At 32.1% G+C, this 60,948-nt stretch overlaps 5 protein-coding genes across 5 annotated transcripts; 1 reads left to right on the forward strand and 4 right to left on the reverse strand.

Moving 5' to 3' along the window:
* Window positions 1–876: 876 nt before the first annotated feature.
* LOC114386738 lies at window positions 877–2,197 on the reverse strand. Its single transcript, XM_028346772.1, has one exon. It carries the CDS (start codon window positions 2,165–2,167, stop codon window positions 1,163–1,165), a length of 1,005 nt encoding a protein of 334 aa, XP_028202573.1. The 5' UTR covers window positions 2,168–2,197; the 3' UTR covers window positions 877–1,162.
* Window positions 2,198–22,596: 20,399 nt separating this feature from the next.
* LOC114385706 (pyrophosphate--fructose 6-phosphate 1-phosphotransferase subunit beta-like) lies at window positions 22,597–29,104 on the reverse strand. The gene is made up of 16 exons (XM_028345746.1): window positions 28,776–29,104; window positions 28,546–28,701; window positions 28,327–28,448; window positions 27,733–27,786; window positions 27,525–27,631; window positions 27,249–27,354; window positions 26,649–26,712; window positions 25,671–25,759; window positions 25,388–25,519; window positions 25,067–25,237; window positions 24,851–24,966; window positions 24,541–24,652; window positions 24,303–24,387; window positions 23,505–23,549; window positions 23,128–23,196; window positions 22,597–22,938 (listed from the first exon to the last, which is right to left on the reverse strand). Exons 1-16 carry the CDS (start codon window positions 28,957–28,959, stop codon window positions 22,862–22,864), a joined length of 1,689 nt encoding a protein of 562 aa, XP_028201547.1. The 5' UTR covers window positions 28,960–29,104; the 3' UTR covers window positions 22,597–22,861.
* A 1,677-nt stretch (window positions 29,105–30,781) lies between these two features.
* LOC114388144 lies at window positions 30,782–36,637 on the reverse strand. The gene is made up of 2 exons (XM_028348471.1): window positions 36,329–36,637; window positions 30,782–32,359 (listed from the first exon to the last, which is right to left on the reverse strand). Exons 1-2 carry the CDS (start codon window positions 36,635–36,637, stop codon window positions 30,782–30,784), a joined length of 1,887 nt encoding a protein of 628 aa, XP_028204272.1.
* An 8,454-nt stretch (window positions 36,638–45,091) lies between these two features.
* LOC114388308 (plastid-lipid-associated protein, chloroplastic-like) lies at window positions 45,092–47,547 on the reverse strand. Its single transcript, XM_028348724.1, has 3 exons — window positions 47,031–47,547; window positions 46,041–46,236; window positions 45,092–45,702 (listed from the first exon to the last, which is right to left on the reverse strand). The coding sequence occupies exons 1-3, from the start codon at window positions 47,438–47,440 to the stop codon at window positions 45,388–45,390; spliced, it is 921 nt and encodes a 306-aa protein (XP_028204525.1). The 5' UTR covers window positions 47,441–47,547; the 3' UTR covers window positions 45,092–45,387.
* Window positions 47,548–53,371: 5,824 nt separating this feature from the next.
* LOC114387092 lies at window positions 53,372–54,316 on the forward strand. Its single transcript, XM_028347217.1, has one exon. The coding sequence runs from the start codon at window positions 53,475–53,477 to the stop codon at window positions 54,102–54,104; it is 630 nt and encodes a 209-aa protein (XP_028203018.1). The 5' UTR covers window positions 53,372–53,474; the 3' UTR covers window positions 54,105–54,316.
* Window positions 54,317–60,948: the final 6,632 nt, after the last annotated feature.

Here is a 60,948-nt window from a genome sequence, read left to right on the forward strand (position 1 = left end):
CTTATTTACTCTGCCTGATTGGGTGATTTACTCGGCCGACTACCGAACATGAAGGCTCACCGAGTTTGAATAGTATAGATACTTAATTTAAAAACTTTTACTTTATTTTTTCTTTCACCGGAAGCCTTTTCAGAAAATTACCCTACTTGAATACCGGGTTCTATTTTAGCAGCAACAACTTTTTTCTTAATGAAAATAGTTTATAAGGGCTGGTGTCTCTTAATCTAGAACCAATGTTTAATTTTGCGTTTAAGAATGAAGTACTATTTTACTCCCATATGAGCCAATATGATGGAAGGAAGTTTGATTCGGTGTTAAATAAAAGTCCTAGATATCTTTTGGTTATATATAAAAAAAATCTTTTTTTCTTCTTCCTTTTTAGGTTAAGGTACTGTTCCAGGCTTCCAGCAACGACGTGAAAGGCACCCAAACGCCTAACTATCCCACTTATGCCATACCATGAATGACAGCAGAGAAGCAGAAGTGGTTGCTGTCAAAACTGTAAAGAGCATTCATTTCTTTCAACAATCAATAACTATGCCCTTTAGTAAAAGCTTTCTAATGTCTCAACAGAACTACATTAAAAAATCTTTCTCAACAAAACACCTCACTTTCCTTGCGATCCAATTAACCTATAAAATTCGAATTTAAAAAAATTTGAAATTACATTTTTCAAAATTAACTTTACTTTTTCTCCTAATCAAACAGAAAAACAAGTCATCATCGGCATTTGAACAAACACCACACACCTCGGTAGCAATTCGTCATAAATTTTTATTCTGTACTCCTGCGGTTCTTCCTTACGATCTTATAATATAAAACATTAACATAAAAAAACGCAAAGGAAAAATTAAGAGCAGCAAAAAGGTCCACATGGAAAGTCCGAACCGAACTTAAATAATAATAATATAATATTAAACAATAAATACATTCTGATAAAGCAGTTCAGATTACACGAGGAGGAGTACAAAGCAGTTCAGATGACATGAAGGAATCTAGTTTCAAGTCCTAATCTCTGTAAGTCAGAAAGAGATACCTTTTTGGTTACATACAAAGTCACAAATCAAAAGTGAAACTATAGCTTTCCGTATACGAAAATCAAAATTCTAAACCCCCAACAAAAAAAAAGTCAAAAATAATTATACAAGTTAAAAAAGTAACACTAGTGAGAAGTTACTGCGCATTTTTTGGTGAAGAGGTTGCGTAGGTTAAAAATGTTACCCCCACTTCCTCCATCATTGCCGCCACTGTTATTATTATTAGTAGTAGAATTATTATTACTGTTACCGTTGGTGACGGCGGCGGCGCTGTTCTCGTCGCTTCTGCAGCTTAGGTGGTGTCTGTAGCCAATGCACATGGGAACGTTCAGATTCAAAACCCTGGCGGTTCCTCCTCCGGCGGTGACTTTGCTCCGGCGAGCTTTGGGCTTCTGAGGAGGCTCGTTGGAGTTCTTCCGGCGAACCTGCCAAACCGGGCTGCTCCGGCCCACGTGGACTCCGGCCCGGCCCGGACTGCTGGGCCACTTTCTGGACTTCGACTCGCCGGCGGAGTTGCTCCGGGAGCACGGCGCGCTGTTAACCTTCCGGGTCGGCGGAGCTCCGGCGAACAGCTTGGGTCGGGTACCCGCGTTTCCCGCGGACCTGCTTCTCGAGAAGGGCCATATATTGATGTTCAATTCCGCAGAACTCGCTCCACTTGCACTTTTTCTCTCTTTCTTCTTTGCTTTCTCTTTCTCTTCGTTGTTGTTGGTCTCTGCGTTTTTCTTATCACTCTTTTTGAAAATGTCCTTCCACCGTTTCGACGAGGAGAACGTGGTGGTGGAGGTGGATTCGGTTATGCTTGGCGAAGGTTCGGGTTCGTGGATCGGAGTTATAAAGTTGGAGGCTTGGGGAGGGTGTGGTTTGTTAGGGAGGAGGTGAAGAGGGAGGAGGAAGCCGTCGACGAAGAGTTCGTCGGCGGAGAGAAGGTTGGGTTGAGGAAAAGAAGGGTTTTGGAGCATCCAGAACTCGAATTCGGGTGAATTGCAGCAACTGGTTCTATTTGGTGAAGAGTCCATCGTGGAAATGAAGTGGGAAGAAGGGTGCTGTGTGGTTTTATGGCGTTTTGTAGCGGTGGGTGGGTGGGAGAATGAGAGAGCGTGGAGAGAAAAGGACCCTACTAAAGGCATTAAAGAAGGGAAAGAGATAGCATAGATTTTAATTTTAAGGGAGGGGTCCATTGAGGTGGAAGGACCATGTGCCATACAATTTGTTGTTTGGCAAAAGATAATTTGTGGAGTTTGTTGGATAATTGGTGAGTGTGTGTATAGATAATCTCCTGCTTCTGCAGCTTTATTATCTGCCTTTCTTCACCAATCACCAAGGAAAACAAAAGATAATATGTGTGGGGTGCACATGCCATCGCCCCTAATGCGGTTTATCTCCTCCTTCTCAATTAATTACCCTTAATTACTGTGCTAGGAATGGAACAAACAGTTATATTAAACATATAAAAAATTGCTATAGTGAATCAGCAGTATCCAAAACATATTTATTGATAAAAAATTATAAGAAAAAAATATTTACTATATAAATCATATCAGAATGTAAAAAAATAATGAATACAATGATTTTTTATTATAAATATTTTTATTTTAAGTTTTTTAACTAATATTTTTAAGGCACTAGTTAGTATTTGTAAAAAAAAATAAAATAATTGATTAAGATGTTTGGCTGTCGAAATTTTTAGTTGAGGAAAATCAAATTAGGCTGAAGGAATATGAAATTGTTTTCAATTCTTTCCTTTTTTTTATAATAAATTTTAAACTTTTGATGATTATATGTATCCTCTTTCTCAGCACATACTTACCAAAATGATATATACTTAATTAGGAGATTATTTCGTCACTTACCAAGATGACATGCAAAATATACCACTTGACTTTTGACTATGGATAACACCCTAACAGTATAATAGTGTATGTGTTTGATTTCATGTTTTAAATATGATTTTTGGAAATTACTACTATCTCCTCAAAATAATTAACATCAAATATAATATTTATTTTTTAATATAACATTAATTGTTATTTTTTTATTAATATTTTTAATAAATGTTAATTTAATTTTAAAATCTAATATGAACATTATTCTATTACATCTATTTAATGATGTTAATTTTATAAAATTATCACTCTCTTTTATTTATATATTATTTTTTATTAATCTTTGTAAAACAAAGAAATCAATATTTATTTTAAGATGGAGAAAGTAATAATTATGACTAATACATTTAAAATGTGATTTCATAATTTTTTTCCGGACATGCTAAAAATCTTGTGTGTCTACTAAAGTATTTTAATATAAGTGGATCAACTCTAACCTTTAATATCACTTATGATAATAATTTACTACTCTATTCGTTCTAAAATAAATGTCACGTTTTGTAAAAAAAGATATTTTAATATAAGTGTTGTATTTATTTTATCAAATGTAATATTAATTATTTTTTTCATAAATATCTTTAATAAATATTACTTTAGTCTTGAAATATAATAATAATAATATTACTATTTTATTTATTGAATAAGATTATTTTATAAAATTAATATTCTCTTTTATCTTTATTAATTTTTCTTAGTCTTGCTGATTAAAACAACATACTTATTTTAATACATGGGAAGTAAAGCATATTGTGGATTTTGTGCATACAAAATAGTGAATGCAATTATGTTATTTCTCCCTCTCTGCTCCTCCTCCAGCTCCAGAGTATGTATATTTCTTGGTGGAATAATTTACGAAGATGTTAACGTTAATGGCTAGCTCTGTAACATTTACATCCGCTTCGGCCGCCACTTGAAAAACATTAATTTGGTGTGATCCACAAAGGTTGACGCATATCATTGCGAAGATACTAGTTTATTTTCAGCACCAATTCATTGATAACAACCAGTCAAGAATAAATAACAAATTATTAAATGTGATTGAATTATGACAAAATTATTGGTTAACTATTTCCTTTCATTACAATCTCTATCACACAAGAAAGCACTGTGATTTTATTGGTTGTTAACATGTATTGCTATAGTAGTAAAAACTTATTAAATCTCACTTTGATTGGATAGGAGGAAGTTAAAGAAATGGGTACAAAAAGGAAACTTGAAAAAAATATTAATAGATAATTGGTCTTTATTAAACATAATGAGAGCACAATATATTTGTTGCGTTACCGTTGTATCATGAAACATACAATAACAGGAATATGAATATTTTTTTTTCTTCGGTACAAGGAATATTGATAATTTTCTTCTAAAAAAAAAGGAATATTGATAATTTGTTGGTTGTATTTTTGCAATTTTAATGAATGGATTATTTTGGAAGAAAAATGGAGGACGGGGAGAGTCGAATCACACAATGAATTGCAAGCCTCGTGATATATATAAACATGTCAGATCATAATATCATGGTACAATGGAAAATTGGAAAGGAGACTCCCGAATTTGTGAGTGTTGACTTTACCTCTATTATTACACATGATGCTCGGCTAAAAGCTTTATTTCCATTTTCCATCTTAATCACATGCAATCAAGCCTTTTCAGCTTGATGGTCCGTTCAAGTCCCTCGTCATTACCTCTTTTTATAGATGTCTTTATCACATTTTAATCATTAACTACTTGCTAATTAAATTCCCCTTACCCTACCAGAAAAATTATGACACGTAATTCAAAAGCTCTACCTTGAAGAGCTATTATTCAAATATCATTAGATATTTTGGATTCAAGTATTTTTAATTTGGGTCTGGTTTCTCAACATCAAGTACTTTTCAATAATAATGAATTAATAATGCATTTCACTTATTTAAAATAAAAAAGTATTGTGAATGAAACTAACTCAATTAGTTGAATAAGATAAAAAAAATATTATAAATTCCTTAGAAATTTTCAATAAAAAAATAAAAATTTATTCACAGAGTAGAGATGTTCCAGAAGTACTGGTACCAGATAACTTGGATCTTCAAAGCTTTAGATTGTCTTGACACACTAAAGGGGTGGGGAGATCGATGGAGCCACCTATAGAGGGTTAAACAGAATTTTAAAGCAACAAGGAGCTCCTCAATATTTACGGGATATGGTATCGGTATTTCAGAGTAATATGGTTAACTACTAAAGTCAAGTCATTGCCTGTTAGTAAGCTAGAATCTAGTAAAAAATTAGAGGATCCTGGGATGGTCACGAAACACTTTGTGATGCATGATGAAGATGCGATCAAAGGTCTTTTTCTAATATAATCACCAAAAAGATGTGATAGGTTAAGGTGTCATTTTCAATTTTATATATTTATTCAATTTTCTTGTTTTCTTAAACAACAAGCATAAATTAAGACACTCATTAATTCTTTGGTTTATTAAGTGTTCAATTAAACCTTTTTGCTTTGATAACAAAACAAATTTACTTGATTTTGGACTGGATTAAATAAATAAAGTTTAAGATTTATAAACTTGACATTAAAGCACACAAGTAATTCGTTTTTGTGAATATATAGACTAATAATAATAAAATTTTAAGTTTATGTAAGAAAGGGAATATATTCATTAAATTATAAGCTTATGTTAAAAAATATCATCATATAAATGTTTATACTTAAACATTATTTATTCTTTCTTTTCTTAATTTATCTTATAGTCTATCATAAAAATTATATTAAATATTAACAAAACAAGCTCAAAATTTTCAAATTTAACTTATTTAAATAAATAAATAAAATTTAGTCGTGAGTCAAACTTAAATGATATATTTTTTCATAACTTAAACTTAAATTCGAAGTATTTTAACTTCTTTGGTCAAATATTCTACTTTTATTGTATTGTTAAAAGGATGTATTTGTTTGCGAGTACGAAAATAATTTTCCCTTGTAATGCCTTTAGTTCTATCCCTTCAAATCTTTTGTTTTTAACTATTATCCTACGTGTGCTAGTGGAGACGGTTACTTATAAAAACACTTAAACCCTCAAGTCAAATATAAATAAGTGTAATAATCTAGAATGAATAGTAAATTTATTTAAAAAATCTCACCCTGTATATAAAGATGGGCCTTGGAATCCATATGAGTTTTGTAGGGGTTCTAGACTCTGTGGGGTACAAAGGATGGTTTTTGAAAATGTCCGCAAGCACTGACTTTCAATTCTCAAAGTCAAAATGAATACATTAGAAATTGGAATTACCGTTCTGATGGTTAGAGGAGCCCAAGGATAAACAGGCTGAAGAAGAAGCCCGTTTTAACAGCAACCAAAAGGACTTCACCTACAGGTGGCTGCAGACTATTGTGGAATGTATGGGGTCCTAGATATGAGTTTCTGAAAAAGGATCATCTTGATGTGTATTAAGTTTCATACTTTCATGTTTATTTATTCGCCTATTAATTGTTTTACTAAAACTTTACTTATCTAGGGTAAAAAATAGTATCTCCATCTCTAATGATAAGATATAATTGATTAATTTATATTTATTTTGAACTTATATATAAATAAAAAATATTTTTATATGTTAGACTTAAATATAAGAAAATTTAATTAATTTTGTTATATTTAATTATATCATTCTTAAAATATTATTTATTTAATTCTATTTTTATTTTTTGGTGAATCTTTTATTTATTTATGATAGTAAGTTCCAATGAAATTTATTTTAGAAATAATTTTTTTTACTTGAGATTAGAAAAATTAAATTTTGTAAACTAATTTTCTTAATTAGTATATAATTAATTAGTTTTTTTTATATATGAGTCAAGAAGAAATACTTATTAATAAAATTAATTAATTTCATTATTATCATTAAATTTATAATATTTTTTAAAATTTATTGAGACCTATTCATCTTCTTCAATCTTCATATATAAGAGAAAGAGATAATTCATAATATTTTAATTAAAAAATAATTAATGTAAAAGAGATGAAATGAAATCTTATAACAAAAGAAAAAAGATTTATTATCTATATCTTATAAATAGAAAGGGAGACCGATAATATCATATCATGTAAAAAAAACTCTATTTTTATGAGAATCCCACGGGACACGAAAGCTTTGAAAATTGAACACCTCAAAATGAAAACAACGGAGTTGAGGTTGTTAATGGCGTTTGTTTGGAGGCAAAATGATAGAGGCATGTGGGGGCAAAAGCAAATATTATTTCATCAATGAATTTGGCCCCACTTCAAACCCAGCTTTTTAGTTTTTATTTTCTTTTTGGTGATCAGCATTTTAATGTCTCTGTAGCATGAGAAGTGAGAATTCAGATTACATAGTTAAATTTTAGCTGTTGCTAAAACTTAGCCACATGTCCATACTCCATACTCCACAGTTCTCTTCTCCAATCCTTCCATTTTATTTTCCACATCTTTTATTTCCAGAAAAAAAAATCATATGATTTTTGTCATTAATCAGCATGAAGGGTCTCATTCATTGCCATAGTTTTCTAGTAACTTTTAATGTTTGCAATTTTTTATTATAATTTTTAATAAAAAAGTTAATAAATAAGCATCATTTAATTTAAGTAAGTTACTTGTGTGGGCATACCTTGCTCACCTTAAGCTATTCAATAAAATTTTGCTTACCAAAAAAAATAAAATTAAAGTAAGGTAAAATTATAATTTAATTAAAAAACCTATTAAAATGTACTAGCATTTTAATTTTCACGAATATTTTATAAGTATAAGTATTTTGAAAAGTGTAATAAAACCGTAGATGATGATGATTCCTCTAAAAAAAACCCGTAGATGATTGTGGCATTCTTTGTCGATTAGATGTGATTTGTCAGTTTCTCCGCGGTTTATTTAATCTTGAGGAAATGCTCATTGTGATTTTCAAACCCTTGGCTGTTTGTTTCAATTTTGTGAGATATTCTTACTTATCTTAAAAATATTACGGCAATAGCTCGATAATGCTATAACATATATATGATTCATATCGCATCTTCATACATGTCATTATATTAAGAAAACATAATTGAATTAAATTTAAAGAATAAAATCAAGGCAAAGATGGTTTAAGTAAGATTAGGTTAAGTTTATAAAATTTTAAATTTTAGTTTTATAAATGAAAAAAATATAGTTAAATTATTTTTATTAAAAATAATTAATTAAATTCTTCCATAAAAATTAAATATGATAATAACATGTGATAAGATAAGTGTCCTATCATATTATAATTCTTGGTGCGTCAACTTATTAATTTTTAACACACACATATATATATATAGAATATAATTTTGCATCTTATTTTGAGAATTTTTTTATGCTTCTTATTTTCATTTTTATATAAAAATATTATCTTATTTTTATTTTCAAAGATTTATATAGGCAATAGTAAATAAAAATGATTAATTTTACTATTTTCTATACAAATATTTGAAAATAAAAAATAAAAATATATTTTGTATTTAAAAGTAAAGATGAAAATTAAAACTATTTTCTTAAATTAAACATGTATGAAATTTCCTTTTAAAAGAAAATTCAAGTTCTGTATTGAACAGACAACAAAAACTCATTAAAAGAATGAGACAATCAGACAGATTAAGAAGACTAAAATCAAAATTAAATCTCAAGTATAAGGGTAGATATGTGTGTTTAGCTTGTAGAGAATTTTGAAAATTAGCAGGTCTCTATTAAAAAAAAAAACTTTTGAAGAGAACCATCGGAGAAAGATAATGTAATTACGTTAAAACTTAGTGTTCCTTTTCCGTTTGGGTTGCAAACATTACATATAATCATCTAAGTCTTGATTACACCTACTCCAGACATGAGAAAAGACAAAGGGCATTGGAATTTAGCTCCTGATACAAAGTAAACAAATCTTTCAGATTTTCTTTTCATAAAATATTATAACTGAACAACATAAATAAGAAGAAAAATTAAATTGAATTGTCAATTCCAGGCAGCCTGTCAGTTTGTCACTAACACTTTAGATGATTATTGCTGGTCCTTGTTTGCCAAGAGGGTTCAGCACTTAAGTACCTCAATCTTAATTTAATTATTTTAGATAGATTTTATGTGCAATTGTGTAGAACTGAAGTTCTAATCTCTTTCTTTTGTCTCCCTCCCTCCACTCAATTAGGTACACATAGGGGAATTAGAGAACAGGAGAAAACTTTCAAAAATTGGTCGCTTATTAACACCATGGATCTTGCAAGTGATTAGGATAATCCTAAACTTTTTGAGTGAGTTGTAAAGGCATAATATATAATGACTTAATGAGTAAATTAGGTTAATCTAAATTTTCGGTTCTCTAGTTGTTGAACCAAAATAATCTCACGGTGTGTTTCCAAGAAGTTTCGGTAATGTAAACCCTTTTCGTTAGATCGTGCCCCTCGTGTAGTAGTTGCCTTGTGAACCTTTTGGGCTTTTCCTCTTTTATATACGCATAGTAATCTTCATAAATTCAGAGGTTTTAGGGTTCGAGTATTAATTATGCAGTTATATTAAATATTTTTTTAAAAAATTGTTCATAATAATTTTATTCAACTTAAAAAAAATTATTTTCTATGAAAGAGATTTAGATAAATTTTTTCCTTCATAATATCAGTCTAACCTACTGGGCTCTTCCTACAATTATTTGTTCAACATTTTTATAAGAAAAAAAAATCTATTTCAGTTTAAGCATAATTATTACTGCTGAGATTGTGAATCAACATGAGCTTAGTTATTGACATACTTGCAATTTAACATTTTTTTTAGTACTGTCGTATTTATTTAGCATCTAACTCCTTTATAGTTTTAACAAAAGCGAAAATGTTAAATATTTTGTCAAATATAACAATAGCCATGAACATCATTTATTTTATTCGCTCCATTTTGCACTTTGTGGGTGACAAAAGCTAAAGATATATGTTAGGGACCGGTTCATATATCCACCAAAATGATGTTAATAAAGCTTTTGATTTTTGAATAACAAATGGGAGATCCTTCCAAGTTATATCGAATCAAGAGTGAGAACTAATAGTGTGACTGTTGTGTGAGATTCAGTTCTAGACTTCTAGTGCATGTTCTACGTACTTTATCCTTTCTCCAAGTAGAATGCAACCTGTGAAGTTCTGGTCTTGCTGAGATTCATCAAAATGAAAATATTGATGTTGCTAAATTGAAGGAAAGTAAAAAGAACTTGAAGCTATCCTTAAGAGGAAGGATAAAGAGACAAAAATTAGTGGGAATCAATTTCTTGGGAAGGATTCATAGGAGGAATGATGACCATAAATTCAACAATCGTTGCTTGAAAACCAAAAAAGAAAAGGGTTGTATTTTTTCCCTCTATTGATGACAACATGGTTTGTAATTGGTTTGTTATTAATTTGTTGTTATTGCAATGAAAATGTAATTGAGTTTGCATATGTAAGAGACCTTGGATTTGATTTGAGACATGTAACACTAAGAAAATTCACCATTAGAAAAGACCAATTATTTTAGGAATGAACAAAAGCCAAATGTTATACTAATTATTATTATCATACTAACAAATGACTGATGATTATAACTTACAGTTTGTTTGATGTTGTATCAATTATCATGTGATGAATATGCTTGAAGCAAGAAAGAGTTATTTAGGCACATTTTAGCCCTCAGACGTGGAGAAAGCCTCTACTCCGTGTAAAATAATCGATTCCAAACATGTATTTATCGATAAATATCATCGATAATTACGAAAAAGTTATTGGTAATATAAAGGTTAAACTCTTGATTTTTTGTTGGATAATCCAAGGCTAAGCTCTTGATAATATGTAAGTATTGAATTTGAATTTTGTGTGCAATTTACCAAGGGTTAAATTACTGAGGGCTAAACCCTTAGAAATACGAGAGTAAAATGACGTCAATTTTTTTTATCTATTAATCTATTGGTTACTGAGGGCCGACGTACAGTTACTAAAGTTGTATTCCTCAACAATTCCAATTTTGCATAACCAAAGACTTTAACCCTCGCAAATCGCAATGGTCATATTTTTAATTTAATATTAACTAAATTAACAACATTTTCTTCATATATCATTGTTCCAACAATCAATATAAATAAATCTAAACCATTCTGTCAAAAAAAAAAAAATCTAAATCATCAATAATTAGTATAAATAAATAAATCTCAACACTCATTTATAAAAAAAAAACTATTTTGTATCTTGGATTTAAATATAAATAAATCTAACAAATTTTATCTTTATTTAATGAAATCATTCTGAAAATACCTTTCATTTAATTGCAAATCTATTTTAAGAACTTTATTTTATTCATGATATCAAGTTTTAGTGAACAATAATTTTGAAATAATCTTTTTTTTTAGATTAATAAACTTAAATGATTTCAACTATCCTTCTTAATCAATGTAAAAATAATTATTTTTACTTATATATGAGTTCAGAGGAAATACTAATTAAATAATAGATCAAAGTCACAATTAATATTTTCTCTAAATTCATGTATAAGTCAAAAAATTATCTAATATGTTAGACTTAAATATAAACAAATATAACTAATTTTATCCTATTTAATATTATCATTCCTAAAACATTCTTTATTTAATTCTAATTCTATTTTTAATGACCCTTTTATTTATAATACAAGTTTCATTGAAGAGTATTTTAGAAATATTTTTTTTTCTTGAGATTAATAAAATTAAATGATGTTAATTAATTTTTTTAATTAATGTAAAATTAGTTATTTTTACTTATATATGACTATAAAGGGAGTGTTAAACAACATTAACATTAATGAAATAAAAAGTATTTAGATTGCAAAAATTTAAAATAAAAACAAGGGCGGACTTTACTTCAAAAGGCAGGAGTAAAACTATAAAAGAAGCATCAAGACACTAATTATTCAAAAGCATGCAAAAAGAAAAGGAGAATTCACAAGTTATTTAATTAAAATTCCAAAATGAAATAATAGGTAAACCAACTAAATGAAATCAATCAAATATGGAAAGCAAAAGCCTGAAAAACCAAGGAATAGGATGCAAGAAAGTACTTCCAAAAATGTTTGGACAAAATGTTTTTAGAAACAAAACTCGTAATATTGTAAGGCAGTTCAACATAGTGGTGGGATTTGGGGGAGGGACAATGGGTAGCATGAAAAAGAGGGGACTGTGAACAAGAGTGAAGAAAAAGACGGAGAAGAATAAAGGAGGGAAGAGGAAGATGGTTTTTATTAGTTCAAAAAAGAAACTCTGAAAGATTAAACTGTAAAATCAGGATATATTTATTGAAGGCTAATTCCACTGAATTTTCTCACATTTTATTAGATGTGTCTAGAAGTTCAAAAAATAATTAACAACAATTTCACTGTTGGTAATCATCTAGTACTTAGCCCATTCTAAGTTATTGAAGATTTAACCGACCGTAATTTAAATTAGTTATTGAGGACTAAACGCATTGTAATTCCTACGTTCTGTTTGATGTGTTTAGATATCTATTGCATTCAAACAAATTATCAAGGGCTAATCACACCAAAGAAATTATCAAGGAATTGGTTCTCGATAATTTATAACAGACTTAGGTCACTGTAGATTACTGATGATAACGTAAGTCACTATAATTTAAATGAAGTATCCAAGTCTAAGTCCATTGTAATTTCCTCCTTCTGTTTGATGTTTTAGAAGTAAACTAAAGTAATTAGCAACCTTTCAAGAAAAAAACTAAAGGAATTAGCAAGAGTTTGACTCATTTTAAGTTACTGAGGACTTAACACCCTATAATTTTAACAAATTACCAAGGGCTAAGCCTAATGTAATTCCAACATTTTATTTGATTCGTTTAGAAGTCCACAAAATTAAAGGAATTGCAAGAAATTGGACCTGATCAATATAGAAAGCTTAGTCCATTGTAAGTTATCAAAGTCTAGTCCACTGTAATTTAAAAAATTACAGATGGCTAAGCCTGTTATAAATAACCAAGAGTATAACCAACTGTAATTCAATGAATTACCAAAGACTTGACTCACTGTAACTCTTCCCTCGTCCTTTCTATATTTTGCATTCATAAAAGAGCTTACTGAGGATTTGATCCTCGGCAATACTAAGGTCTTAATCCACTGTAAATTACCGAGAGCTTATTCTTTAATAACATATTTACCAAAAAAAAAAAATTTAAAATGCAAAAATAATATTTATTGTCAATTAAGTCTTCGATAACTTCGTTGAAGCCTAAGCCATATGAAATTTGACAACATTATTCCGAGGGTTAAGTTCTCAATAATTGAAGCAATTATTGAAGACATGGTGATCTTCGATAAAAAAAAAAGCCGTGTAATAGGATAAGTTTTGTAGTGTAAATACTAATTAGCTTTGTTTATATGATAGATTTTGGCCCCTTGTTAATGTAATTGGATTTGATTGAAGGTGTTTGGTTACCTCTGTTTTGGATTCTTAAAACCATCATCAAAACATCTATTATGGGAATAAAACTAGAAATTATAAACCAATTACTTAAAATGTCAAATGATTTGAGTCTGCCATAACACAAAGATACATAATCAGTCCACAACAAAAAACATCAACACATGTAAGTCAAGAACCACCAAACTTCAAAACAAAACCAGTAAAACTTGCATCGATCTATCCTTTCTCATTTACTTTGAAATTTGGTTTTTTATGTGCAATGATGCAAAACTTTTAGATGTGATAGGAACATCAAAAGTTCTCCCGAGGGGGGGAGAGGGATGAATTATCATTATATTATCACAGTTGTCAGACGAGGATGTTTCCATAACATGGTAAGTGGAACAGTCCAAAAAGCGCAAATAAATAAGCATGGCATGTGAAAGAACAAGTTTTGCATATAGAAGCACCCCTCAAGACCAAAAGATAAACCATGGCATGCTGTGTCTTCGAGAGAAAAAACCCGTCCTTTTCAGTTTCACACATTCAAAGCTAGAGTAACTCAGTCAATGCAACACATCACTCAAGATGCCAATTTGGTGCAAAGGGAAAAGAAAGATAACAATAATCGAAGCATAAAACATCAACAAGAATTGAATGCTTGTGCTCATTTTATTACCTTCCAAATCACCTCAATTAGTCATCATATAGTACAAGACATATAGTCATATACCATATGTCCATATTCCCACCACTAAACGTGTGAATCAACTGACATAATCAAAGGTTTTGAGTTCGAGTCTGACATACATGCAGCTGCATCAAATATTCGGAGGGAAAACTTTACCGCCCACAAAGGTCCTATCTGACTCAAACAAAATTTCCTAGACCAAAAAAAATACCATAACCCCCCAGAAGCTTATAGTGTTATGGACCCAACCCTACCCCATGTTGGTGAGACATAAAATAAGTCATGTGCACGGTTCAATAAAGTCCAATACACATTTATGAGTCACAATTCACAAAACCTTTCAATTTGTTTAAGTTAATTATACATGGTTACCAAGTCATGGTACTGAATCAGCATTCTCAGTGGCTGTATCTGCGTGGATGAATGTGTGTGAGGAAGAAAAGTGAGTGATGTTTTTTCATGTACATTTAAATATTTACTACGAACCAAAATCATAAAGCGTCAATTGATTTGTCACAGACACAGCCAGCAACAAAAAATCCTTCCCCTTAAGCCCACCACGTTTGATCGTCAACGTCTTACTAGCTGTACTGTGTAGTCACCCCAAAAAGTAGAAACCAATGTTTGATAATGCAATCATATAATTCGTTGAATCTTATGATTCCCACCACGTTCATATATATCTTTCACGTAACCTTCTATAGTATGCCACTTGGGCTTATCTCCGATTATCAAGATGGATGTTTTATGTAGATTTGAGTTGTGCATTTACGTTTAGAATTTATAGCAGACACAACTTCTGAAACTTTTCAACAACCGTGCAATATGAAAACCTGAAGAAAGGAGCACGATTTGTTCAAGATTTTTCTGTGATGAGTGTTGGTATGTAAGGATGCAAAATGATCAATTTCAGTCTAATCAGTCGAGTTTAGTTGTGTTAAATATGAAGACAGACAACTTTATGCCGTGTTATCCAATTAGTTCAAGCTTATAATTGTGTTAAAAAAATTCACGCAGTCTAAAAAAAAGGGTTAATTTTCAAATTGCGGTTATACTAGTTGACAAGTGAAGCTTGTGTCTGTTAAATCTTGGTCATAAATCATGTTAAAAAGAGAATACCAAATATTATGATAAAGAGTAATTTTTCAACTGTAAATGTTTCATAATTAATACCAATATCATGATAAAAATAAAAATCCTCTTCCTTGTCATTGCGAAGTGCAAGTCTGATTTTTAAGACCAAGAAATGGAAAGAATAACTATCTATGATTTTAATTCATTATTTAATTATTATTATTATTATTATTTAAATTATTTAATTATAATAAATATTTTTTTTTATTATCTTATGAAAATTGAGTGTATTATATACCAGTTAATCACATCTCAAAACCTGTCTCTTTCTACCATTGAGGGCGTACATAATTGACACATGTTATTTTTGTTTATATGAATTTGAATTTGAATTATATAATTACGCTAAACATTTAAAGAAAGGAGTTAGTGTATTGTTATCTTTTGAGCAAGATTACATATGCACTGGATTAGGAAAAAAAAACTGCCTCTTACAAATTTTGCCGTTAAAGTTGAGTCAAAATCATACAAATGTTCACATGATTAAATTTAACTATCATGCCTACAGACTATGGCAATGGTAGGCAATTATTAGACTATATTTTTTTTTTAATCAAACGTTAGACTAGGTTTGATTTTAACATTTTGCGTAAAGTACTTATTTTATTTACCGAGATTTTTTATGATTAATCATGAACCATGGAAAGAGTAAGCAAAGACCAATTAAGGAGACACATTCTTAGCACCCCCTAATAACCGGCTTCGAGACACCAAAACCTCTAGAAAAGAAGACACAGAGAAGAGAAGGAACATAGAAGAAGAGGTCATTATATATTTCTCATTGATTTCCCTTGCTTGTTATTTACATACATACATATATATATATATATATATATATATATATATATATATATATATATATATATATATATATATATATATGCTTCCTAGTAATATAATGATTCAAAAGATATTTGCGATAACAGAATTTGGTAGTGCTTGTGCTCCTAAAGCAAACAACATCAAGCAAGAATATTCCCTATGGTGCGAGGTGCTTTGCTGATCAAACTCACCATTCTTCCTCAGACATAGTCCTTGAGGTAAGATGGTTTTACAACTTTTCTTTTAGGCTTTGCTTCTCCCTGTACCCCTTGGTTTGCTATTTCGACCCTTGTCCCTATTATTGTTGTTTCTGAGTTCCTATCATCCTTCGGCCCTTGTAAAACCACCTTGTCCTCAAGCTGGTAAGTGCTACATAACTGAGTCCAATCTTCCCAGGAGGTCTCGTCTGGTGAAAGACCCTGCCATTGCACAAGGACTTCCTAGGGTGCTTCTGGTGATGCACGTCGACAATCAAGAATGGCGAGAGGGAACATCAGCGGCTGATCGTTAATGAAGTCAACGGGTAACTCTAGACCCGTCATCTGCTCAGGGGAGCCACAAAAGGGTTTTAGCATGGAAGAATGGAACACATGATAGATTTTTGATGCTGCGGGTAGCTGTAACTTATATGTGACTGGACCTATGCACTGTAGGATCAGGAAGGGCCCGTAAAATCGCTTGGCCAGCTTGCCCGTGATTGCTTGGGAGCCCTTAGCCGTAGTTTGTCGACGAGGACGGAGCTTCGGGAGGACCCAATCTCCTTCCTTGTAATTTACCTCCCTGCGGTGACTATCAGCTTGTCTTTTCATGGCTTCCTGAGCTTTAAGAAGCTTTTTACGAATAAGCTGAAAGGTGTCGTCCCTATCAGTCATCATCTCTTCAACAACTTCAATATTTGAAGACCCAGTGATGTATTTCGAAAAAGTGAATGGTTTGCGGCCAAATGTAATTTCATATGATGTGCTTCCTGTTCCCGCATTTCAGGAGTTGTTATGAGACCATTCCACCCAAGGCCCCATAGACTTGACCGGCGATGCACAAAAGCTCTCAAGTATTGTTCGATTATCCTATTCAAGACCTCAGTTTGACCATCACTCTAAGGATGGTAAGTTGAACTCATCCTGAGTTGCGTTCCACTCGGTCTGAACAACTCTTGCCAGAACCTGCTAATGAATAGAGGGTCTCTATCTGAGACCAAGCTTCTCAGAATGCCATGAATCTTAACAACAATGTTGATGAACGGAATGGCGACCATGTGAGCTGTGTGGGCCGCAGGCAATGTGCCTAGGTGTATACCCTTAGAGAAGCGATCTACCACCATGAGTATGGTGGTGTGGCCTTGGTACACAGGTAATCCGACAATGAAGTCGAGCGAAAGGTCCTCCCATGGTCGACATGGGACCGGAAGAGGACATAACAGACCAACAACCTTCTGGGCTTCGTATTTGGTGACTTGGCAATCCACACAATTGGCTACAAAGTGTTTTACATCGTCCCTTAGACCAGGCCAATAAAAGTTGGCCGATATTTTGGCCAAAGTTTTCGCAACGTCGGCATGGCCACCCGTGGGTGTGGCATGATATTCTGTAAGCAGTGTGGAGATGATTGGAATGTCTCTGGAAAGCCAAATATGACTAGCGTGTAGCACCAAATCATTCGAAAGAGAGAACTGGGGTTGGTTGGTGGGGTCTTCAAGAATTTGTTGGCGTTGTTGAGTATATTCCGGATAAGTGTTCAGCTGTCGACGAAGCTCTTCGAGGAAAGTCAAGGAAGGCACAGACAATATCATGGACATGGAGGATTCCTGTGCCGGCAGTCGTGATAGAGCGTCCGCAGCCTGATTATGGTTGTCGGCGCGATATTGTATTTGGTAGTCATAGCCTATTAAGCACGTCAAATACATATGTTGCTCTGGTGTCTGAATTGTTTGAGTGAGGAGCTCCTTGAGACTCCGATGATCAGTGATAATGATGAAACGCCAACCAAGAAGGTACTGCCGCCACTTCTTGACTGCCGAGGTAATAATAAACAATTCACGGACGTATGCGGATGCACCAAGGAGTTTCGGACTGAATGGTTTGTTGAAGAAGCCAATGGGGTGTCCTTGTTACGAGAGGACAACACCCATACCTATCACGAAGGCGTCAGTCTCGACTGTGAACGGCAATGAGAAATTTGGCAGGGCCAAAATTGGAGTAGAGGATAGAGCATGCTTCAATCGTTCAAAAGCTAATTAGGCTTGTGGGGTCCAGACGAATGGCTCAATGGTGGTGGTCTTGACCATGAGGGTGACAATGGTGACATAGCTTCTGATAAATCTTTGGTAGAAGCCTGCGAGGCCTAGAAAGATGCGAACGACTTTGATGGAATGAGGAACATGCCATTGATGAATGGCTGCGACTTTAGAAGCCACAGGTTCCACTCCTCGTCAAGAAACCATGTGTCCAAGGTACTCCACCTGAGGCTGCACAAAGAAACATTTAGACAATTTCAAAACAAAATGATTGTCAAGCAGCACCTGAAAAGCAGTTTCCAAATGGCTCAGGTGAGCCTCGAAAGAAGAACTGTATATGAGGATATCGTCGAAGAAGACGATGATGAAGTGGCGGAGATACGATCGAAAAAGCAGGTTCATGGTGGCTTGGAAGGACGACGGTGCGTTGCACAACCCAAACAACAATACGTTAAACTCGTAATGGACGTGGTGGGTTCTGAAAGCAATCTTGGGGATATCAGCATAATGCATCCGAATCTGATGGTAACCCTATAGCAGATCAAGCTTCAAGAAGCACTGCGCACCACCCAACTCATCATGCAGCTCGTCAATGGTGGGGATAGGAAACCTATCTCGCACTGTTACTGCATTGAGTGCATGGTAGTCAATGCAGAACCGCCACGTTCCATCCTGCTTCCGAACCAGCAATACCGGCGATGAGAAGGGGCTCATGCTGGGTTGAATGAGCCCCTTCTGAATCATGGAGTCAACCTGAAGCTCAATTTTTTTGCTTTTGATAGTGGGGGTAACGGTAGGGTCTCACGTTGACTGGAGGGGAATCCGGGACCAAATGGATATGAAGATCGGTGGACCTTGCCGGAGGAAGGGTCTGTGGGTACTGAAATAAGGCTGCAAACTTAGTGAGTAAGGTGTGGATTGCTGCAGGTGTGTCGGCCGGAAGTGGTGTAGGAGGATCTTTAGGGAACATCGTGATGTGGAAGTAGGAAACATCATCGTGCTTTTGAGAAAGACGACGAAGCTGGTGTTGAGTGAGGATTCCCAAGGTAGTGTCGTTCTCGCCCTGTAATTCCACCAAGCACCCCTGATGAAAGAATTGCATGCATAAGGTAGCATAGTCAGTGAGAATGGGCCCCAACGTCTTAAGCCATTGGACCCCCAAAACGATATTCACGCCTGAAATTGGTAAGACATGGAGGTCAATTTTGAAGACATGGTCCTAGATGGTCAAGGGAATTGCTTCACAGAGTCTAGTGCACTCCAAATATTCACTATTGCCCACCATCACTCGCAAAAGGGTTGGAGTGGTTAGACAAGACAAGCTCAAAGTGGTAACTAACTGTGGCTAGATAAAATTATGTGTACTTCCCCCATCAACAAGGAGGAGTACATGGTGGCCGGCGAGAGAGCCAGTAAGGCGCAGTGTTTCTTGTGCCAAAGTGCCCAAAAGTGAGTTTAGGCTAATTTGAGCCGGATGGGCTGGGTTCGGGTTAGATACAAGGCTTGCGGGTTGGGGCGGGTCAACAGGTTCCATATGAAGCCAATTGGGCTCTTCCTCGTCCGCGACGAGAAGGAAAACCCTAGAGGCGCAGCGATGCCCTCTATGGTACCTTTCGTCACAAGTGAAGCAGAACCCACACTCCTGGCGTAAGGTGATTTCCTCCAACATCAAGCATTTCACTATGGGTGGCGGGGGTCGAGGTGGAGAGGGCAAAAGCGGTGGGAGAGGGATAGGACGAGGAGGTGGCGTGATGGGTGGAAGGCGCGGGCGTTGGGATCGAGGATGATCAAATCGCTTCTCCTCTTGGAGGCGCGCAAGGCCGACGGCCTGGGCCAACGTTAGTGGTTGGTGTGCCTGAACTTCCTGGCGAATCTCCGGCGTCAAGCCGGAGATGAAGCAACTCAAAAGGAAGGGGGCGGGCAAGCCAATAATGCGATTAGCCAATTCTTCGAATTCCAATAGGTAAGCCACCATTGAACTTGTCTAAGTAAGTTTGAACAGAACACCTGTTGGGTCTTCATATTGTGATGGGGCACACCGGTTTTGTAGTGCTTGCAGGAATGCTTGCCAGGAGGTAAATTGGGCGTTGCTAGTCATATACTGAAACCAAGCAAGAGCCCGACCCTCCATATAGAATGTCGTTATGGTTAAACGATCATGATCAGGGGTGCCATGGTATGCAAAATACTGGTTGATCTTGAAGATCCAACCGAAGGGCTCAATGCCGTCAAAACGAGGCACTTCTAACTTCATCTTGTGGTTGGTTGCAGGGATAAAGGCGGAGTTGTGAGGAACTGGTGGAGGTTGGTTCGTGGGAGACGAGGTCACGGAAGCTATGCGGGTGAGGAACTCATCCATTTTGAGGGTCATGGCTTGCATGGTATCACCAAGTTGAGCAAGGACATCCTCGAGGTGGCCGGAGGAGTCTTCATGTTTATGAGCGTCAAACATGAGGGCAACAAGAGCACAAAATGTTAGCATCCCCTAATAACTGGCTTCGAGGCACCAGAACCTCCAGAAAAGAAGAAGACACAGAGAAGAAAAGGAACAGAGAAGAAGAGGTAATTGTATATTTCTCATTGATTTCCCGTGCTTGTTATTTACCTATATATAGGCTTCCTAGTAACATAATGATTCAAAAGATATTTGCGATAACGAAACTTGGTAGTGCTTGTCCCCCTAAAGCAGACCACATCAAGCAAGGATATTCCCTATGGTGCGAGGTGCTTTACTGATCAAACTCACCATTCTTCCTCAGACATAGTCCTTGAGGTAAGATGGTTTTACAACTTTTCTTTTGGGCTTTGCTTCTCCCTGTACCCCTTGGTTTGCTATTTTGACCCTTGTCCCTATTGTTGTTGTTTTTGAGTTCCTATCACACATATTATTCACAAGCTTAGAAAATTGGTTCAAACTTTGGTATAACGCACTATAACGTTTTACAATAACCTAAAACATTAAGTATGTTTGGATTTCAACAGGAGAATTTAGATTTTTTTTTTCATTGTGTATTGCAATTCACAATTACGCATTAAAATTAAAAAAAAAATACTTTCCTGACTTCAATTTAAACATAACTGAAATAAACCTAAATCAATTAATTAAAAATAATTTATGTGACTTTTAAGATAGTTATTATCAAAATTAACAAATTTATCATAAATAGTGATATGTAATTAAATGATAGTATAAAAAATATATTCAAATGCACATACTTTTTTCTCAATAGTAATTACAATAACTTTAGTGTGACTTAAGAATGAAAATATATACTTATTTAATTTTTAATTATTAATTATTTAAGAAAAATATAGAATTAATCTGTTGAGTTTTTACAAATAGATAAGTCAAATTCTAATCCTAAATAGTTTACAACTTACGCACTACTAAATTAATTGAGCTACATAGCATAGCAGAACTCGTACGTATAGCAGTCTTATATGTTATTGCCTTGGTCTTGTTGGGAGATGGGATTTAGATTCGCAAGATATGGTTTTGATTCTATTATTTAATGGTGGGTATCTTTATATCCTTCGTCCTCTTTCTTAATATATCATTTTTGCTGAAAAAAATATATCTAAATCCCTTAAAATTTTAAAAATCTCTATTATATACTACCTAATAAAGTTTCAACCCTATCCCGATAACATTCATGACTAAAAAAAATAAGGAGAAAAAGTCAATTAACTGAAACACATTAATCATGTATCACCTCCCGTATTATATATAATAAATAACTATTTAATTCATCAACATTAATAACAATAATTAAATTAGTTATTTTAACAAATTTTAATTTTATTTTAAGATTACTCATTCATTAAATAATTTAACAAAATCAGTGTAATCATTGATAAATATCATAATTAAGGATAAAAAATAAATTTAACAATAAAATTATCTTATGTTTCTTATAATTACAAATTAATAAATATTATCTTTTGTTTGTTTCTTATATATAAGATGGGAGTTAGTATCACCCGATAAATTACAATTGGACCTTTAGACTTTAGTGGACTAACTCATTACTGACAAGACCTTTCATCTACCTTTTGTGGCTCATTACTGACTAGACCGTTCATCTATCTTTTGTGGACTGCCCAACTTGAAATTCCTATCAGGATCTCAAATCTCTTAAATTTCCTTGCCATGTTACCCGAACCAAGAGGAAGGAAGACAATATTTGATTATCGATTAAAGTGATTTGAACACCGGGCAAAGAAAATCACTAGTTAAAAGAATAAATTGCATGAATACAGGTGTTAAGAACTTCGGAAGAAATTATCAAGGGATCTCATAGTAAATAGTATTCTTGAAATTTTGATCTTCATTCAAACTCAATTGCATTAATGCAATGTACGTAGCTATCCAACGTAATCGACCTCATATAGTGACCTAATAGAGGGAAAAAGCTTTTATTGTTACTTGCTTGTATAATAGGCAAAGTCGGAATGCTTGTCATGAAAATAAATTGCCGATGTTGAATGCAACTTTTGTGTTGACCAATTTATACTCATCAACCAACCCAAGAATCATTAGCCGGTTAATTTCAAAAGTAAACTCACTAGCTAGTCACAGATCAAATATATTATTGAAATATCCCAAAAAGAAAATATGAATTGCCACCGTCAAAACAAAGACCTCATATTATGCCTAAGCTAGTGCTTCAAGCTCCAAGAGTAGAGTGTGATTAATTACTTCAGATCCTGGGCCAGAGAATTGAATTGGACCTACAACGAAAATCATCATTGTGAGCAACAAACTTAGATCATAGTGCAAATAACTCCAATCACTCCAGTTCAACATAAAAGTAGATTTAGACCAATCTTGAATGCCACTATTAAAAAAGCCAAGAAATAAGGCTTCAGTGAACGCAGCCGAAACAAAAGGTGAAATAATAGTGTCTATATATAAAATACCTGGACTGATGTAGCAATTCTTCAGGGCCCATTCATCCCGCAAGGAGGCAAACTTTTTGAAGGGTGCCCCTGAATGATCCAACATGAAATATATTCAGTATCCAAGATAACTGGAGTTGATATTAGAAGTTTAAAAATGCAATCGCTATAGTATTCAATATTGTAAAAAAAAAAATCTATATTTTAAATAATGGACAGTCTAAAATCCAGACACTAATGTCTGGGTGACACAGTAGTGTTAGTCTTTTGTACCACATCTGAAGCTATGAAATAAAATATTTTACCCTCCCTTTCATTTCATTTTTCTGAGTGACACAGTAGCGTTAGTGGATTATTGAGCCCAAATCAATGAAGTTTTCATGAATATATATGTTTACCTTCAAGTTCCACCATTGCCTTCTTGATCACAGGCTTGAATTTACCTGCAAAGAAATTACACATTCGTAAACAAAACAGTAGACAAAGCATTCACATAAATGCAACATTTACAGACTTTTCATGATTTATATAACCAGAGGTGCAGCGGTAAAGTAGTGCCTTGGTGACTTGTTGGTCATGGGTTCGAATCCGGAAACAGCCTCTTTGCATATGCAAGGGTAAGGCTACGTACAATATCCCTCCCCCATACCTTCGCATAGCGAAGAGCCTCTGGACAATGGGGTACGAAGTTTTTATATAACCAGAGGTTGTCAGAACAGAAACAAGGGCAATATTGAGTCCAAAAATATGCAGGAGAAAATATTTCTAGCTTAAAATTCAGTGTTTTAATTATGTCGGTCTTGAAAAAAATTACACTGAATTATGAATAAATATAGAAATAATCAGATTTTTAGGTCAGATTTAATAAAAACACAGGGTTTACCCTGAACAAAGAGTTACCTCCTTCAAAACATAGGGAATAACAATCTGACAACTTAATTCCCTTTTACAAGTCTGTAACACAACTTATATATTACTATTAACTATCACATAATAACTGATGACTGCCCAATCTGAAATTAATATAAAAATAACTATCTAATAAGTAATAACTTCCTAAAACAGAATTATAACTACTTAAGTCAGATTTGAGCCTATCAAAATACATCAGCAACACTATAGAGTATTGCATGAACACTAATAAAGAAAATAGTCAATGGGGTAAAGCATAAGGTCTCAAAGATGAAAGTGTGTACCATGCCTCCTCTCCACATCCATCAGTGAGGTGAGTGCAGTTCCACCAACAGTCCATTCTTCTACCGGAGCACATAAATTGGCAACCTGATCCAAATATCAAAACAAATTAAATAACTAGGTTGGTGACTTCAATATTGCAAAACAAGCACAATTTCAAAGTACAATCAATTATCAACACCAATCTAGGAGATATTTAAGAAGATATCAAAAGATTAAGGCATGTAGAGAAGCACAAACTGATGATATTAATCCAGTCTTCCCACTATGAAGGAGGGCTCCAGCACCATAACCCAGAGCATAGCAATAAGTAGCATCAAAATTAGTAGGCAAGCCACACCTCCCTTCATAACTGCATATTTTAAATGAGTCAGTACAAACTCTAACATATTAAGTCATTTAAAAGATCACACATAACATGTATGATTGAGAGAAATTTAAATCCAAGTAAAGGAGAAGAAAAAGCATGTCCCTGGAAAGATTTTTTGATTCACAGCAATATGTTTTAGAATTTACTATTCAATAATAATATCAAAATTAGATAAATTACCCAAAAAAGTGGGATTGCCCTTTAAATTCGCCATTGTATTTGCCTTCTTGCTTTCTCTTCTCCAACTCAGTTTCAACCATTTGAATAAGCATTTTCTCTGTTTCTATCTTGGCAACCTAAATGGCAATACAAGCAAGATTAACATTGGTGCCGCTTCAAATTGGATAGAGGAGCCAAATAAACACAGCAAGATAGCACTATAACAACATTAGGCACCTGAACATTTCCATGTGGATCTCTTTCAAGCATCAATTGCTCTTGAATTGCTTGAGGTAAAAAGTCAAAAAGCTTCAACGATTGATCAGTGAGTTTCTTCTTCCATAACCCACCCTCATCCACGGTATCATGGGCAAGAATTTCATTTAGTTCTGCAATGAGATGCTGGACCTGCATATAGCACAATACCAAGTACAAATGAGTATCATCAGAAGTGTATTCATACAGGTTGTACATGAACAACACTAAAACATAATCCCAAGTGCAGAGGGGGAAACACAGGTAAAAAAATAATTGTGAAAACTGCAAAGTGATAGATACCTCAGGTATGAAATCAATTAGACCTTCGGGGATAAGAATAACACCATAATTGTAATTAATTTCAGCTCTTTTACAAACAACATCTACGATATAGTCTGTGACATTTTTCAACGTCAGCTTTTTTGCAGCAACCTGAAAAGTGTATTATGGGTTTAAATCAAATTTTGATAAAAGCAAACTTTAATCATGAGATTAACATGGAAGCATTTTTTATTTTTTTCATCTACCCCTAGTATGTACAAACACTAGATAAATTGAACAAATATATGAGGAAGTGAAGAACCTCTTCTCCAATAATAGTAATGTTTGGATGAGTTTGTAAGGCACATTCCAGCGTAATGTGTGAAGCTGCACGCCCCATAAGCCGCACAACTGCAGACAGATGATCTCATGTCTTATTGTTTGAAATCCAATGGAGCAATAATGAAAGCACACACAATCATAGGCTGGTGAAAGCATGATTCCAAATGTCTACCATATAAATTGACGCATCAATATTTTTAGGAACATCACATTTTATTTAGGTACTAAATAAAGAATCTCAATGAAGTACAGAACCAATTTCAATCAAAACTGATTTTGAGGGTTTCATTGATATTCATGTAATTGTCAATGATTCGGTAAAAATGCCATGAAATTAAATAAACCCTTTCAACAGCACAAAAGCAAGAGTTTTAATATAATTCAAGAGAATCAGAATCAGAAATAGAAAAATCACATAACAGAACTGCAGACATAAGGCAAGGATAATGAACAAACTAATCATTTCTCTCTCAAAAGTAAAACGTGTGATATGATATAAACAAAGGGGTGACAATAAGATTATATATAACCATCTTTCTCGTCAATGCTTTGGCAGTTTGGCTTAAGTTTAATAAAAGTGGTAAAGAGAATGACAAATGTTATGGGTAATTTGATATAAAAGGGGATAGCATATGCCTCATTTAGGTAATGAAGTGGAAAATGAGTTTGGTATCTAGATGGCTGTATCAATCCAAAACAAAAGAATTAAAATATGAACTCAGGTCTTCAGATGTTACAATAAGAACAGATGATAGGAGCAGTTTTAAAGTGCGAAATGTTTAAAAAGTGAAGTAGTTAATGTTGTAAGAAGAGAGAAGCAATAAAAGCAGTAGAGAAAAGTAACAGCAATCAATGCCCAAGGTGGTACATTAAGCATAGGTATACTCTCAAAGTCTTCAGTCTTTAATTGCTATAATGCTATATAGATCTAAAGAGTTTCTCAATTTTATGTACTTACAATGGTAATATTTTCCAGTTGATCGGGCATCTATCATAACATTTCCAATCATTTCAGAATATATCTGCATCACATTAACATAAAAAGAGGAAAATAGTCAAGTCATGTAATCATGCACCATGTATGTAAAACTAAAAGGGTATCATTATATAACATTTAGCAATTAGAAAATATGCAAAACTAAATTAATATTTAAAAGTATTTCTAGGGAAAAAAATTTAAAGATCATAATACTATTGCAAATTGCAATCACTTATAAACCAAGCAAAAGAAGAGTGGTAGAAAAAGTCACAACATATGATCCCTTCCCAAAATAAAAAGAATGAAAATCAAAGCAACAGAAGATGGCTAGAGAAAATAAATTTAAGAAACTCTATGAAATGTTGAATGTATTGCTTGAGAAACTGCAATTCATCTGGTGCAGTCAAAAGCATACTTATTATATACATGATTCTCCCCCTGGCAAACAAAAAATTGAACTGGTTCCTAAATATTTTTCTTAAGAATAATTATATATTTGTAGTATTTAAAAATGTAGGGGTCAGAACAATATAAAATTACAAAATGAACAATGAAGACAGAGTAAATATCTTCATTCACCTTGCAAGCAGTATCAAACCCAAAACTTGTGGGAACTTCTTTGCATTTTAAATCACCATCAATGGTTTTAGGGCATCCAATTACACTTGTTTTTAAATTTTTGCTCCTGCATGAATCCATATTAAAGCATTGCACAAACAGGATCACTGTACATATTCATAAATGGAAATGTCCTTGTATGTAAATTAAAAAGCAACATGAAAACATCATTTCATTAACAAAAGCTTCCTAATAAGACCTAGATTACACCAGAAATAAAATTCAGCTAAGACAAACCTGAAGTTCTCAGCAAGGAGGCATGCATTGGTGTTTGAGTCATCACCACCAATAACAACGAGCCCATCCAAGTCTAGCTTCTTAGCTGTTTCTTCCGCTTGCTTAAACTATACCATGTAAGTAAACTGAATTACTCTTTGGACTTATAAGAAGATATACAAGCGTTCAAATTAATCGTATAGTAAACATGTAGCCTCACAAAACTCACCTGCTCTGGAGTTTCAATCTTGTCCCTCCCACTGCAAATCATGTCAAAGCCACCCTGCCAGCAGAAATGGTTATTAATAGATGTCAAAATCTTGTGATCATTGATTACAAAAATCAGTAATTCTATGCTTACAACAAATTATGATGACAGTTTCTACACACTCATTTTTTTCTCTCCATGTATCTCTATCGCATCACTTATTTCAGAAAAAAACCAAATTGGGTGCAGTCAATTTTGCATGCATTCACAGTCAAGGCATTTGTGACCGTTGGATGAAGATCGACGGCTCAGATTTCAGATGTGTTTTATGGTTGATGGTTGATTTACCAACATAAAATATGAGTCATCCGATCTTCATTACACGATTCCAAGTTACAAACAGTGTGAATTCGTGGAAAATCAATATTTACGATAATATCAAACTTAAAACGCATCACGCTTACACAGCATCACAAATCGCTATACAAAAACGATTAAATGAATAAAAAAATATAATGATAATATCATTCTAAAAACAACACACTACCAAATTTCAACAAAACAAGTAAAACTACGTTCCAAAAACTCGTAACGGAGGAAAAAAAGAAAACGGACCTGATTTCTATAAGGATAAATATATTCAGAAGTGAGTTCAACGTATTTGCACTTCATAATGCCAGCAGGTCCACCTTTGAAACCGTACAACGTGCTTCCTGGTGCGCGCTCTTGCAGGTAATCTAAGACGAAGAAAAAAAAAGTTAAATCTCAAAAGAAGAAGAAGAAGAAGAAGAAAAGCACGTTTAACTGAATCGGATTCGAAAACGAGAGCGTTACCGAATATTCCAGAAATGACATTGTGACCTCCGGGAGCCTGGCCTCCGGACAGAACCACGCCAATCTTCAACTTCTTCTGCGTCTGCACCGCACCGCTCGGCGCCAATGCCGCGGAAGGTTGTCCGAACAAATGCGGAAACAGCTTCGCGATCTCGTCTGCACGCGCGCACGAACCGCGTCACGGAGAGTGACGGAGAATGAACGGATCGAAGTGAGTGAAAGAGACTGACCTGGATTTCCGGCGGCGGAGCTTGGAGGACCGTCGAGAATGGTGAAGGGATGCTTGAGGACGGAGGGGAGAGGGAGCGCGTGGTCCACGCGCGTCTTTTGGACCTCACTGTAGACGGAGGCTAAGCGTCCGGTGACGGAACCGGAGGGGAGGGTACCAATAGGTACGGTGGTAGTAGGTGCCATTTGCTTTGCTTCCAAAGAAGAGTGTGTGAAATGGTGGAAGCGTGAATCTAGAAATGTGTTTGGTGTGTGTCAAATAGCGGAGAAGTAGGTTTGAAAAGGGCACATAAAAGAACTTGAATATACTGATCCGCCGCTTTCGTAGTTACTAGCTACCACACTGTCGTTGTGCCAGTATGGAGAAAACCTCAATTAATTTCGGACACACTATTTTAATTTTGGTTAATGATTTCAAATTAAGAGAACTTTGATCTTTATTATTGATTCAAATTTTATAAATATCACTAATAAATTCTATTTTTGATAAAATATAATTACTAATAAAATTAGTTTATTTAAAACTAAAGTAAGGCGTTACTAGTATTCTTTTAAATTAATTTTGGAATAGTTTAAATCTTACAATTTTTTTTTACTGATTTTCATATTTCTTTTGCACGGTAAATATTAAATGCATATTTTATATTTTAAAAGCAATAAATATATTTTTTTGTTTAATGATTTCTTTATGGTAATATTTTTTAATAAGAGGTACATTATTTCTCTTAATTTTTTGTTTAACTTTGAAATAACCGCACGGTCATCCCAAAGACCAAACACCGAAGGGTCTTTTCCGTGAAGAGAAAAACAGGAAATATTTTTGGTTGTAAAAGTGTTTTTTCGTTAAATTAAAAAATTCAAAGCAATTTTTCACTGTTGACTCTATCATGCCCTTGATAGTTGGGTTAACTTATTGGCCATTTTATATGTGGACCTTCCTAGTTCAGATGGATCATAGCTAAATGGGTTGGGGTTAACTTATTCGAGAACTCTAGTTTGAAGCTGGTAGAGAGAGCTCCTTTTAAGCTTCTTTTTTTTTTTTTTTTTCATTTTCTAAGTTTTTTATTTTTTAAAGAAATTTTGTATAAAATTGTTTGGCCTAACTTCTCCTTAGAAAAAAGAAAGTTAAAAAAAGATTATCAAACACTACCTTCTTTTTTTTACAAACTATCAAACACTACCGTAATAACCTATTAAAAAGGGGTAAATATCCCTGCAGATTATTATATAGCTTCACATCATGCCATTTAAGTCCAATAGCTTAAAAACTTTGATATGTATAATGAATTTTGCTTCTATATGAAATAAAATTTTTGGACACTTGATAGTTGAGAAACGATCCTCATCCGAAATTGTCTTCCGTTTTTGGGTAAGCAAGCACCCTTCACACCCAATTCAAGGAGCTCACCTAACTTTGAGTGATTGAAAGATGACACCTAACTTTGGTGGACCTGTCACGTGTGAATTGGTTGGACAAAAGCGTATATTCTTATTTTATCCCTTTTAATTATGAATGTTACTGCCTGTTTGGTTCCACATTGCAATACAAATAACGTGCGTTATGAGTGAAGTTACTGATAGCATGCTTGCAGCCAATATTATACTTGGTGTTGGTGTTGATGTATTACTTTTGGATTTGCAAAGTTAGGCTTTGACTTGTAATCTATTTTTGTTCACCTTTACTAGCACATGATTTGGCTTCTTTATCTTTTATTGCTAATGAAAATTACTAGCTGGATGAAGTTCCATATCAATTGGAACTCAGCACAAGATGTAATGGATTCTGTTTCTGTTATGGAATGATAAGATAAGCCATATTTTACATTAAGAAAAAATCCAATCCAACAAAAAATAAAATCAAATGCTAATAGACAGTCAACGAAAGCATTATCATTCTTTAAGAAAATATCCATTAGATATTCAGCCAGCTCTTAAATTAAAATGAGTAGAACATATGAAAACTCTAACATTTAATAAACAAGGCCCAATTATTAATTAAGTCTTTGGCTTAAGTATAACCGATATTTTTGGCTTTTCTCTCCTTTCCAAAAGGAGTGACTTCGAAACTAGATTTTGGAATACCTCGTGGCCATTCTGTGCACCCTCTCATCCCACGTATTATGTGTGGGTTCGTGTTATTGTATGTAGAGTTTCCTTGTTCCAACAATTCTGAGTGTTTGAAGCTACCTTCAACAGAACCTTGACACTGAATTGAACTTGTTGGAAGTCTATGGTTACACTCCTTTTGTTTGTGCCAACCATCATCACCTAGCCTTCTATGTTGAGAACATTTTGTAGAAGAAATCGTTATTCCACCATTATTGGAGCATGACCTTAGTTGTTTAGAAGTAAGACAAACTTTCCTCTTTAAGTCTCCAATAGATACGGAACATTCCCCATTAACTCCTGTCTTTAAAGATTCCAAACATGCCTTTTCACTACCTAATAAATCCTTGTCTTGGTAATTAACATTAACAGAATAGGTGTCTCCTCTTTGTGGCATTGAGCTAAACTTCCGATCCTCAATATAACCAATAGTTTCTAAGGAATAATTAGTTGGTTCTAATCCAAAATTATAATCACTGGAGGGACTGTTGTGATGCAATATAGAGCTTTCATTCAACTCTTCATCAAGATTTTCAATGTAGATTGTGGACATAGGGCTAGTAAGTGTGGTATGGGAATAACATGGTTTAATCTTCCCCTCTTCTGTGTTTTCTTTTCTTAGCTCCTCAAAAGTGGAAACTGTGTCATCTGACTTTGAGAAATCATATGAAAGCTCCAGAATGCGTTTGATATTTACTGATTCAACTACCTGTTTGATCAACTCTGCGTCCTCTAGTTCAGTGGTGTCTAGTTCAGCACCCCTTGATCTCAAAAACACTTGGAGAAAAGCAATCAACTGGACCATCTGATTATATTTGTCTTCAAGTAAAAACTGTACATCAGCTAGCTTCATTTGCACGCGTTCTTCGCGCCATAGCTCAGCCATTTCCATCATCTCCCTCTCTTCTTCCACCTCCTTGCAAATTTTCACGGAATCGCTTAGCAACACCTCAAGCTTAGCCGTGTCTTCCCTTACTTGCATGGCTAATTCGTTGCAAACTTCCTCTATCAGTTTTCTTTCTCTCTTTTCTTTCTTGTAGTTTGTCATATACTGCTTTGCAGAAATCTTGGTTTTAGCCAATTCATGTACCAATTTGGTATTGAATAACTCCATCCTTTCTCTACTTCTTTTTTCCCTTGCCAACTTGTCCTTTATGTTATCTAACATTGTTCCAATCTTGAGGCATTCTCTACACTTCTGGGAGACCCTTTTGTCTTCAAGATTCTGCAAAAATTGTTCCACTGTTTTCTTAGAGGACTTTTGTGTAGCCTTAAGTTCATTGATGGACCTCTGAGCGCGTAGGAGTTCTAGCAAATTAGTGACACCAAAGTAACAGTCACCTACAATTTGTTTTTCTTCAACATGCTTCATTCCATGAAGCATATTAAACTTGTTGCATGCTTCATTATTATTAAGGGCAGTGTTCCATTTTGTTGCCTCTTCTTTAGAACATTTGAGACATTGCATAGAAGATTCAAGCTGAGAAAAAAATAATCAAATCACCACCATGAATATAGATTGGATTGTTGAATCTAAATATTGTTTTCTGGAGGAGAAACATATATGATGTTATATTTAAGTTTCCTTTCGCCTTTCGGCCAACTTAATAAATTTTATTTTAATTTTAACCATTGCTTTAACTTTACCAACGATATTAGAAATAGAGATTTTCTATAATATCCAAAGAAATCTAATGATTTCATTTGGTACGATTATTTTCTGGGTGAATAGTTGAATAAATTTGGACGCATAAAAAAGAGAATTTATATTAATTTCATTCAACTATTGATAAGAAAAGATGAAGAAAAAGTTTATTTTTCTGAGGGTACAATAAAATTTCTTAATCTTCAACTCTTAATTTTCTGAGGGTACAATAAAATTTAAAAGTTAAAAAAAACAAAAAATAATGTTTTAAAGTTTAATTGTGTTCATATGTAAAAAAATGATCTATTTAATAAAAAAAATTATTATTCAATTTTACTCGTCTGTAAAAAAAAAACTTGGGTCAACAACACACCATGATTGGGTTAATCTTTGATCCAATAAGAATTTCTTTTAAAAATATATTTTATTTTTATAATTTTTTGAAAATGTAAAACAAATAAAATTTAAATAGGAAAAAAACATTTCTTTTATATAGAGTCATGGACCATCTGTTCAAATATCATTTTTTGGCTTCATTGATAGAACTAGAATATAAATAAATACAAATTTTATAAAAGACGTGAAAGCTTAGATATATTTTTTAGAGTGAATTTATCTTATTGATCCCAAGTAAAAATAAGATTAAATAACTTAATTCAATAATAATAGAATTTAGATAATTATCTTATATTTTCAATTTTATCAATAATGTTATGACTATCACATTTAATATACTATCTTTAATTTTTCTTTCATATCATTTATGTATGCAATCAAAACTTTATAAATATTAATTAAAGGTTAATAATTAAAATTATTTAATAATTATTTTTTTATTAATTATAAAAATCTATATTCTTTATTCAACTTAGGTAAATATATAGTTATCATAAAAGTAACTTTAGGTAAATAGTCTTCATTTATTTAACTTCAGAGAAATTAATTTTAATTTTTTTAATAGATTGAAATATATAAAAAATAATTTTAGGTAAATATCTCTCATTTGTTATAATTAATTAAAAATACTAATTATTAGTATTTTAATATTTTATAATTTTATTACATATATTTATGTATTTTAGTATAATTTCAATTTCAGTAAGAAAAGTATAATTTTAATTATTAATTTTTAATTAAAAATTATAAAGTTTGAATTTTATAAAAAATGATATGAAAGAAAAATTAAAAATAATATATTAAATGTGATAGTTATAATTCAAAATATAAGATAGTTATTTAATTTCTGTTGGTCATTATTTAATCTCATTTTTAGTTGAGATAAATTAGACAAACACTTTTAGAATAGATAACGAGGTGAATTTCATAATCCAAGGCTGACTAAAACGGCCTTCCAGTCTTACGCAGTTGATGCATGTAAAAAATAATAATTAGCATATGTTTTCATGATACCTCACAGCGAAGTCCATTTCTTGAACGCAAGATGGTTATTGGCTTCATTTGCTGATCTTTTATCTCTTTTAGTTTTTCTCCGCAATTGAGACGTCGATGAGGAAATGTGATCTTTACATTCCCGTTAGCAAGCTGAAGCAAACATGCGCGAGGAGATTCAATATGAGACAATGAAAATGGGGAAGGAGAGAGACATTGAATAAACCCCCGAATTAGTATTTGCAATTGAGATTATATGCGTCCAGCATTTTAGTTTTCTAGGTTTCAAAAGTCTCCAATTAGCTCTTAATTTTTAAAACGACATTTACTTTAAAAATTACAGTAAAAAATAAAGTTAAAAAAAAAAACAAAATGAAATACCTTTTTATGAAGTCAGAGACTAATGAAAAGTTTTTAAAATCTCACGAATTAAATATCCAATCCATATAATGTCGAGGATTAATTTATGAGTTACATGGATGTATATGAGTTAACCTAGAATACAAACTACAGAAAACGACCAAACTAAGTTTAATAAACTATAGTTTTTTTTATAAGAAAAATATGTGAAAAAAGTACAATAAATTCTCTAACCCATATACAAAATATTCAACACATAGAGGTAACTACATATTTTTAGTAATCTAATCTATCGAGTTCATACACTGGTTTGAGAATAACAACAAAACTCCCCATCCCTGCCATGCATGAATCAAGATGAACAACAAGATCTTATCTTGATAAGTTCTAGAATGAGTAATGATACTTGAACGCTAATGATATCAAAACTACTACCCTAAAACTGTTGATGATTTGCATTAGTCAAATTGACCAACTTACAACATATGCTAGAAAATACAGTATAACGTAAATTTCTAAACCTCAACCCTTTGAGTAAATTATCATATTGAAGATAATAAGTTGGACCACATCAAATGGTAAAAGGAAAAATAAAAAATAAAATTAAGTATAATACCAAATCTGATGAGATACTAAGAAAAAAAAATTAAGCTGACCATCTATACATGCATGCCCAAGGAATATTAGGCTTGGGTTTCAAGTGGAGCTGCCTAGAGATCCTAGGAAACACTTTTTTCAATTTTGTGGAAAGAAAAGTACTAAAGCATGGTAGTTTTGTGGTTTTGCTTCTATTCGGTCTTTATGGTGGCCTATAAATGTTAATATGTTCTTGAGCTGATTAAATTTATATCTTGGGCCTTTTTGAGTGATCAAGGCATGCATGAAGTGTTTGTAGAGTCAGCACGGCTTATGAATAAAATCAGGGTTGTGTGGCAGATATTAGATGTTTTATAAATGGGTTGGAGCACTCCTTATATATCTATTTTATATCTTTTTTGGCTGATGAAAAATATATATATATATATATACATGCCCAACGCAAAAGATATACAACAAGTCGTCGTTGATGATGATAATTTTTGTTTATTTAAAAGGCTATTGATGGTTCACAACAATTTCATGCATGTGTCTCCGGAAGTCTATTTACTTATTTTTCTACTAGCGTTTTTGGATCTAGTTTTGGCACCAGTATACGTGCGTCAACTCAGAAGTAAGAGTTGTAACTGTGTCTTTCACATGATTTGATGTGAAAACATGAATCCCAAATGCATGTAGATCCAAATATGCGATACGCCTGTTATACAAAACTAAAGACACAAAACAAATTAACTGAGTTGGAATTTGGAAAGTAGCACATAATGAGATGTGGGTCAAAGAGAAACTGATATTTCAAAAACTGCAAAAAAAAACAAAAATATCATAAAACCAAAACAAGAAGCCTACGCTAAAAAAATACAAAACAAAAGTTTTTATAAACTAAATTAATAACTGAGGTTGGAAGACAATAAGAAAAATCATGCATGCCGATATTAAACTTATGATTTTTTTCTTCGACATACATACATATATATATATATGCAACCCTGGACATATTCATCAGAAAACAAAACAAAGCCTTCTTGTAATATAAATTGAGAATATTAATAGCACTCTCTTTAACATATTTTTTTTAATATACTTTCTACCGACAGGTTATTTCTTATTTTACGTGCTCTTTTTCTTATTTTATAATTTTTAATAAATAATGTGTTAGAAAAAGTGTATTAATTAATAACACTCAGAAAAAAGTGGCTTACCTAGTATTCTTTCTTTGATAAGAAAAACATAAAAGTCACAAGGCTAGATATATCTTTCTTACTTTTAGTAAAGTATCATAAATACAATTTCGCTCATATAATTAATGTCAAGGTTCATAGTTTGCAAAATATAGTTAGGTTGGGGGTTTGCCATTTTAGGCTTTTACTACTATACCGAACCAAATTAACAAATTAAGAATATACTCAAATCAAAACGTAAGTGAGGAAAAAAGAGAAGCACATGCATTGAAATTTATACCTGATACTTGGACGATGGTGAATATCGTAAAACATCACCGTTCAGAAACCGCCACTGCCACAACCCTGCTACGAGCTTCCTCGCCGAAGCCTCAGCCTCAGTATTTTTCAGTAAACCTTTCCAAAAATTCACAGGGGAACTGTTATTACTTGCAGAATGCTTCTTGTGTGCTCCCCTGAGGCGAAAGGCGACGGCAATGCCTGGATTTCGATGCTTGCAGCGGCGACGACGAATTGCCGGAATGAGGGTCTGGCCGGAGGAGATCATTGGGTCGGGTGGAGTAGTTTTGAGGTTGGACTTGGACGCCATGAACGGAATGAGGTAGAGGCTCAAAGCAAAAGCAGAAAGAGAAAAGCGAGAACATGGGAGAAAACGAACATGGGTTGGTTGAGAATTTCGGAAACCATAATGTTTCTGCCTCCCGAGGGGTCACTTGAACCCCTATTTATTTCGTTTGCTTTGCATGTATTTTCTATGTTGAAAATTTTATGTCAATGATTTCAGAGTATTTTCTTGGCGTGAATCTAAGTATTTCTTGACTGAAAGTAAACGACTAAAATACTTAAATAATATATATATATATATATATATACATCAAATTTATGATGATATATTTAAGAAAGAAAATTATCTATATATCATATTTATAATAATGTCTCTCATAACAGTGATAAAGGTATCTTTTTTTCCTAATTTATTTTAATAGAAAAAAGGATAGATTCTTTTTTTTAGGTTTAGGTAGACGTAGATTTTACATGTTAGCAATTTATTCCAGTAACATGTACAGGCAACGAGGGAAATCATGTAAGTAAATGTCATTAACGGATCAGTAACAAATACAAAACCTACGATTGTCTCTTCCGAGGTTGGTAATATCTCATCATCTCGTGGTTCAGAGCCCAGCCCACGTTGCATCCTCCGAGGTCTGTAAATTCTTTTGCATTTTAATTAAGTCTTAAAAAATAAAATATTTTTTAAAGTATAAATTGGAATATACTACATTTTTGTAAATAAGTGAAATAGAAAAAACAAGTGTGGAAAATATATGATAAAATGATTATGTAATAAAAATAAATTATAAAAGTGTCGGAAGAATTTGTTGTATAAATGTTAGAATATTTTACTAAACAGGAGTTTGTCTTAAAACATTTGAATTTTACTACTAGTATTTTACTTTTCCTTTTTACTTATTGGCTTATTTGATCGACTTTTTGCTCCTGCAAAGTCAGGCTGAGTTAAATTTTCATTGAAAGTTATGGTCTTTCGTGACTATGTACGGAACGGGGGTGTAAAAACAAACTAAACACCGATCCAAAATCCAACCAAACGATTTTAAAAAAATCAAATTACTTTGAAAAAGAATCGAATTGAACCACTTTATAAAAATGATTCCATTAACCGAATCATTTTCAAAAAGGCGTTTAATTCAGATTTTTAGACAAACCAATTTACATGTGGATAAAAAAGTAGTTAATCAAATTCAACCAAACACAACCAAAAAACATAAAATCTTAAATGATGATTTATACCAATAAGTCATGAGTATTTAAGTGAATTTGGAGTCACACTCTAACTTAAAATCTTAAGACTCAAATTTATGGGTATTTTTCTCACTTATATAGTATTCAACCTTTTGATTTCTTTCAGATGTAGGACTTCACCTCACACTTGTACTTTAACAATCTTTTCCTACCGTGTGAGTCTCTTCTATATGGTAGTCTCCTCCTGAAGTGCAAGCCATTTTCATCCACAAATATTTTTATGACGGTCATTAGAATCTATATGTTCTAAATACTTGTATCATTGTTCCACCTACGAAACATGTCGTCTAGATTCATCTTTAGGAAGATTTTCAATACAAGAAATTCCCAAACCTAAGATTTATTGTCGTCATCTTACTCATATATGTCAATTACCAAGTCGAATCATCAACTTTGATATAAAAAAAAAGCTACCCGCTAATTATATATAAAAGTCTAATTTAAAAGAAAATGTATATCTAGTTTTCCATTAACCTCTTTAAAAAGAAATTGTATATAGTAAAGTATAAAGTGTTTCTTTTGCACTAGTGATATATAAATTAAAAGCAGTTGTGTATTATTTTTTTAAAATTTAATACTTTACTTTCCTAATTAAAAGTTTGCGTTTGCTCCCCTTATAAAAATAATTTTTTTAAAGTTAATATGAGGTTACCATTAACATGTTATGTTGGCGATATTTGTTAAAAAAAATTGACAATAAATTAATGGTGGATCAAAATTGTATTTTAAAAATGTGAAAATCAAACATGTAATAAAAAATGAGAAATTAAAATTGTAACAGTCATAATTATAGGAAGAAAAATATATTTAAGCTTAAAAATCTATATTTTCTTTGTAAAGTTTAGCTTAATTTTTCAAGACTTTTTAACCTAACATATTAACATGTGATAAATATATATAATGGATAAACCCCACACCCCTAGATGCATATGTGTTAATGAAGAATGTATCTTCTTATAATTTTTTTATTACTTCTCTAAATATTTTAAAAATAAATAAATAAATTTAATGACTTAAAATATAAAAATATTTCATATTTTATTTAATTTAATGAATAAAAGTTTGAGAGGAAGATATTGCCTAAAAAGATTTGAAGTTATTCTTTCACGGTACAATGATTGACACTTCATCCTTGAAATAATACCTGTACACTATTTTTTTTCTTCTAATACCTGCATCCTATTGGTCAAGTAAGTCAGTGATTTCTCCATTGACAAAAAAAAAACCAAAAAAGACAGTTATGCTCCCGTATCCAATTGTAGACGGTAGTTGTTTGTGTTATTTCTTACTGCAGGTTGTCAAATGTTGCTTTATTAGAATGTATTCGAGATCATTCCAAATCAGATCTCAGTCAGTATTATCATGCGTCCTTTTTTTTCTACCACATTTTGTTTCATTAATGTCCATGTGGTAAACTTCGTCTACTCTTGAGAGATGCAATTAAAGGCAATGTGAGCTGAACCAAATTAAAGGAATTGCAACTGAGACTATTACTTTTTTCTATTTCTACTTGGGACCTTACCCATTTTCACCTCATTTTGACCACTTTCATCCATTTTTAAAGAATTTTTTACTGATATGTGCTATTTCTATCTTGTTCGGCGATAAATTAAATTTGTATATAATTTGTATTTTTTTATTCATAAAAATTAAATTGAGTATAATACTCACGAATGTTGAACTGAACTAGATCCCATTAGTATACCATTTACATATGACTTGGTTATTATGTGATTTCACCCAATTACATATTTTATCATTATATCCGGTTTTCGTTCTTGGGAAGGAAAAAAGTTAAGTTTTGTTAGTAATATATTTCGGTACACAGTGAACTGGTCTACTTGGTATGAGTTGTATTCCAAGGTGTTTCTTTCAATTTCATCTGAGTTTTGGATTTGATGAAAGTCATATCTTGGATTTGGTTTAACGTTAAAAGGATAGTATTTGATATTCTTCTTTTTCTAATTGGTGGATTAACCTTCTATCTATATTTCTCTTTGATATGGCCCTACAAAATCTTTGTATTCATGTTAGAATACCTCTTTTACTCTTTTATAAATTTTGCTTAGAAAAAAAGATAGCGTGGTGTTAATATGATAACATAACAGGTTGTATAAAAGATATAAGATTAGTTTAGTAATGAAAAAAAATAAAAGAAAAAAAGGTCCTAAGTTTAAATTTTTTTACTAATAAAAACTACCAGCTAAAAAACTAAAAACAAGTGACGTGAGGCTAATACCAATTGACATAAATATAATTACACAAATATTAACGTAATACTAACCTTAAAACCAAAAATTAAAGGTAGATAGCCACTGTGATTGTGATTATGAATGCATTCATTCATGATCGATCTTCATCTATGCATAGAATAAGAAAAAAGGATAATTCAGGTGAGTTGACGAATTTCTACTCCCGGGAAATCACAGTATTGTCCACCTTCAATTATGAGGTACCCTGAGTACTACAAATGAAAGGATGCTACAACGGAAAACCAATTCCAAGTGTCTGACTCCACCAACCAAATAGAAAAAGTATTTTAAAATTTGAACTAACTCATCCAATGTACAGCCTCGACAACTCGACCAGGGTGCTGCAAAACCTGAAAAAACTACCTAACTCTCAGCTCAATAGCACTCAACAATTAAAATTTCAACCGGTGTTGTAAACAAAGGAATCATACCCTAAAAATTTGGGACAAAAAAAGTAAAGGCACAATAAACAACTCAAATAAATTGTTAATCCTGTTTGAAACCTGCTCCCTCTACTCAATTCATTTGATTTAATAATTCAATGCAAAAACATAAACATCGGCTACTGAAACTGACCACCAATAACTAACTACATTAGTATCTGAAGTGTAGAGTGTCACTGCCAAAACCTTGGACCCACTTCTTTTTAATTTTGGATACTTTCATCAATATGTTATTCATAATTCTGAGTAGCCAATAGTGTAGTTGATAGAAAATTAAATCCCAAAGGTTATTTCTGATGCAGAGAAAGATGCCAAATAGTTGCTGTAATTAACTCTTGAAATCATTTCTGGTAGATAGCCAACATGGTCATGAGTCTCATGACCTGAGTATATTTCCATCCTTTTTATTTCCTGTTAAGTTACATTTTTCCAAACTTTAATTTCTAACCAATTTCCAAAGTTGTACAAGTTTTGCATATGTCCATCTTTCAGAATTTTTTTTTGCTTAGCCCTTTTCTGTAAGGGGAGCTTCAAACAGATAAGTACCAAGCAATAAGCATTGACTTTTGAAATACTACTACTGGTTTTGCTTCACTACTGTGAACTCATGTATGCTTCTGGATAAGGGGCTGATCCTTCTGAAAATGTAGGCACTTGCGAAGACCTGAAAGCAGGTTCTTCCTTCTTGTTGAACTCAGTGAAGTCACTGTTTGGATCACTTGCTGATTCGAATGGTCTAAACCAAAACATTGTTCATTGATTGATGAATGGAGCCAATAGCACTAGGAAAATTTTAAAACCCTGAACATTACTAAAGTAGCAACTTTGAGAAGTTAGTCACCAAAAATATGTAATGTATCGTCCCAGATTGTTATAGGATATATGTTTAATTTTAAGTCATAATTGCATCTTGAATTGCAGCAAAACGTGACGTGAGATATTTTTCTAGAGAGGATATCTTTCTAGAGAGGAATGATAGTTCTTTACATTTTCTAACTACTGGTGGTTACTTTTTATTTTTCATTTGTTGTCTAAAAGCAAGGTGTGGTAAAACGAGAAAACATCCTCCATACTACTGGACTGGTACCTAGTGTAACTTTAGTAGAGTTTGTCCGCTAAAAAAAAGGTTTTGGTGATATACTCCAAAGAAAGAGGATGAGAGTTAACTCCACATTCTTAATTATTCTTGTCAACCATGTTGAGATTTAAATGCTTAATTAAAACATAATTTCACTTAGTAATATGACTTCGACTGAAATTGAAATTATATGTACGTATATTATAAACTATAAAATTAAATTTTATTTTATTAATCTTTTAGTTGAAAGTTATTTTTTCATTTTTCTTTTCAAAAGTGTTAAATTAAAAGATGCATATTATACAGATTTTAGCTTTGAGTGATATATATTTTCGGGCTATCAATTATGAAACCTAGTCTAGCCCTATGTCACGCTAGTGGGCCAAATTAGCTTTAATTAAAAATAAACAAAAAAATTAAGCATGATTCATGATCCAAAAATATGAAAAACAGATAAAAAATTTATATTTATAAATTAAATTGTTATTTTGCTTGTAAATTTGATATTATTTGCTCCTATATATAAAAAAATAATTACTTAATTTATTAAGACCAATAAAAAGTAGTTAAATTAATTAATTTATCATGAATTTTAATTATTTTAACAATAAGACTACTCATTATTTTAATGATTTAAGAGGTGCTTATTTTTTAAAAGATAATTTTTCAACCGTGACTATATCTTCTTTTATTGATAACTTAATAAATACACACTCTTACAAAAAAAGAGTATAATCATTAATGGACCTCACAATTAATTAAGAGTAAAAAGAAAACATAGTAGTGATATGTTTTTTATAATTTTGAACAATAGAAATGTAGCCTTTTGTTTAGTATATATAAGATCAGAGGTTGTATTTTCTAAAATGGATGACAAAAAAAAAGTCTTGCACAATCACAATAAGTTAGTATACTCTTTCTATTTCTTTTTAAGTGTTATTTTTAAAAAAAAAATTATTTATCTGTCATTTATAAAGTTCAAGATACATTAATTATTTTTTATCAATTACATCCTTAACTGCTTTTTAATATTTAATTAATTTTCAAATATATTTATTGTGGAGTGAGAAGAAAATGGGATGAAAAAGAAAATCTATGACTAAATTTTATTATTTTTCTTGATTTTTATCTAACAACGACACATAAAAAAAGGAATGGAGAGTGTATATTACAACTAATGATGTGTATTCAGCATTAGAATTTCACATTCCCATTATAAAGTGTTGCACAATTGTCACAATCTTCAATTTAGTTTTGCTATCAGTTCACATCTAAAGTAGATCAAAACATATCAGCATATATAAAACCACATGAAAATTCTCTTAGTTTTACGTCTTTCTTCTTTTTTTTTTTTCTTTGTAAAGATTCATGTTAGGGTTGGTCCATCAAGTTGGGCTCAAATTGCCTACTCTAGTAAAAGGTTTTTTTTTTAAGAATATTGTAGTAAAAGTTAGCACCGTCTAACACCAACACGTGGCTAAGGTGCTGGACAGTTTTAATTTATATATGTAGATGATTAAAAATGGACTTCTTAAGTATGATGGGACATTTCTTGGGTCTCATGTTTACATGTAGCTTAGTGGGTCGTTCAAGGTTAATAAGTGTAGAGGATGAACCTAATTTGTCGAGATGTCATCAACCTTTTGTACTCTGAAGTGGACATCAAATCTATGGAGCATTAAAACTTCTTTTAGGTTGAACCCATTGGATTAGGCCAGTGTAAAGGCTTAATCTAAATCACAAGCCGAATCAAGTTTGCAAACTTCTTAAATCATTAAACAAGCCAAATCAACTAGTAAATATTGGCGTAAAAACTCTCTTTTATTCATAAGTAGTTAAGCACCATGTCCATCACTACGAAAATGTAGTTACTCAGTCTTCATTAAATCCACACCTATACACCCTTCATAACTCTACTATAATACACCTTGATCACATCATATTAGCAAGGAGATTCCCTAGATGAATTTTGCTTGTTGTGTTTGGTATACAGAAGAGAAATATAGTATATAGAAATAAAAGGAGAGAGTAGGAATAGGTGGCAAATAAAATGAAAAGTAATTGTGTTTGATTGGAAAAAAATAAAAAAGAGATGATGAGAGAGATAGAGAGAAAAATGAAAATAGATGAGTATAATTTAAGTGGGTCTCATTAATTTTAAAATTATTTCTCACCTATATCATCTATAACAAACAACGTTAACTCATTTTCATCTTCACAAATTGTTTCCATCTCTCAAAACAAACAGCCTAAGGGTCAACTTTGCACTTCCTTTAACATTAAAGACCCCAGGATTCTCAAGTATCCCTTTGTTTATGGAAATATTTTCTCAAACTTGTTCCATGACTCTATCTTCATAGTTTACAGCCTCAATCTTGTCGGCAAGAATACATCTTAGTTAAACACTTAAACCCAACTATATAACAGGGACCTATCTCCACCAATACAGCTAACTCGATTATGACAACTAATCATGTAAAAAATGGAGAGGAGGATGTGGAACATGACTTTGGGTTATTTAAATTCAATTTAGCCACATTTTGGGATTGTTGTGTATCTCTTTAGGGCATTGCTATTGTCACCGCCAAATTTGTTATTGGTATTACTAGTCATAGTAAATTCTCCATGTTATCATTCTCCCTTCCTCCTACACCCCAACCCTTCTCCCTTCCTTCCCCATCTGCCCAACTCCCTTCTCCCTTCAACTCTCCCTCTCATTTCTCCTTCATTTCTTCGTCAAACAAGTGTGGTAAATTTTATTTTTCATTTTTTTATACAACGAAAATATGTTTTTATTATGTTTTGGATTGAGGAATACAATAAAATTATATTTTCGTTGTACTTTTTTACAAAACAAAAAAAAATACACAACAAAAATATAATTTTATTATATTTTTCAACATAAAATACAATGAAAACATACTTTCATTGTGTATCATTTGAGGATGAAAAAAATTATAAAACAAAATCATGTTTCCATTGGACAATTACTCCCACCCCCAAATAACATGACGGGATTTCATTGTGCAATCTTTTTCACCCCTAAAATATACACAATGAAAGATTTCATTGCAAATAATTTTATTGTGTTTTTGTCAAAATGACTTTTCGGAATAATGCTAAAAGACCTCCACGTGGGTAATGCCAATAGCAACTCCCATCTCTGTCTTGAATCCAGCGAGGTCGAAAACAGATTAGTTGTGTATCTCTTTATTTTTGGCAGAACAAAAACTGGTTTGGCCCAGAAAAAAAAAACATGGGATTGAACATGTGACTGATATGAGCAAGATGGATTTAGCCATACTTTCACAACTACATTTTTACTTCAATATCTATTCTGAGAAAGAATACAAATGTTTATTCCCTCAAATATTTATTTCCATTTTAATTAGCTACCCCAATATTGAAATTTAAGTATAAATTGAGTGCCAATCTGGTGAGGAAGAGTATAGATTAACAAGAATCTCACTCTGTTCCCAACAAAAGCATACTGGTTGTACCACTTCCGATCCTGAGAAAATAGTCAAACACAGAAAACATTTTATGATGTTACTTGAAGTTGGTTGATGCCTTTCGATTCTGCTCATAAACCATCACATTAACAACCAACCAACAATTCGCAACACAGCATTAACAAACTGTTCTACACATGTATCTTCAAAATCATTGTATAAAATTCAGACCCTTTACTTATTTATAAACATAAGCCTGATATTGACCACCAAAGTAAACTAGTTTGTTTTGTTTATCTTGTCAAAAGAGAGCTTCCTTCTTTGATAAGAACAAACACACTGCCACCATCGCCCCTTGAGATACGCAATTCTTCGTCGAGGTATGTGGTGAGTAACCAGGACTGAGCATTGCTGTTGGAAATTGGGATCTTCAAGGGAGGCCTACTTGAAATTGTTTTCACTACCGATGTGGCTGTGTCTTGGACAGAGGTAAGGATGCCTTTGAAAAGTGTAAGGTCAATCTTTTGACCCAGAAATTCCACATTTTCCGGTATCTCTAATGAGTCCGTAAGCTGTGGAGTGCCAATTATGCCTTCCTCAAACTTTATCTAAACAACATGCAAGATGACAAAATGTCACTTGTGGAGCTAAATCAAGATATTAAACTATTACGATAGTCTAAAGATAAATGTTAACAACACATTCTTTTGAACACATCTTTTATTATTGATTGAAATTTATTGAAAATTACAAATTAGATGGATCCAACAACTCATTTAATGACTCTCTCTCCCCTACTTTTTGTAGTTTTCAATAATTTTCAATCAATAAAAGGGTGTTAGAAAGAATATGCTAGAGAATCTCTTGCTAAGACTCCTCATAGTCTAAATCAAGATGGTAAACTAATATCATATGATAGTCAAAATTCAATTTAGTACAAACAAACCTGCACACGTTTTGGACTTCGAACATCAAATTTGGCATTAGTACTAATTGAGGTGGTGGCCAAAGGACCAGCGAACTGAACAGAGTTTTGGACGGTAAAATTCAGCGAGTCAATAATCTGGGATATTTCCTCTACCTTGACCAATGGTAGTGTTCCACTTGACAACAATGGGAATAAACCTGCAAAGGATGTATACCTGCGGAACCTCAAATCCACCCATGAGTTGGTAACTTTCAGTTAAAAACTTCACAATCTCTACCCTGCATCTACACATATTGCAGGGGAAAGAACACAAACCATGCAAGAAAACTAAACAGGCTTAAATATGTTTATGTTTTACGTTTTAAGGTTTTCGTTTTTAGTTTGTGTTTTACTTGTTGATCCCTGTAATGTTTACATCACTTGTTTTAATATCCACTGTAATGTAAAAACTAAAAACAAAAAATTATTATATTTTGCTGGAACATATGACACAGACTAAAAACAAAAAAAGTTACAATTTACATATTCTGTTAATCTGTTATATTTGCATGGACATAAAACATGTTGCTAATGGCAGATTCACAACAGAAATTAAAACAAGTAACATTGCAAGGATTAAAAACTAAAAGAAATACAAGAACTAAAAAAAAAAAAAAAATCGCTATACTTGGACGAACCTTGAAGGTATTTAACAAACTAAAAATTATATATTAAGTTACGTAATAGATGTATTGAGAAAAGAAAACTAAACATTTCATTAAAATTAGGTGCAGGGATATTCACTTCCATTCGCACGAGCATCTAATTGAAGAGCTAAAAGAAGGTGTCACAAAAAAATATCCAATTGAACAAAAGCCATAGAAGAAAGTAGAAACCTTCTAAAATTCTATTCAATAAAAGCCCATGCAATTTAATTGGAATTAAGAAAGCGCATAGAAAGAAAGAAATAAAGAAAAGAAGCAAGTTAAAAAAGCGATTTTCAGCAATTGGTGGAAGAAGGTAGCTTACGCGAGAATCCATTTTCCGTTGAGAAGAGTCAAGGCGTCGGTGGGAACAGGGTTAGGGTTCTTGGCCTCGAGCTGTGTGATGAGTTCAACGATCTCCGCTCTCGTTTCGCTCGTTGCTTTCAGTCCACGATCGGTGCCATAAAACGAATCCACCAAGGCCTTCTTCAGCTTCTCCGTCTCCGTCTCCGACTTCGTCGGTTTCTCCTCCACCGCTACGCCGCCGCCGTACGCCTCCTCCTTCTCCGGCCCCCACTCGTCGTCGCTCGTGACCGCTCGGACACGCACCAGTAGCCTCGGCCTTCCGACAGGTTTGGTCCAAATTCCGACGCTGCTGCGTGGTGGCGAAATAGAGGGTGAAGAGTTGAGCGGGGGCATGCAGAGGAGTTTGTTGAGGTGAGAGAGAGACGCCATTGTTCAGAGAATAGAACAGAACCGAACGAAACTGAGAAGGGAAGTGCTGGATTTTATAACGACAGCTGAGGTTTGAGAAATTCATTGTCCTAACTCCTAAGCGTTGACGACGTTGTAAAATGAAAAGAGTGTGGCCTTCGCCAAAATCACAATATTCTCCTTGCATTTATTTACTTATATTAATTAATTAGTTTCAACTAAAATTTAAGTGACTTTATCAGATTCATAAATAAGTTTTAATTTGATTCATAAAGACGTGCAGGCTTGGAGATAATTAAAATATATATTTACTCTGTCTCGTCTCATTTTTGTGTGAGAATTTTTTTTAAATAATTATTATTTTAATTTTTAAACGTAACATTAATTATTTTTTTCTTGAAATAACAAAGACTAAAAATAAATACTAATAAGATTAATTTTAAAAACAAAAATTCTGTGTAAAACAACTTATTAATTTTTTCAGTGTAAAATAACTTAAAAGTGATAATTATAATGAGATAAGGAAATAATGAACATTTTTTAATATATAAATTATGTTATAATTAAAACTTATAAAATTCATAATATAGGAATATAAAACTTATAAAACATATAATAAACATTTTTTAATATATAAATTATGAGTCATATCACATATTTTGTTTGATTTTCATATAAGTTTGGAGAAGGGAAAGTCGGTTTTTAAGAAAAACGCCAATCAAATGAGATAGATAGGAGAGACGTGTAATACAGTAGAATCTTTAACGGTCATCATATTCATATCATGTTAAATGGGCCAGTGTCTAGCAGTAGAAGGGGCTGATATTTGAGTTGGCTTGGGGGACTAGCTTGAGGCTTTGAATTTGCGACGTGAAAATTCAAAGTGTGAGGCACACAATCAGTTATCGTTTTCTGAGAATCTGAATATGCTAATTGTTAATCGCATCGTGGCAACTCTAGAGTCTTCCATCTGTTTGTTGTTTTTGGAGCTTAAACGTAGGTGTTTGCTTCTCTTGAGAATTCCAACATTTGTCATCTTCTCATTCCCCCACCCCAATATTCATAAATTATATTATACTCGTGTATATATGGTATCATCAATATATCTATAATCAATAGGTTAGCATCAAAGTAATCAAAAAAGAAAAATAGGTTAGCATCAATCTTCTAACGTTGTTTCTTTTATAAGCTAAAATTTATTAAAAATTAAGAGTATCATTAAATAGAAAATTAATTCACCAAAATTTATATTTTTTTATCTAATAATAAATTTGTAGTTAAGGACGAGCATAAGGTGGTGTATGGTTAGCTATTTATATAAAGGAAGAAGTTCTCATAGTATAGATTGAGGTGATCATAATGAAGCTTTTAAGTTGCTTACATGAGAGTGAAATTGCGAAAAGACACTTCTAGTTTTCTCTAACCGGAGGAGGGTCATTATTTCTGGTTGTTGGACGTTTGCTCCGTGTATTTATAAAAAAAAATCGGAGGAGGGACATTATTTCATTTATCGTGTAATATTTTCTTTAATTATTTATAGGAATAATATGTTAGACATTAGAGATACTATTGAGTAAATTTATCCCTCATTTTTTAAATTTCTTTTACTATTTTTGAGAAAGGTAAAAATATTTTAATCTTAATGGTTTGATATTAAAATTAAAATACTAAACAATTTTACATCATCTTCCTTCACACAGATCATCAACACCAGCAAGGAGGTATGAATCACCTACTCAAAACAAATTCTATTGAAATACAACAGAAGAGACTAAACAAAGAATGAAGATGAGAAGCAATACCTTTTTTAATCCCTTCCCTATATATACAGACACGAAGCCTTCGAATTCTTCAAATCCCCTCACATACAAGCACGAAACCCTCAAATAACGATATCTTAACGGTACTCTCGGAATCAGAGACTCCTCGGTTTTCGTGACGAAACCACAATTGACCAAAGCTGGTAATAAAACATTTCATTCCGCAAAAAAAAAAAAAAAATCAGAAAATGAAAACCATAACTATTAATTAAGAAAAAACAAGAGAAATTCAGAACGTGCCTCGAGCGAGCAAAAACGATTGGCGAGACGACGAGACTTTGCTGAATGTTGATTCTCCTTTATCCACAAGCGATTCTAAGGTCACAGACGAAAGCAAATGGCGCTGATACTGCATTGGAAGAATCGATAGTGTGAAAACGGAACAACGGTTATGAATGGTTTTGGGATTTTGGTTCCTCCACTTACCGGCGTGAATCACGTGAACCTTCTCATTCGCGTCAAAGTCAAAGGCTTGTGGATATAATGATATAGCAGCGCAATAGAGAGGGACGAAGGCTTTGAAGAGTTATCGGCGATCAACTAACAGATTCCGGTGGCGGTGGTGCTGCGTACTCTGAGATCTTTGGGACTCGGGGGGTTTAGGGGAGTAATGGGTTTAGGTTCATGCTGTAACGAGGTCGTTATAGTGCCAAGCTACGTTTATTCAAGTCTTTGTCATAAAAAATTGTAGATAAAAACACTTTTATATATATATATATATATATATATATATATATATATATATATATATATATATATATATATATATATTTCTTTTTTTTAATTTTACCTGTACTAAGTGACAGTAGGTGGTAGGTGTAAGGCTTTAAGATTTTACATATACTGTAGGTTGATTCTTTTTATTAACTTTTTCCTGCACCAAACAAGTATAGATATAAATCTTTGATTTTACTATAATAAATATTTGTACGTAAAAAATTTTCCTAAGTTTTACCTAAATTAGATTAAACAGGTAGGCAGACGGTGATTTTTAAATTTTAATTTTTCACAACCTATCTCAACACAATTTACACCAGCATGTTTGGACGCGGCAGATTTGTTATTTTAGAGTCAAATCAAATGGCATCCACATAAAGGCCCCGTATCGATTGGTTGGAATCCATTTACTAACAAACGCTAATCATTGATTAAAATTGCTGCATGAGGAATATATAATGTTATCACGATTCAAATTAACAATAAAAGAAATTTCATTACTACTATTTAGTTCAAATCAATTTTCAAAATCCTTAATCCTCTCCAATATTTTTAAAAAGTTTTAATAAATTTATTATTGCTTTAATCACGAAGGGGATGATTATGATCATGATGACCACTACGTGGCTACTTTAGTTTAGGTCTGAATTCTTAGCAGAATTTCCACAAATTAATTGCTGTGACCGGGAGGTAAGTACCAGTCCCACGCATACCAAACCACAGTTCTGTTTGTCACTTTGTTCTCTCCTTTCTTTGTTATCTCCTTCAGTCCTTCTGTTCCTTCAACCTTTATCAAATGTTATAGTTTGATGCTATTTTTTTTTTTATTTTTCTGCTCACCTAATTTTGTTATTCATATTTCATCCTATCTTCGAACTGGTGATGCATAAAGTTTTCTGGTCCAACAAGCTAGCCACATATATTATCAGTTGTTTTTAAGGTTTAAGTAGCTCAACAATGGCGTACACTCTTCGTGCGAACTTACACTCTTACACATTGAATTGATCTTGATTTAATTAATTTCTACACACAAACTTTTAAAAATAAATAATAATAATAATAATGATATTTTTATAATTAAAAGATAGAAATAGAAAATAAAAAGCTAAATCATCCCTAATTTTCTCATTACTAAGAGAATGAACTAAGTTATTCTACTTTTATTAATGAAAAGTATCCACTTCTTTAAATATCATGTAGCTTGTGTAAAGTCAAGTCTATAGTTTATTGAGATAAAGCTAATAAAAAAAGTTTATTGAGATAAACTATACATTCGCTGTAAATTAATTAGTTCGTATATAATTGGTTCAAGTATTCAACCCCTAGCGAATTGGTGCAAATACCGTGCGGTCTTCATTGACATCGTAAGCTCTTCCTAGTTAACGGGGTATTCTAATATTCTATATACTTCATGCCATAGTAGAAAATGCGTGAGAGTGAGTTGTGTGGATTTTTATTTTTATGTTAGCAACATTGGTTCAACTGATTAATGAAGATATATGGGCAGGCGTTATAGCATCTTCTAACCTAATATTGGTTTAGGTGACATTTGGTGCAGTTATGGATCCCTAAGATTGGATAAGAATAAAAAAATTCAGTATATATCGGTTCTCTGAAGTCACTAGTCAGAACTAATGCTTAAGAGTAGTACTATATATAATGTTTCCATTTGTTTCTGTGTTTCTTTGAATGGTCATATTGGTCACTGAATTAGATTAATCTGAATTAAAAATATTTTCTTTCAAATATTTTCCATTTTTTAACCATCGTAAATAAGATTTTTATTTTTTATAGAATTGTGAGATATGTTAATTCTTTAGACGGATTATAAGATTAAGGGTCTTGTTAGTTAAGCAAATAAAAAGAAAAATATGTATTGTGTAAATTATAAGAGAACCTAAAAAAAATCATGAGTAATCTAATTTTTTACCTCTCAATAAATATATTTTTATTTTAAATTTTTTAATCAACATCCTAAAATCATTTATTAACATTTACCTAAAAGTAATTCTTAATTGAGAAGTTAACCGCACTTAAAATTGTACTCTTTTTTAAGATTAAAAATGTGTTATGGTGAATATCAAATTCAATCCTCCATCAAAATGTGTGTTTACGGGAAATGCAAAATTCCCATTGCAGAATTTAAATGTGTACAAACTATCGGCTTATTCAGACTTTTGGGTCTCAAATTATAGATTCAATTCAATGAACCGATTATTAAAAAAATAACTATTAATTAGGTTTAATTTTGCTGATATTTTTAAAATTAATTTGTATTATTCTTTAAATTATTATTTTTATCCAAATTTATCAGAAGTTTGTAATTCTTTTCTAAAAATCAAATTCATGTATAAAAAATATACAACAATTCCCGCACATTGTCCAATCAAGTAAACTAAATCCTTAGTTATTATTAGTTTAAGAAATTGATAGTTTTACTTTTGCCCATAAGATATCACACACAAATGATTAGTAATTTGAGTTCTGTAAACATAAAATGAAAGTTTGATTTATAACTTCATCAGTTTGAACAAAGAACCACTATCTCTTTTTCATATTTTTGATGTTTAGTTTTCTATTTTTTTAAAAACAATTGATGTTTTAGGATTTCAAAATCTATTTAATGCATTTTTCTTAAGTATATCTTTATTTAATACTATTGCTAGTAATGTAAATATCAAATATCAAGATATTAAATAAGGACATTTTAGTCTAAATATAATAATTTTTAGTTTTATTAAATATTTCTCAATCTATGTACAATATTTTTAAACATCAAAAGATATGAGAATGATGTAGTATTTTATAGTTTATTTTTGTTTAAATTGATTTTTTTTTAGTTAGCAAGAGTTGATGGAAAAAAGAATTTAAAATTATTTAATCAGTTTAATTTTTTATAAATTTCAGTAAAAAAATAAAATTTCAAAACTTTAGATAAGAAAAAAAAATAAATGATAGATCAAATTACTTAATTTAAAGAAAAATATTAATTATTTTAGAAAAAGATTAAATTTACATAAAATATTTGGTATTAAAAGGATCAACAATGTAATTTAAAGGTTACATTAACAATAACAACAAAGTAGAGAATCCAAATCCTCAGTCTCACCGTCACCGCAAAGAGAAGAGGGCATGACATGAGCCATTTGGCCAAAATCTTGGTTGCCGTGCCGGTTTCAACGGCTTTTGACTTTAGTTGTAAGTCCGGCCAACACAGCACTGATACGTGTTCAAATTAATTACTAAACTATGAAAATGTAGCACTTAATATTATGAATAGATGATCCTTAGCAAATTACTTTATTCTCCATCGATAATTATAAGATTTTTTTAAAAAAATTGTTTATTTTTTTATAATTTTTAAATACATTAATTTTATATATATATATATATTCTTGTTTAAGAAGTCGTTTTCTGTTTAAATGCTCTTCCAGCTCACGAGATCTCTGTGGCCCTAGCCTACCACTACTCGCGTCCCTCATCACTTCTTCAATTCGTAACTCTTTTTTTGGTTCGATATGAGTCAACTCGGTGTGGCGTTGCAGGAATCGCTGCGGACTCAGAGGGAGGCCAGGAGTACCATTCTTGGGTTGTTGAGGGAGCAAATGGACGGTGTAGATGGTGGGACCCGCAGGAGGCGAAGCTTGAAGGAGCGGTTCGGATTCATCGGCATGGGATGTTGTGGGGCCTCCTGGGGATTCCGTTCTGACGCGTTAAGTGTCAACCAGGGAGAGCAAGAACAACAACAGGAAACGGATCCCGGTCGAGTAGCGGCGCCAGAATGTGTGGGCCCCGCGGGTTCGGGTTCGGGTATGAATCTTGCGGCGGCGCTGGCGGCGGAGAGGCAGCTCAGGGTGCCTCAGGAGGAGGGCGGTGGGGTGAGGGCGCCGTGGAGGGTGTCGCTGATGAGGCTGCTGGAGGAGACGGAGGGAGGGGACGCTGCCACGGCGGAGAAGGAGAAAGAGAAAGAGGAGAATGTTTTGGGGAATGATTCGGTGTGCTGCGTGTGCATGGGGAGGAAGAAAGGTGCGGCGTTGATCCCATGTGGACACACTTTTTGCAGGGTGTGTTCCAGGGAACTGTGGCTTAATCGAGGCTCTTGTCCCCTTTGCAATCGCTCCATCCTCGAGATTCTCGACATTTTCTAGAAACTATTTTTCTTTTTAACTAATACTACTACCCCTTATTCTTGATCCAAAACCAATCACTTCTTCATCCCTCGCCATCTGTAATAGTATCATCATCATGTATTTCTTACCGCGCTAAATGTTCTATCTTTTTAATCTCTCGTATATATTCAGCTTATATTTCTAATAATGTAATTACAGATGACCATATATTTTTATCTGTCGATTCTTAATTATATAAGGTTTTTTCAATGAAGTTACGTTTCTTTCAAAATGGTTAATTATATTTAATCTCTTAATTAATTATATTATTATTTTTAAATTATTATTGTTTTATCTTTCTATTCACTTTGGAAACAAAAAAATTATAAAAAGAATGTTGTAATCAGGGATGAAAGTAGTATATGACTGTTACTTTACACTAGAGAACGTTCAACAAAGTCGGCTCTATTACTTTCATTCTTTTAAAATTTTTATGATTTTTGTTATAGATTTATTTGAATACAGTACAAATTTGTTAAGATCGATCTTAACTTTTGGTATTATCAGTTTTTCATTTTAGTTTTTAAGGATAATATTTCTATATGCATTGTTACGAGACTGATTCCTCAAATACTATCGATACACTCACTCTTCAACTCATTGGTGTTTAATTAATTGCAATGAAATGTTGATCAAGGAAATTCAGGGTGTGTTTAGTTGTATTTTTGTTTGGTTTTTAAAATATTTTAAAGAATACTAGTAATTTAAAAAAAAAATTAGAGTAAGAGTGGGAAAAAAATATGTGAAGAAGAATAATCACAATGGAGAATTAAAAGTAAAAAAAAAAATCTAATTTGTCCAAACAATTAAGAGATATTTCAGTTTTTAAATATTAGAAACTGAAAAAGAGATATTATCTTTAAAATTAATTTTATAACTTAGTCTTATTAAATATTTTTTATTTTAAAAGTAAAAACAATTTTCAAAAATAGAAAATAAACATTTCTGTAAATCTTATCGAGGAAGAAAGCGGGTTCATTTTCGTACGCCAATGTTCTAATTTAGGCAAACGTAGTAGTCAAAGAAGAAATATTAGGCAGAGAAGCAAACAATTAGGCAAATGTGTTGACTGCATATATATAATAGAAAGCTTGTTTAACATGCACTTAAATAATTTTTCTATTATTAATTAACTTATTTTTAAAATTATAGAAATATGTGGATCTCATTTTTCTTTCTTAATTTTATTCTCACAATGATAAAAGTTAGATGATAAAATTTATAATTAAACCTATAATCTAATAGTATATATTTGTAATTTTCATTTATTGTTGTAAAAAATGAGAACCATAAATCTGAGTCATATAACACAATCATATATGGATGATTCAAATTAATTTTTTTTATCAACAATAATTAGTTATTAGTTTTTTTTATTAGTGGAGAGATTTGAATCCATAATTTCTCAGTTTATCTTTTTTTTTTTCACTGTGAAGTCAATCCTATGATTAGGATTAAGATTACAAGTTTGTCAGCGATTACGTGATTGCTTAAAAAAGTCAAGTATGTTCAAATGATAACTGAATTGATAATTAGATTATATAGTTCAAAATATCATCAACCGAACTTCAACTTAGATTAAAAGCTCTTCCAAAATAAATCTAAGCCAGGATTTTGCTCTTGGGTTTGATATACGTCGGTCTGGACCAAGAAAAGGTACGCTGATCCAGTTGCAACTGATTCTCGAAACAACAATAACAAAGAAAAGGGCCAACGGCCCAAGGTCGTATAATTCCAACACACAATTAATTTTCTTAAAACAACAATTATGGGGAGTTCGTAGCTAACTCTAGTTTTCTGTTAAAGTTAAAAATCATTAATCTGATTTTTTTAAAGTAAACCCTGTCTTCCATTTATTGGTGTTGCTAAAATAGTTTTCTAATTTTTTTTTTAATTATCAACTTGGTCATTTAAGAACTTAAAATATTATCATATTGTTCATTTAAATTTTTATCTCCAAATATTTTTTTTAAAGATCTAAAATGCCACTATCTTTATTCTTATGGATGACCCATGTGTTCATTCTTTAATAGGCATACATTAAATACACATTTTCTTCAAAAAAAAATTCATTGTAATAAGTATTATGACTCTTTCACATAATTAATCCCAAAATCAAAACGTGTTTTCTGTCTTGTTTCTATTTTTATTCAATTTAAATAAAACATATTGACACAATAAATAGAAATTGGATGGTAACAATTAGCAAATGCTAATTTAAATATGACTATTGAGTGTGAAAAGTTATTTCAATTTAACTTTTTGAGTCCGAATAATAAATATGTATTACATTAATCAAAATATTTTAAAAGAAAGTTTTGTTATTTATAATATTCTTATTTCAACTTGAATAAGATTACTTTTGGTAGAAAATATTTGTGATTAAAAAATTAATCTAAATATGACCCTTGAACTTGTGAACTAAGCCCATTTTAAGTTTTTATTTCCCTAAATGCACCATGATGAGAGAATATGTCATTATAATGATCACGAAAGGGACTTAATATACACGTAAAAATTGGTTCAAAATAGTTTTTGTCGTATCAAAAACATAATTAAAGAACCAAAACTTATGAGCGTGCGTGGTTACACAATAGAATCAATTTAATTGGTAGAAAACTAATATGAAGTTTGAAATGGATTTGCATAACTTAATTAAAGGAATTATGTATAAATGATAGTATTTTAAGACAGAAAATGAGGATAAATTGGCAAAGCAGACAACAGGAAGTAATTCACTGGTTTTCATAGATGCTGAGAATACAGAAACACAACAACATACCCAGAAAGAGAGGGAGAAGCTAAAACATCATTTCCCGCTTAACAGTTAATTGATTTATTTTTCTTAATTATCCATCATTTTCTTCCTTTTCTTTACCGCCCCCTTCACAATGATAGAAGATGAATTTAAACAACACTTTTTTCTTCTACATAAATCGTTTTTCATAATATTCATGAATATACATCAAATTAAGTCTGTGCAATGGAATCGAAATGACATTAATTGAATTTAATTGTCATCAAATATAACAAAACTCATATTGCTAATAATCTTTTACAAATGCTAAATTTTATCAACATCCCTCAACATAAAAATGTAACATTTTATAAAATTAATTAAGTTATATAGAAATTTAATTATTGCGAACTGATAAACACATAGGCACCATAAGTGGAAAAGCACGATAGTGTGTGGAGAAGGATATGATTCCCCCTGTTGAGTTTGAAAGTAGATATCTCTTTCCCAGTTTGGTGCAAAGAAGCACATACTTGAACATGAATGCCTTTAATTATTTTGGTTATATTATTATTATTTTACTCCTTAGTGGAGCGTCCTCAGTAGTAGTTTGCAACATGTCATAAGTTGAAATCGAGAAAGTTCAAAAGGGCTTTTGGCTCTTTGTTCCAATTATGTGGTCTCCGAAACGTGAGGTCTTTTTCTCTCAATACTTGCACATGTGTCTGATCTCTCGCTTATAGAAGCCCTATCCCTCATCTTTCGCATCAGACTTATCGGTGTAGTACTTATGTATCTAGCCAGCTACTCATCTTATTAATATTTCTGATGCACTAGAGCTCCAAAACTTTGGGTTATTAATTGCATGCTATATAGACAGTGACTGTGACTCGTACACACAACAGTCCCTATCAGCTTTTTTGCTAAATTTGAACATTCTTTGTATTCTACCCAGTTGTTGAAATTAGCCCTAAGGCTCTAGCCATTGGATGAAATCATTTCATGTCTGTCTTCTTTAGAAAACTATCGTACTGCAAAATACATGCATGCACGAGGACGAAAAATTTCTTCTATGAATTAGCCTTTTCTTCCATAAACATTACAAAGTAATATAAAACTGCTTAAATAATTGCTTTGCAAAACAGGTTCAGATTAAAGATTTGCATGTACTCCAATCAGCAATGTGGTGTTTTGATAATGAGAAATTCTTATAAGAGAATCACACGCTTTGGTTAATAAAAAAACAAAACTAGATGAGGAGTTACGTAATCATGCATGCATGTTGGCACGAGTCACTAAAATTTGTTAATCTATAACAAGTCATTAACACAATTGAAGTAAAAATTAAAGGAACAGCATGAAACACAATTTTGTTACACATAACCGCTAATAAATAATTCATCTATTCCTTTTTATTTGTTGTTTAAGATTATTTCATAAAAATTAAGAAATGCAATAATTTTTTATTTCAATAAAATAATTGTAAAAATTTATATTTTACCCTTTTTTTGTGAAATGCATTTGTAAATTAATTAAAGATTAGGAGATAAGTAAAAACATAATTGATAAATAAGTAATTTATGTGATATTAAACTTTGTAAATCACAAATAAATAAAAATAAATTATTTTTCAAAAATCTGATAGTTAAAAAGAAATTGAATGAGTACATAAAGAGCGCTAAAAACACATTTTTTTAATACACTCTCTCATATTAGTTAAAATTTATTGAATATTACACAATTATAAGAGAAATTCATTAAATAGGATGTGAAAATCACAAAATTTTATTTTTTAAAATAAATTTCAACTGATATAAAAATGCATTCAAAAAATCAATTATTAATATTTGTCTAAATATATTCTTAACACTTCTTCAATGTTCATTGAAGAATGACTGGTTAAGAATTAGAGTGAAAATGAAAATATGAGGATGCTACTAAATTCAAAAAAAATTTGATGATTTTTTAGATTGATTATTCAAAGAATTGATGTAAAAAGTATTTTTTTATATATTAGTTCTCATTATAATCGATATAAAAATCTTGTTAAAAATTTTAAAGAGTTAAAAATACATCAATAATTTATATCTATTGCACGAAGAATCAATTTAGAATGTATTTTTTAAATTAGTTCTATGTATAACTTAGGTAAAAAGTTATCAAAATTTTTAAATTTATGTTCAACATTGATCGTCTTTGAACCGATTTATAAATTAATACTTCAAAATATCAATTCTAATATCTCAAGACATCATTGTCTCGCTTACTATATATTGATTTCCAAGTAATTGATATAAAATGAAAATGTATGTGAAAGGTGTTTTTTTAGTAGTATTTGAATATTGAAGTTCATATTTTGTTAAAATTAATTATATTGTAGTTTACAATTTATATAACTTTTGGTTGACGAAAACAGGGACTACACGGATGTAGTTACAGAATAATGAAGATGATGATGTAACATTATTCATTAACCTTCACTTAATAACAGAACTTTCACAAAGTAAGAAATTTACATTCTCAAATAATTCAAATTAGGATTCTTCGATCGGTACAAGTGTTAGATTTGTTTAGAAGTGACGGGAATCACTCTTATCTTCTGTTTCAAGTCGTTTGGTTTTTAAGTATTGCAAATTAAAATCTGCTTCGATGCTTCAAAATATACAACTCCACGTCCTGTATATATTCCAAAAGAATAACCTTATTGGGTTTATGATTATATTCCCTATAATGGCCAATGTATGATGGCAGCAAATCAATTTGAGTATGTTTATGGATGTCTAGTGGAGCTCTTCAAAACATTATAAATGCGTGATTCGATTCTAGTATGATATATATGACAAACAATTTTCAGAATTTTAAGACTCCAGACATAATCGTGGTACGAATTTGAATGCCTATCACTCTTTCAAAATATGTGAATATATTCCCGTTAATGGGAAGCGCGATTTTAACTTATGAAATAGAAACATATAGATTCCAAAAGGGATGAATATGACTAAATGCATAAGCTAGCTTTCGTTTGGAATAATAACACAGACGACAAAATTTTGTAATTTATATTAGTGATACACATACCATTCAACCAAAACCTTGAAACTGATATATCATTATCAAAATAATATAGATGGACCTTACAGCTCAACAGAATACCGTAAATTACCCGTCCATGCATGAAATTCTTTAAAGTGTGATCGAAGATAAAGTATACGCACAGATCATTTCTCCAAGATGATTAATGTATGTCTTCAATTAGTTTTCTTGAATCCTCTTTATTTTTAGGATGATAGCAAGAAATCCTTCTTAAGTGAAAATATAGTCAATTAAATCCTCTTAATTAATATATGAAGAGATATATTTGTTACAAATCAGGAAAATGTTTGGGTTAACATGATAGATACTCAATGTTATGATTTTATATATCAGGAAGTCTTAGTAAGGTTAAAAAAGAGAAAGAATATTAATTAAGCATATAATTGAACCATAGTTTAAGGAGTATCAACTTAATTTTCTGTACATATATTTGAAAGGAAAAATTTCTCCTGTTACTGAATATTTTCACTGAATCACCACAGGAGAGGACAATATAGAAATGTACTTCTTTTATAAAACCCTATAGAAAATATTGCATATTAACATATTCCGGTTAAAGGCCCACGTATATTGAAATGAGAAAAGGAAGTAAGGCATGCATACAAAAGGCTGAGAGGACTCCACTGAACAGCATATCATGTGCAGATAATTGGTATTCACCAGAATGTTCCTCTATTGGGTATTTTTTTCGGTCACCAAACCAATACTAAATATTTATGTGGGAAATAAAATAAAATTAATGAAAATATATAATGCAGGATATGGAATCCTAACAATATTTACAACGACAAGGGAAAGAAAATTCAATAGTCAATACCACTCTCGGGAAGAGTCCCGCAATATGAAAATTCCTTGCACGCCATAGGATATTTGTTGATGATATATGCTCTTTATTAATGTCTTGGGTGTCCATGATTACAGCACTAACTGATTGTTGCAGGTCTCAAATTGGTATCCACAAATCAGATAAACAGGAACAAATTCAAGGAATTT

This window comes from Glycine soja, chromosome 15 (genome assembly GCF_004193775.1).
Source record: "Glycine soja cultivar W05 chromosome 15, ASM419377v2, whole genome shotgun sequence".
NCBI lineage: Eukaryota > Viridiplantae > Streptophyta > Magnoliopsida > Fabales > Fabaceae > Glycine > Glycine soja.

Bases quoted from the DNA above. Each gene is read 5' to 3' on its own strand.
- LOC114388308 (XM_028348724.1), bottom strand. From the start codon at position 47,440: ATGGCGTCTCTCTCTCACCTCAACAAACTCCTCTGCATGCCCCCGCTC. The intron at 46,237-47,030 runs GTAAGCTACCTT...GAGGTTCCGCAG, and splicing joins AACGGAAAATGGATTCTCGC to GTATACATCCTTTGCAGGTT. The intron at 45,703-46,040 runs GTTTGTTTGTAC...CATGTTGTTTAG, and splicing joins GAAGTCCAAAACGTGTGCAG to ATAAAGTTTGAGGAAGGCAT.
- LOC114387092 (XM_028347217.1), top strand. From the start codon at position 53,475: ATGAGTCAACTCGGTGTGGCGTTGCAGGAATCGCTGCGGACTCAGAGG.
- LOC114385706 (XM_028345746.1), bottom strand. From the start codon at position 28,959: ATGGCACCTACTACCACCGTACCTATTGGTACCCTCCCCTCCGGTTCC. The intron at 27,355-27,524 runs GTTTGTCTTAGC...GGATTCATGCAG, and splicing joins CTCCTTGCTGAGAACTTCAG to GAGCAAAAATTTAAAAACAA. The intron at 24,967-25,066 runs GTGCCTAATGTT...ATTGCCATTTAG, and splicing joins ATCCACATGGAAATGTTCAG to GTTGCCAAGATAGAAACAGA.
- LOC114386738 (XM_028346772.1), bottom strand. From the start codon at position 2,167: ATGCCTTTAGTAGGGTCCTTTTCTCTCCACGCTCTCTCATTCTCCCAC.
- LOC114388144 (XM_028348471.1), bottom strand. From the start codon at position 36,637: ATGGCGTCCAAGTCCAACCTCAAAACTACTCCACCCGACCCAATGATC. The intron at 32,360-36,328 runs GTATAAATTTCA...TTTTTTTCTCAG, and splicing joins CACCATCGTCCAAGTATCAG to CTTGAATCTTCTATGCAATG.